Source organism: Rattus norvegicus, chromosome 2 (genome assembly GCF_021556685.1).
Source record: "Rattus norvegicus strain SHRSP/BbbUtx chromosome 2, alternate assembly SHRSP_T2T, whole genome shotgun sequence".
In the NCBI taxonomy this organism is placed as follows: domain Eukaryota; kingdom Metazoa; phylum Chordata; class Mammalia; order Rodentia; family Muridae; genus Rattus; species Rattus norvegicus.
In genome coordinates, this window is record NC_141535.1 from 15,191,959 (window position 1) to 15,264,047 (window position 72,089).

The 72,089-nt window shown below is 38.2% G+C and overlaps 1 long non-coding RNA gene across 2 annotated transcripts; it reads right to left on the reverse strand.

Moving 5' to 3' along the window:
* Positions 1-23,612: 23,612 nt before the first annotated feature.
* Positions 23,613-47,905, reverse strand: LOC120100658 (uncharacterized). 2 transcript variants are annotated; one of them, XR_015673632.1, is made up of 5 exons: positions 47,837-47,904; positions 32,440-32,594; positions 31,487-31,609; positions 25,362-25,723; positions 23,613-23,651 (listed from the first exon to the last, which is right to left on the reverse strand). It is a non-coding gene; the product is annotated as an uncharacterized LOC120100658 (long non-coding RNA). The 2 variants fall into 2 exon arrangements; XR_015673629.1 differs by lacking the exons at positions 23,613-23,651; positions 25,362-25,723 and having other exon boundaries at positions 31,389-31,609; positions 47,837-47,905.
* Positions 47,906-72,089: the final 24,184 nt, after the last annotated feature.

The window sequence follows — 72,089 nt, forward strand, 5'->3', positions numbered from 1 at the left end:
GGAGGAGACTAGAACAGAGAGACAGGAGAGAGGAGAGGAGGAGAAGCCATGACAGGTGACGTTAAGATTCTGCTCAGTGTATTTACAGGTTGTTATGAATGTTCCTAAGGGATGGATGGTACCGGGCTTTGTATGTTTAAGTGGGCAATTATATCTTACCAATTGGGTCAAAGATTATTGTGTTCTGTGTTCTTTTATGTGAGGGTTTGAGTGTAGGAAAGTGTGCGGCTGGGATGTGTTTCCGCCAAGATGTCTTTGGGCACCGCAGTGCAGACCTAGCGGGGTAAAAGACACCTTACTTTTTTTATTTTTATATTTTTACAATAACAGAAACCCATAGCCAGACATTAATGCAAAGTGAGAGATCTTGGAATACTCAGCCTTAAATGAGATGTTGCCATCATCCCTCCTCTCAAAGCTCAGGGAATCACTTGAAAGAGGAAGCAGAAATAGTATAACAGCCAGAGGGGATCGACAATACCAAGAAAAGTCAGTGTCTATATCAACATGAGCAAGGCCCATTTGGACTCAGAGACTGAAGCAGCAAGCACAGGACCTGCGTGGGTCCTCTGAGGATATTTTATAGCATCCAGTTTAGTGTTGTTATGGGATTTCTGAGGGTGTGAATAAGTGGGTCCCTGATCCTTCTGCCTTCTGTTGGGCTTTTTATCTTTTGTTGGTTTGTCTTGTCCAACACTGATGTGTAGATTCTGTTTTATCTTATTATATTTTGTTTTGTATTATAATAACTGAATGAATGACCATTATGGTGGCACACACCTTTATTCCAAGCACTTGAGAGGCAGCTAGTTCAAGGCCAAGTTATTCTGTAAAGCAAGTTCCAAGACAGCTAGGGCTCTGTTATACATAGAAAACCTGCAACAACAACAAAAAAAGAATGAATGAATGAATGAATTAAAGTCTAGCCTACTAGATTGAACTGTCCTTTATACCTGTTGGGAAAGGATGGAAAAGGGAAAATCACTTTTCTCCCATGGAGGGACAGTGCTATATTAAATACTTCAGGGCAAGCCTCGTGTTCAGGAGTAGTTGACCAACAAATAACAGACTGATCAGTTTTTTATCTGGTTCCAGGCTGATACCTATTATTTCTTTTAGGGTGGTATTTTATTTTATTTTGGGGGTTTGTTTTATTGCATTTTTTGTTTTTAGAGAAAGAACTTAATGTTTGTTGGTGAGGATCTAAAAGAAGTTGAGGAGAATAAAATGATGAAAATATATTTAAATTTAACATTGTCTTAATTCTAAAAGTATGATGTGTTTTATTCTCAATATTCTTTGAGTATAGCTTCCAGTTTTGTGGTTTTGTGGAATTTCTGAGTGTGTGAATGAGTAGATCTATGCATCTCTATCTTTTTCTTGTGCCTTTTCTTGGACTCCTTTTTTCTGTTCGTTTTGTCTTGTTCCAATATGTTTTATTTTATTGTATTATATTTTATTTTACTTTATTTTGATGATTATCTCTTATTTCTAATTTTATTACATTTTTCTTTTGTCATTTTCTCATATACTATAACCCAACTGCAGTTTCTCCTTCCTCCACTCCTTCCACTCCTTTCTCTACAGGATAAAATTTTAAACTGGCATTTTTTTCTAACCCAGCTAGCTCCCACGCATTTGAATCAGAAACATATATATTACGTACTTATGTACTATGTTATTATTTCAAATAAGCATTAAAGACAACAACTGAGCAGATGTTTGTGACCCTCTATGTTATTTAGCTGCTGTCTGTCCTCATGGAGATCTTCACTGATGAAGCTTCCTCATGCCCAACCTCTTGGCAATCATCGTCTTCTACCTTTAGGACCTTGCTTGTTCTTCTTCCCCTGGATCCCCACAGGCCTTGTGGTGAACTCCTTCTTCTGGTTCTTCTCTCTGGGATCCCTGGCTGGGATCTGAAGTCCAGCTTTTCTCTCTCCTCTTCCCAATAATTGGCTGTTCAGAGTTTTTATTAACCAATAAGTCAAAACCAATCAAATAAAGTATTTATGAACAAAATATCAGAGATAACTTGGAAGCATTCTTTATACCGCACTGATACAGGAGATTCTTCAATATTCATGCCAATGTGCATGTCTGTAGTGTAACTGAACCTTGGAGCCTGGAATCAGCATCTGAATATACAATGCACAAGACCAATCTATAACACTCCTCCTCCCTGTCTTCCTCCCCCCCCATCCACTTCTTTATTTATCTTAAGGAAAAACAACCTTACCAGAGATATCCAGAGAATAAGACTTAACAAGATAAGATGCTTAAGAAGATTAGGCACAAACTCATAAATTAAGGTTGGACAAGGCAACCCAATGGGAGGAAAAGGTTCCACGTGCAGAGGAAAGAGTCAGAAACATCCTCTCCTCCCATTGCTGGGAGTTCCACACGAACACGAAGCTATACGGCCATAACCTATACGGAAGTAGATTCAGAGATCGACACCCAAACACTAGGTGAAGCCAGGGCACTCCTGAGTACGAGAGGGAGGAAGGATTCCTCCAGCTCTGCTTAGCGTTTGGGTGTCGGTCTCTGAATCTACTTCTGTCAGTGTCTAGTTGATGTTCCTCTAAGGACAGCTGGGCTAGGCAATGGTCAAGCAGTATGCCTCTGCTGGAATTGGGGGACAAGGAAGGGAGGGCCAGTTGAAGGTGGGCTGGACAAGCATTGAGATAATAGAAGTGGCTGCTGGTAACCAGTGTGCTTGGGGCTAGCATGACCTCTAGTGGATCAGAGAACTTCCATAGTAGTTTAGAGCCTGCATATGTTTACGATGGGAGGAGAGGCAGTTGTGGGTAGGATACACTGTGGGCACTGATCAAGTGTGGGCTATCTACTGACAAGGTATAACCTGTTTTTTGTTTTCTTTTTTTTAATAAGAGGCACAAAAGGTTGTGTATCTGAAAGGGATGGGAAGTGGGATTGACTATATATACACATAAACTATTTTCAATAAAGAAAAAAGGAATGAAAAATATGTGTATATATAACTTAGATAAAAATAGATAATTGATAATAACATGATTTCTTATGACTTTTTGAGATACGCTTACACTTCTTAGCTATCCTCCTCCTTCTCCTTCTGTAATGACTTCCCTCCCTTCTTCTCTCTCTGTCCCCATTGCTCTTTTTCCTGTTCAAATTACCTTTATTATGGCCCTCTGAATTGATCCTAATTGCCTAGTCCCATTTTTACATTCCTTCCTATGGTTACTCCGGATTATATAATCTTTTTTTTTTTTTGGCTCCAAATAATCTTACTCTTTATTAACTTGAGTATTTCTTATATACATTTCGAGTGTTATTCCCTTTCCCGGTTTCCGGGCAAACATCCCCCTCCCCCCTCCCCTTCCTTATGGATGTTCCCCTCCCAACACTCCCCCCATTGCCGCCCTCCCCCCATAGACTAGTTCACTGGGGGTTCAGTCTTAGCAGGACCCAGGGCTTCCCCTTCCACTGGTGCTCTTACTAGGATATTCATTGCTACCTATGGGGTCAGAGTCCAGGGTCAGTCCATGTATAGCCTTTAGGTAGTGGCTTAGTCCCTGGAAGCTCTGGTTGCTTGGCATTGTTGTACTTTTGGGGTCTCGAGCCCCTTCAAGCTCTTCCAGTTCTTTCTCTGATTCCTTCAATAGGGGACCTATTCTCAGTTCAGTGGTTTGCTGCTGGCATACGCCTCTATATTTGCTGTATTCTGGCTGTGTCTCTCAGGAGCGATCTACATCCGGCTCCTGTCGGTCTGCACTCCTTTGCTTCATCCATCTTGTCCAATTGGGTGGCTATATATGTATGGGCCACATGTGGGGCAGGCTCTGAATGGGTGTTCCTTCAGTCTCTGTTTTAATCTTTGCCTCTCCCTTCCCTGCCAAGGGTATTCTTTTTCCTCATTTAAAGAAGGAGTGAAGCATTCACATTTTGATCATCCGTCTTGAGTTTTGTTTGTTCTAGGGATCTAGGGTAATTCAAGCATTTGGGCTAATAGCCACTTATCAATGAGTGCATACCATGTATGTCTTTCTGTGATTGGGTTAGCTCACTCAGGATGATATTTTCCAGTTCCAACCATTTGCCTACGAATTTCATAAACTCGTTGTTTTTGATAGCTGAGTAATATTCCATTGTGTAGATGTACCACATTTTCTGTATCCATTCCTCTGTTGAAGGGCATCTGGGTTCTTTCCATTTTCTGGCTATTATAAATAAGGCTGCGATGAACATAGTGGAGCACGTGTCTCTTTTATATGTTGAGGCATCTTTTGGGTATATGCCCAAGAGAGGTATAGCTGGATCCTCAGGCAGTTCAATGTCCAATTTTCTGAGGAACCTCCAGACTGGTTTCCAAAATGGTTGTACCAGTCTGCAATCCCACCAACAATGGAGGAGTGTTCCTCTTTCTCCACATCCTCGCCAGCATCTGCTGTCACCTGAGTTTTTGATCTTAGCCAATCGCACTGGTGTGAGGTGAAATCTCAGGGTTGTTTTGATTTGCATTTCCCTTATGACTAAAGATGTTGAACATTTCTTTAGGTGTTTCTCAGCCATTCGGCATTCCTCAGCTGTGAATTCTTTGTTTAGCTCTGAACCCCATTTTTTAATAGGGTTATTTATTTCCCTGAGGTCTAACTTCTTGAGTTCTTTGTATATTTTGGATATAAGGCCTCTATCTGTTGTAGGATTGGTAAAGATCTTTTCCCAATCTGTTGGTTGCCGTTTTGTCCTAACCACAGTGTCCTTTGCCTTACAGAAGCTTTGCAGTTTTATGAGATCCCATTTGTCGATTCTTGATCTTAGAGCATGAGCCATTGGTGTTTTGTTCAGGAAATTTTTTTCAGTGCCCATGTGTTCCAGATGCTTCCCTAGTTTTTCTTCTATTACTTTGAGTGTGTCTGGTTTGATGTGGAGGTCCTTGATCCACTTGGACTTAAGCTTTGTACAGGGTGATAAGCATGGATCGATCTGCATTCTTCTACATGCTGCCCTCCAGTTGAACCAGCACCATTTGCTGAAAATGCTATCTTTTTTCCATTGGATGGTTTTGGCTCCTTTGTCAAAAATCAAGTGACCATAGGTGTGTGGGTTCATTTCTGGGTCTTCAATTCTATTCCATTGGTCTATCTGTCTGTCTCTGTACCAATACCATGCAGTTTTTATCACTATTGCTCTGTAATACTGCTTGAGTTCAGGGATAGTGATTCCCCCTGAAGTTCTTTTATTGTTGAGGATAGCTTTAGCTATCCTGGGTTTTTTGTTATTCCAGATGAATTTGCAAATTGTTCTGTCTAACTCTTTGAAGAATTGGATTGGTATTTTGATGGGGATTGCATTGAATCTGTAGATTGCTTTTGGTAAAATGGCCATTTTTACTATATTAATCCTGCCAATCCATGAGCATGGGAGATCTTTCCATCTTCTGAGGTCTTCTTCAATTTCTTTCCTCAGTGTCTTGAAGTTCTTATTGTACAGATCTTTTACTTGCTTGGTTAAAGTCACACCGAGGTACTTTATATTATTTGGGTCTATTATGAAGGGTGTCGTTTCCCTAATTTCTTTCTCGGCTTGTTTCTCTTTTGTATAGAGGAAGGCAACTCATTTATTTGAGTTAATTTTATACCCAGCCACTTTGCTGAAGTTGTTTATCAGCTTTAGTAGTTCTCTGGTGGAACTTTTGGGATCACTTAAATATACTATCATGTCATCTGCAAATAGTGATATTTTGACCTCTTCTTTTCCGATCTGTATCCCTTTGATCTCCTTTTGTTGTCTGATTGCTCTGGCTAGAACTTCAAGAACTATATTGAATAAGTAGGGAGAGAGTGGGCAGCCTTGTCTAGTACCTGATTTTAGTGGGATTGCTTCAAGTTTCTCTCCATTTAGTTTAATGTTAGCAACTGGTTTGCTGTATATGGCTTTTACTATGTTTAGGTATGGGCCTTGAATTCCTATTCTTTCCAGGACTTTTATCATGAAGGGGTGTTGAATTTTGTCAAATGCTTTCTCAGCATCTAATGAAATGATCATGTGGTTCTGTTCTTTCAGTTTGTTTATATGATGGATCACGTTGATGGTTTTCCGTATATTAAACCATCCCTGCATGCCTGGGATGAAGCCTACTTGATCATGGTGGATGATTGTTTTGATGTGCTCTTGAATTCGGTTTGCCAGAATTTTATTGAGTATTTTTGCGTCGATATTCATAAGGGAAATTGGTCTGAAGTTCTCTTTCTTTGTTGTGTCTTTGTGTGGTTTAGGTATAAGAGTAATTGTAGCTTCGTAGAAGGAATTCGGTAGGGCTCCATCTGTTTCAATTTTGTGGAATAGTTTGGATAATATTGGTATGAGGTCTTCTATGAAGGTTTGATAGAATTCTGCACTAAACCCGTCTGGACCTGGGCTCTTTTTGGTTGGGAGACCTTTAATGACTGCTTCTATTTCCTTAGGAGTTATGGGGTTGTTTAACTGGTTTATCTGTTCCTGATTTAACCTCGATACCTGGTATCTGTCTAGGAAATTGTCCATTTCCTGAAGATTTTCAAATTTTGTTGAATATAGGTTTTTATAGTAAGATCTGATGATTTTTTGAATTTCCTCCGAATCTGTAGTTATGTCTCCCTTTTCATTTCTGATTTTGTTAATTTGGACGCACTCTCTGTGTCCTCTTTTTAGTCTGGCTAAGGGTTTATCTATCTTGTTGATTTTCTCAAAGAACCAACTTTTGGTTCTGTTGATTCTTTCTATGGTCCTTTTTGTTTCTACTTGGTTGATTTCAGCTCTGAGTTTGATTATTTCCTGCCTTCTACTCCTCCTGGGTGTATTTGCTTCTTTTTGTTCTAGAGCTTTTAGGTGTGCTGTCAAGCTGCTGACATATGCTCTTTCCTGTTTCTTTCTGCAGGCACTCAGCGCTATGAGTTTTCCTCTTAGCACAGCTTTCATTGTGTCCCATAAGTTTGAGTATGTTGTATCTTCATTTTCATTAAATTCTAAAAAGTTTTTAATTTCTTTCTTTATTTCTTCCTTGACCAGGTTATCATTGAGTAGAGCATTGTTCAATTTCCACGTATATGTGGGCATTCTTCCCTTATTGTTATTGAAGACCAGTTTTAGGCCGTGGTGGTCCGATAGCACGCATGGGATTATTTCTATCTTTCTGTACCTGTTGAGGCCCGTTTTTTGACCAATTATATGGTCAATTTTGGAGAAAGTACCATGAGGAGCTGAGAAGAAGGTATATCCTTTTGCTTTAGGATAGAATGTTCTATAAATATCCGTTAAGTCCATTTGGCTCATGACTTCTCTTAGTCTGTCTACATCACTGTTTAATTTCTGTTTCCATGATCTGTCCATTGATGAGAGTGGGGTGTTGAAATCTCCCACTATTATTGTGTGAGGTGCAATGTGTGTTTTGAGCTTTAGTAAGGTTTCTTTTACGTATGTAGGTGCCCTTGTATTTGGGGCATAGATATTTAGGATTGAGAGTTCATCTTGGTGGATTTTTCCTTTGATGAATATGAAGTGTCCTTCCTTATCTTTTTTGATGACTTTTAGTTGGAAATTGATTTTATTTGATATTAGAATGGCTACTCCAGCTTGCTTCTTCTGACCATTTGCTTGGAAAGTTGTTTTCCAGCCTTTCACTCTGAGGTAGTGTCTGTCTTTTTCTCTGAGGTGTGTTTCCTGTAGGCAGCAGAATGCAGGGTCCTCGTTGCGTATCCAGTTTGTTAATCTATGTCTTTTTATTGGGGAGTTGAGGCCATTGATATTGAGAGATATTAAGGAATAGTGATTATTGCTTCCCGTTATATTCATATTTGGATGTGAGGTTATGTTTGTGTGCTTTCATTCTCTTTGTTTTGTTGCCAAGACGATTAGTTTCTTGCTTCTTCTAGGGTATAGCTTGCCTCCTTATGTTGGGCTTTACCATTTATTATCCTTTGTAGTGCTGGATTTGTAGAAAGATATTGTGTAAATTTGGTTTTGTCATGGAATATCTTGGTTTCTCCATCAATGTTAATTGAGAGTTTTGCTGGATACAGTAACCTGTGCTGGCATTTGTGTTCTCTTAGGGTCTGTATAACATCAGTCCAGGATCTTCTGGCCTTCATAGTTTCTGGCGAGAAGTCTGGTGTGATTCTGATAGGTCTCCCTTTATATGTTACTTGACCTTTTTCCCTTACTGCTTTTAATATTCTTTCTTTATTTTGTGCGTTTGGTGTTTTGACAATTATGTGACGGGAGGTGTTTCTTTTCTGGTCCAATCTGTTTGGAGTTCTGTAGGCTTCTTGTATGTCTATGGGTATCTCTTTTTTTAGGTTAGGGAAGTTTTCTTCTATGATTTTGTTGAAGATATTTACTGGTCCTTTGAGCTGGTAGTCTTCACTCTCTTCTATACCTATTATCCTTAGGTTTGATCTTCTCATTGAGTCCTGGATTTCCTGTATGTTTTGGACCAGTAGCTTTTTCCGCTTTACATTATCTTTGACAGTTGAGTCAATGATTTCTATGGAATCTTCTGCTCCTGAGATTCTCTCTTCCATCTCTTGTATTCTGTTGGTGAAGCTTGTATCTACAGCTCCTTGTCTCTTCTTTTGGTTTTCTATATCCAGGGTTGTTTCCATGTGTTCTTTCTTGATTGCTTCTATTTCCATTTTTAATTCCTTCAACTGTTTGATTGTGTTTTCCTGGAATTCTTTCAGGGATTTTTGCGATTCCTCTCTGTAGGCTTTTACTTGTTTATTAATGTTTTCCTGTGCTTCCCTAAGTGTGTTCATGTCTTTCTTGAAGTCCTCCAGCATCATGATCAAATATGATTTTGAAACTAGATCTTGCTTTTCTGGTGTGTTTGGATATTCCATGTTTGTTTTGGTGGGAGAATTGGGCTCCGATGATGGCATGTAGTCTTGGTTTCTGTTGCTTGGGTTCCTGCGCTTGCCTCTCGCCATCAGATTATCTCTAGTGTTACTTTGTTCTGCTATTTCTGACAGTGGCTAGACTGTCCTATAAGCCTGTGTGTCAGGAGTGCTGTAGACCTGTTTTCCTCTCTTTCAGTCAGTTATGGGGACAGAGTGTTCTGCTTTCGGGCGTGTAGTTTTTCCTCTCTACAGGTCTTCAGCTGTTCCTGTGGGCCTGTGTCTTGAGTTCACCAGGCAGCTTTCTTGCAGCAGAAAATTTGGTCTTACCTGTGGTCCCGAGGCTCAGGTTCGCTCGTGGGGTGCTGCCCAGGGGCTCTCTGCAGCGGCAGCAACCAGGAAGACCTGTGCCGCCCCTTCCGGGAGCTTCAGTGCACCAGGGTTCCAGATGGTCTTTGTCTTTTTCCTCTGGTGTCCGAGATGTGTGTGCAGGGAGCAGTCTCTTCTGGTTTCCCAGGCTTGTCTGCCTCTCTGAAGGTTTAGCTCTCCCTCCCACGGGATTTGGGTGCAGAGAACTGTTTATCAGGTCTGTTTCTTTCAGGTTCCGGCGGTGTCTCAGGCAGGTGTCCTGCCGCTCCTGGGCCCTCCCCCACGGGAGCCCAGAGGCCTTATACAGTTTCCTCCTGGGCCAGGGATGTGGGCAGGGGTGAGCAGTGTTGGTGGTCTCTTCCGCTCTGCAGCCTCAGGAGTGCCCACCTGACCAGGCGGTTGGGTCTCTCTTTCACCGGGTCTGGGAGCAGAGCCGGATTATATAATCTTATCTGAATATTTGGCATTGTGAGCCACACAGGACAAAGAACATGTGATGTTCATCTTTCTGGGTCTGTGCTACCTTACTTATACCTAAGTTTTACTAGTTCTATTCATTTATCAGTAAATTTTATGATGTCACTTGTCTTTACAGTACTCCAGGGTAGAATTGCCATTCTCCATGTATTAGTGGAAGGACATTTAGGATGTTTCTGTTCCCTACCTTGTAGGAAGAGAGTGACAGTGAACATGGTTGAACAAGTATCGGCAACATAGAATTCCAAGTCCTCTGGGCAAATGCCAAGTAGTACTATAACGGGATCACATGCAAGATTTAGTTTTAGCTTCAGAATTGTCTCACACTAATTTCCAGAGTTGCTGGACCAGTTTATAATCCCATCAATAGTAGACGAGGGTTTTCTTTATCCTAGCTCTTCTCCTGCATTTGTTGTCCATTACTTTGTTAATATTTGTGATGCTGATAGGGGTTATATTGAAATCTCAAAGTTGTTTTGATTTTCATTCCTCTAACACTGGGGACAATGAACATTTTAAAGGTATTTCTTAGTCGCTTATTTTTCTTCTCTAGGCTAGTTTTTAAATGTGTCTTCTTATGGGTTTATTCCTCACTGTAGTCAAATTTAGACTGATTATGAATCTTCAGTGTAGCTAAAATTAACAAATTCAAGGCTGATTAAGAGTGATTGTGTTATAATTTTAATCTTACTTTTGTTAAAGTTTCCCTGACATTTTTAGATGCTTTCTAAGCTTTTTATACCTGTCATTCAAACATGGGGCCATAGTCTGGCCACAAATTCTGGATTCCTAGATTTCAAACATTTGGCAAACTGAGATCAAAAATGATAATTCCCATTCAGTAGCACCACATGGAGGTGACATAAGTGAGTCATGATTTTGACATCTTTCAGATCACAGCAGTTGCCTGGCATCTGAGAATTCCTAAAGCCATGCAGGAAAGCAAGACCATTGATGGGAAGAGTAACTATGACTGTAAGCAATTCTAATTAGTATCTATATTTGAATCATCTGAACACCAAAAAGACTGAAGATTGAATTAAAGAATTAAGACCAAACAATAGCACATCTGTATAAAGTTGGTGATGAAACAGAACATAAAACCTGAATGCTCAGAGCCCTTTATTGTCCCATAGCATTTTGTAATGTCTTGATCACTAAGCTCACACCTTAGATTTAAAAGCTTTCCCCTTATCATATTTCTTTTGGAGCACTGTCTTTAAGGCTGTCCTGTGCTAATACAGTAACATCAGAATCTTTCCTGTGCAAATTACTCAGCAGAAGCCTATTAGCCAGTACAGGGATGCACTAAGCCTTTGGGCTGTGTTTTATTGACTTAAGTAGTATTTCTCTTCCTTTTGGTGTTTGCTTCTGATCTCTCCTTTCCAGAAGTTTGCTTCAGGTAGCTTGTAGAGTCAGTTTTATTTTCAACATCCCTTTAAGTAGCAGTTCTTCACCTGTGAGTAGCAACCCCTTTGGGGTTATCAGATATCCTGCATTAGTGTTTATAACATTATAGTTCATAACAATAAATTATAATTCATAATAGTGAAAAGTACAGTTGTAAAATAGCAGTGAAATAATTTTATGGTTGGGGTCGCCACAATATGAATCCTATTAATGACTCACAGCATTAGGAAAGTTGAAAACCACTGCTCTATGGCCTTACAGAGGAAATTTCAGAAACCTTGCTCTAATTTGTAAACTCTTTTTATCCTCTTAGGTAATTACCCAGATTCCTAGTTGGGGAAAATGGATGGCTTGTTTTCTGTACCTTTTCTAAGTACTAGTCTTTTGTGAAGACTAGTGGGTGTTGTATTGCTGTGAAGAGACACGACTCTTATAAAGGTGATCATTTAATTTGGACTGGTTTACAATTTTACAGTTTCAGTCCATTATCTTCATGGCAAGAAGCATGGTGGCCAGCATACAGGCAGACATGATGTTGGAGGAGCCACGTGTTCTCTACATCTTGATCCAAAGGCAGCCAGAAGGAGACTATCTTCCATATTGGGCAAAACCTGAGCATAGCAGGCCTCAAAGTTCACCTCCACAGTGGCACACTTGCTCCAACAATGCCACATCTCTCCCAATAAGGCCGGAAATACTACTTTTACGGCCTAACATTCAAACATGTGAATATGTAGAAGCCAAATCTATTCAAACCACCACACATATATAATCTCTATTAACGTCAAGTAGTTAACCTTTCTTGAGTCTGAAGATTGTTATTCATTTATTCATTATTCATTGCACTTTAGTTTTTTTTCTCCCTGTGGTCTATGTTGGTCTACTGTTGTTGCTCCCGCTGCTGCTGCTCCTGCTGCTCCTGCTGCTCTTGCTGCTGCTCTTGCTGCTGCTGCTGCTCCTGCTGCTTCCTCATCTTCCTTTTCTTCTTCATCTTCTTCATCTTTTTCTTCTTTTCTTTTTCTTCTCCTCATTCTCTTCTTCCTCCTCCTCCTCTCATACTTCATCTTTGTCTTCATCTTCTCTTGCTTTTACTTCTATACAGTATGATTGTTGGCTGTTGCCCAGTTTCTTTGTTGCCTGTTTTTACTGTTAGCCTAACTTGGTGAGACAGGTAGCGTCAAAACATAATGCACAAGAGTACTGTCAACTACACACCATAGGATTGAAATTAATCACTTATACTGTTAGCTTAAGAGCAAAATAAAATTTGGGCCCTAAAGACTTAATGAATTGAAATGTTATGTCCCTAATGCTCTATTCTGTCCTATTTCAGTTCAACTAGCAATTGGTTTCATTGAAAGCAGGCAAACTTTCCACTTTTTTAAAGGCTTCGATCTGTCTTTCTTCTAATAATTATACCATTCCTACATTTTATCCTCATGTGCCCATAATAAGCCTCTGTTTATTATTCCTTCCAGCACTTTTTCTATCTTGAAATTGAGAATCATCTTTAAGCCTCAAACAGCATATTCTGGTGCACTCAGCTTGTCACTGACACTGGCTCTCTTATTTCTAGGATCCACTAAGTTGCACAACTTCTTGTGAGCATTAGGCCATCACCTTTCCAGACAATTGACCCTTGATGAAGGGACCACATTTAAGCTTATTCTCTTAGCTATCCTTGTCTTGATGTCTTGACTCAAAGTCCTTGTAAATTCACAACCTTGATCCAGACTGTCTTTCCTTCATGGACTTTTCTTTTCCTTAAACAATAGTTGCTCACTTGTTGATTTTCTTTTAAATGAATAGTCTCTCCCCAATTATACTCATTATCTAACACAATTTGGTTCCAAGGGAGAGCTTACAGAAGTACTTCATTTCTGTTGAGTAAATAGCTACCAAACTATATTTTAGTTAAATATCCTTGCACCAGATATGACTTTGGGGAAAAGCTCTTACCTCTTGTTTTGTGCACGTAGAATTCAAACCCAATGTTTGTATATGTAGTATCTGTTGGTTATTAATTATTTTTCCATTACTGTTACAATAATTCACTGCCTGGTTTGATTTCCTTTACTTTTGGGATAGAGTTTTTCTATGTAGTCTGAGCTAACTTTGAATTCATTCATATCCCATAGTGTGGAATCGTGGGAGTAGGGTTGAGCATTACCATGCCTATTCAAGGAAGCTTTAAACATTACCGTGCCCATATGAAAGAGATTGAGTGGTAACTTTGAATTCTTTTTTACAGGAACACTGAGATGGCAATCTTGCCAAAAACAATCTACGGATTCAATGCGATCCTCAGCAAAATTCCAATTCAATTCTTCATAGAGTTAGAAAGAGCATTTTGCAAATTTATTTGGAATTAAAAAAAGAGGATAGCAAAAACTATTCTCAACAATAAAAGAACTTCTGGAAGAATCACCATCCTTGACCTCAAGCTGTATTACAGAACAATCGTTATAAAAACTGCATGATATTGGTACAGAAAAAGGCAAGTAGATCAATAGAATAAACTTGAAGAACCAGATATAAACCCACACACCTATGGTCACTTGATCTGTGACAAAGGAGCTAAAACTATCAAATGGAAAAAAAGACAGCAGTTTCAACAAATGTTGCTGATTCAACTGGAGGTCAGCATGTAGAAGAACGCAAACTGACCCATTCTTATCTCCTTGTACAACACTCAAGTCCAAGTGGATAGAAGACCTCTACATAAAACCAGATACACTAAAACTAATAGAAGAGAAGAGGGGAGAGCCTTAAACACATAGGCATAGGGGACAATTTCTTGAACATAACACCAATGACTTATGCTTTAAGACCAAGAATCAACAAATGAGATCTCATAAAATTACAAAGCTTCTATAAGGCAAAGGACACTGTCAATAGGACAAAAACTGGCAACCAACAGATTGGGAAAAGATCTTCACCAATCCTACATCTGATAGAGGGCTAATATCTAATATATACAAAGAACTCAAGAAGTTAGACTCAAGAGAATCAAATAATCCTATTAAAAATGGGGTACAGAGCTAAACAAAGAATTCTCAACTGAGGAGTACTGAGAGGCACCTAAAGAAATGTTCAACAGAGAACATTTAGTTGTCAAAGAAATGCAAATCAAAACAATTCTGAGATACCACCTTACATAAATCAGAATGGCTAAGATAAAAAACTCAGGCACAACAGATGCTAGCTAGGATGTGGATAAAGAGGAAGAGTCCTCCTTTGTTGGTGGGATTTCAAGCTGGTACAACCACTCTGGAAATTAGTCTGGTGGATCCTCAGAAAATTAGACATAGTTCTACCTAAGAACTCCTGGGAATACGTACAAAAGATGCTTTAACATATAACAAGGACATGTACTCAACTATGTTCATAGCAGCCTTTCTTATAATAGCCAGAAGCTGGAAAGATCCCAGATGTCCTCCAACAGAGAAATCAATACAGAAAATGTACGTTTACACAATGGAGTACTACTCAGCTATTAAAACAATGACAACATGAAATCATTAGGCAAATGGATTGAACTGGAATATATCATCCTAAATGAAGTAACACAGTCACAAAAGAACACACATGATATGCATTCACTGATGAGTGGATATTAGCCCATAAGCTCAAATTACAATCCACAGACCACATGAAGCTCAAGAAGAAGGAAAACCAACATGTGGATGGTTCATTCCTTCTTAGAAGGGAGAACAAAATACTCATGGGAGGAAATACAGAGACCAAGAGTGGAGTAGGGACTCAGGAAAAGGCCATCCAGAGACTCCCCACCTGGGGATCCATCCCAAATGCAGCCACCACATCCAGTCACTATTGCTAATGCCAAGAAGTGCTTGCTGACAGGAGCCAGATATGGGTGTCTTCTGAGAGGCTATGGCAGAACCCTACTGATACAGATGAGGATGGTTGCAGCTAACCATTGGACTGAACAAGGGGACCCAAATGGAGGAGTTAGGAAAATGACTGAAGAAGCTGAAGGGGTTTGTAACCCCATAGGAAGAACAATAATACCTAGCACCCAGATACCACCAGAGCTCCTAGGGACTAAACCACCAACCAATGAGTACACATGGAGGGACCCATGACTCCAGCCACATATGTAGCAGAGGATGGCATTGTCTAGCATCAATAGGAGGAAAAGTCCTTGGTTCTGCAAAGGCTCATTTCCCCAATGTAGGGTAGTACAGGGTGCTGAGGTTGGAGTGGGTGAGTGAGAGTAGGAGCATCCTTATAGAAGCAGGGGGAGGGGGAGGGAGAGGGGTTATAATGGGGAGGGGAGGGAATAGCATTTGAAATGTAAATACATAAAATATCCATGAAAAGTAAAATTAAAAAAAGATAAAGAGATCCAGTGACTTGTATATAGTAAATGAGATATAGTATTCCCAGATAGTAAATGAGAGACTGTATGGGTTCAGTTACCATTCAGTATTGTAAAACCTGAAAGAATTGTTATTACATTTTATAGCATTTAGTGACTTTTATTTGTAGAAGCATTTACTTGTAGAAGTATCTACTTAGCTGGGCATAATATCCATGCTGATATTCCAAAGATTTCCTGAACATTTCCTGTGTGCCAATGAATGTCCTAAGCCCTGGGGACAGGCCTATTAGCTAAAGATATAGTGGCTGCTGAGATAAAGCTATGAACAGGCATAGATAAAGTCAGCTGCTCTAGTTTATGGAGAAACAGAGAGGGTTCACCATAGCTCCAGGGCATAGGTGAACATGGTGTACAGCTGGTCATTTACCACAATTAATATCGTTGGGAATGACCTGTAGTAGCAAAAAATATGGGGGATTCACTCTCAAGGCTGAGGCGTCAGACTGAATATAAAGGTGGGAGACACATGAGCATCACCTTTTATCTCTCTCTGATTCCTGACTGCAAGTGAAGAATGACAGGCTCACCCGCATATAGCCCACTATTCTTTCTCTACCAAGATGAGATAGCTATTCAAAAATGCATATACCCTTTCCTCTTGAGTTCTTTTACCATATGTTTGTCACTGTAATAATAAAAATAGCTAACACACCCCTAAAGCATTTCTTCTAGATTTCTTCAAAAATTGTGTTTCATAATTAGGCAATGAGAGATAGGCAGAATAATAGAATTTGAATGTATTATGACTTACTGAATTTACTAGCAAATTAAGGGGAGTGGGGCATATTTCTTTTTGACATCTTATTAATCATCATTTTAATATCATTTAACCATTATACATAATAATGACAGGTCTGTGTCATTATTCAAGACACTTCATCCAAACCCTAGTGTTGGATATTCTTGTGTTTCCATTGGTACTGAAGACATTAGGTTAGGGTGACTGAGTCCCATCTCTCTAACCCATCTTCTCTTAACAGCCTACCATTTCTGCAGTTTATTCTAGTGTTCAATAATAACATCTTGCCTGCTCTACCTAACCCCTTGCAGTGTAAAGCTAGTTGCTTCGGTATTTTTCCTTCCGACACACTTGCTTTGTGCTATATTTAACTCTTCAACATTAGCATTAATATCCAGGAGCACAAAGGCAGTTTCTGCTGTGCATTACTTCCACCACAGAAAGTGGGGATTTTTCTGCTGTGCTTGTGGGGGACAGACACCCAGATGCACATACAACAGGAGAAGAGCTAAGTGTAGTTTCTCTGCTAAACTGAATCCAGATCTTTCTGAAGCTGTTTGTGCATTCGTTCATGCTTACGCCTCTTTCCCCTTTTGCTTTTGCATTCCAGCCCCACTCTTTAACTACATAGAGAGAAGGTGATCAAATTAAAGAATGTTCCCCCCAAAAGAATATTCTTTGTATGGGAAAAGAAGAAGCACAGGCAGGCTAGCACCAAAACCTCCTTATATCATTCTCAACCTACTGAAACAAGACATAGTATAAAGTGGCCATGTGTGTACTTCAGAATTTCTTTGGACTGTATTGTAATAACACCTGAGTCTAGGTATAAATGGGAAAGACCAGGGTCAGAAAGAGGGGTCTCAATACTCACTTAATTTTCTAGTTTTTTTATTGATATTGTAATATTTTTAATTATGACTTTAGTCCCTGAGATCCTCCTCTCTCTTTCTTTTAATATAAAGTTCTTCTTTTCTTTGCCATTCCAGAAACTGATTTATGTTCTGAGACCACAGTGGCATTTTTCTTTCAGTTATTACAACTGCTTTCCACTTTAGAAAATGAAAGTAAGCATTTAAGCTTCCCCCAACCCATGCAATAACAATTGTTTTGTCTTGACATAGTTTTATTTTTGAGAAAATGAATAACAGCAATATTAACTTGAGTATTAGGTAAGAAAATTCCAGTAATGAATATGCTAAATATGTGTAGCAGATTATAATTTTATTCAGTTAAGGAATAGAGATGGTATTTAGGGAGAGGGAAACAGAATGGAAAGTAATTGGAAAGGTGGTAGTAACAATCATAAGAAACAGAAAAAGAGAAGAGAGGGAAATAGGAGAGGGAGGGAGGTGGAGAGAGAGAGAGAGAGAGAGAGAGAGAGAGAGAGAGAGAGAGAGAGAGAAGAGACAGAGAGACAGAGACAGACAGAAAGAGAAACAGGGAAAGAGAGACTAGATGATTCGAAAGAGGGTAGAAAATGATCATCTAACCAACAATTGGAAAGCTAAGTCCTCAGAAGGAAGAATAGTTTATGTTCTCCATGTCTGCCAGAGTCTTTCTACAGCACCTTGAAGTATGAGCATATCCCGAGTTATATTTACAGAAAATTTTGGTTTTACCTTTTCAAATTCTCAACTCCTTTTGAGCCTTCTTCTTTCTTCTGTCTCAAGACAAAGCTGACTTGACTTTAAGTGGGCTTCTAGGACAGAGTGCAGTGTCAAATAATTATGTGAAGAATCAGTTTTGCCTGCATCTCAGTAGATTTTTTTCTGCTAATGAACCCCCCCAAAAAACAAGTTCAGCCATGATCAATGATGTGCATGACAATATGGCTCATATCCCCATCTCTGCTTCTCTCTCTCTCTCTCTCTCTCTCTCTCTCTCTCTCTCTCTCTCTCCATCTCCCTCCCTCTCCTATTTCCCTCTCTTCTCTTTCTGTTTCTTATGATTGTTGCTACCATCTTTCCAATTACTTTCCTTCTGTTTCCCTCTCCCTAAATACCATCTCTACAGTATTAATGCTTGACTTCAGTATTAATGCTTGACTTCAGTATTAATGCTTGACTTCAGTATTAATGCTTGACTACAGTATTAATGCTTGACTTCAGTATTAATGCTTGACTTCAGTATTAATGCTGACTTCAGTATTAATGCTTGGCTTCAGTATTGATGTTTGACTTCATGAATATTTTGAATATTATTAGCTACATTAAGATAGTGAAAGTGGAAAAAACCAATTTATTGTGCATATACTTTTAATTCATTCCAATGTGTACACTAAACACATTGCCATAACATGTATTTTACAGATTCCATCAATACTTCTGAAAGGGGAAGGGGCATAGTCAGAGTAATGATAAGAAGTATCCATCTCATCCAGTCTCCATCTGCACCCAGAGCTAAGGTTGTCCCTCCAAACACAAAACCTGCCCAGAGAGAGCTGTTTTCCCATGAGTGTTCTCCCTCTTAAGCCCACAGATGAGACCAAACTTTCACTCCACTAATTGAACCAGACAGGAGCACATAGGATACAGGAACCAAGGAGCAGCTTGGGATAGGATCCTTTCAGTCTCCATCTGTGCCCAGAGCTGGGTCTGTCCCACACACCTCTGGACAATGTAACCAGCCCAGAGAGAGTTTGTCTCCCAGGAGTTTTCTAACTCCTAAGATGAAAGGCTCACAGGTCCACAGGAAGGAAAAGTGCCTATCGAGATAGTGAGACCAGCTAACATCAGAGATAACAAGATGACAAGAGGCAAGCACAAGAACCTAAACAACAGAAACCAAGACTATTTGGCATCATCAGAACCCAGTTCTCTCATCACAGCAAGTACTGGATACCATAACACAATGGAAAAGCAAGATTGAAATTTAAAATCACACCTCATGAGGATGATGACAGAGGATTTTAAGGACATAAATAACCCCCTTAAAGAAATACAGGAAAACACAGGTAAACAAGTACAAGGTCTTAAAGAGGAAACATAAAAATCCCTTAAAGAGTTACAGGAAAACACAACGAAATAGGTGAAGGAATTGAACAATACCATCCAAGATCTAAAAATGGATATAGAAACAATAAAGAAATCACAAAGAGAGACAACACTAGAGATAGAAAACCTAGGAAAGAAATCAGGAGTCACAGACACAAGCATCAACAGAATACAAGAGATTGAGAAAAGAATCTCAGTGACAGAAGAGGCCATACAGAAAATTGAAGCAATAACAAAAATGCAAAGTGCGAAAACCTCCTAACCCAAAATATCCAGGAAATACAGGATGAATTGGAAGATCAATCTTAAAGACAATAGGTATAGAAGAAATCAAAGATTCCCAACTTAAAGGCCCAGAAAATATCTTCAACAAAATTATAGAAGAAAACTTCCCCTAACCTAAAAAGTGAAATGCCCATAAACATACAAGAAGGCTACAGAACTCCAAATAGATTTCACAAGAAAACAAATTTCTCCCATCACATATTAAAATAACAGATGCAAAAACAAAGAAAGAATATTAAAAGCAGTAAAGAAAAAGGTCAAGTAACATATAAAGGCAGACCTATCAGAATTACATGTGACTTCTCAACAGAGGCTGTGAAAACCAGAGGATCATGGGCAAATGTCATACCAATGCTAAGAAACCACAAATGCCAGCCCAGGCTACTATATCCAGCAAAACACTCAATGAACATATATTGAAACCAAGATATTCCATAAAAAACAAATTTGTGCAATATCTTCTCACAAATACAGTCCTACAAAGGATAATAAATGGGAAACTCCAACAGAATGAGGGAAAGGACACTGTAGGAAAAGCAAGAAAGTAATCTCCTTGCAACAAACCCAAAAAAGAAGAGAGACACACAAACATAATTCCACCTCCAACAACAGAAATAACAGAAAGCAACAATCACTATTCCTTAATATCTCTTAATATCAATGGACTCAATTCCCCATTAAAAAGACATACACTAACTAATTTGATATATAAAAAGGACCCAGCATTTTGCTGCATACAGGAAAGACACCTCAGTGACAAAGACAGTACAATCTCAGAGTAAAAGGCTGGAAAACAATTTTCCAAACAAATGGTCCAAAGAAACAAGGTGGAATAGCCATTCTAATAAGGAATAAAATGGACTTTCAACCAAAAGTTATCAAAAAAGATAAGGAAGTACACATCATATTCATCAAATGAAAAATATTCCAAAATGAACGCTCAAAGCAGACCATGGAAACAGAAACAAACAGAGACACAGTGAAACTAAGAGCAGTTATGAACCAAGTGGATTTAACAGATACAGGTATAGAACATTTCACTGTAAAACAAAAGAATATATCTTCTTATCAGTACCCATGGTACCTTCTCCAAAACTGACCATATAATCGGTCACAAAACAGGCCTCAACAGACACAAGACAATTGAAATAATCCCATACATGCTATCTGATCACCACGGACTAAGGCTAGTCTTCAATAACAACAAAAAACAGAAAGCCCAGATAAATATGGACGCTGAACAATGCTATACACAATGATAACATAGTCAAGGAAGAAATAAAGCAACTAAAACATTTTAGAATTTAAAGATAATGAAAATGAAGGCACAACATACAAAACTTATGGGATACAGTGAAAGCTGTGCTAAAAGGAAAACTTATAGATCTGAGTGCCTCCAAAAAGAAACTGGAGAGAGCATACACTAGCAGCTTGACAGCACAGCTAAAGGCTCTAGAGAAAAAGAAACAAATTACCAAAGAGGAGTACACAGCAAACTCATGGCTGAAATCAACCAAACAGAAACAAAAAGAACTATATAAAGAATCAACAAAACCAGGACCTGGTTCTTTGAGAAAAATCAAAAGGGTAGATAAATCCTTAGCCAGACTAACCAGAGTGCCAGGAGATAGTATCAAAATTAACAAAGTCAGAAATGAAAAGGGAGACATAACAACAGAAACTGAGGAAATTCAAAAAATTATTGGATCCTACTACAAAAGCTAGCTTATACCGAACAAAACTGAAATATATGGAGGATAATATGGACAGTTTTCCAGACAGAAATCAGGTGCCCAAGTCTAAACAGGATCAGATAAACCATCTAAAATATTCCAAAGGACCTAAAGAAATAGAAGCAGTCATTAAGTCCCCCAACAAAAAGAGCCCAGGATCAGATGAGTTTAGTGCAGAATTCTATTAGGCCTTTAAAGAAGACCTAATGCAATACTCTTCAAACTGTTCCACAAAATAGAAACAGAGGGACACTACCCAAATGAATTATGCTTAGACCTAAACCACATGAAGACCCTACCAAAAACGGGAACTTCAGTTCAAAAAAGAGAACTGTAGACCAATTTCCCTCATGAATATGGATGCAAAAATCTTCAATAAATTCTCCCAAGCAGGATCTAAGAACACATCAAAATGATCATTCATCATGATCAAGTAGGTTCATCCCAGGAATGCAGGAATGGTTCAATATATGGAAATGCATCAACCTAAGCCAGTATATAAACTAACTCAAAAACAAACAAACAAACAAACAAACAAACAAACAAACAAAACAACCACACATGATCAACTTATTAGATGCTGAGAAAGAATTTAATAAAACTCAACACCCCTTTATGATAAAACTCATGGAACAATCAGGAATTCAAGGCCCATACCTAACCACAGTAAAAGCAATATACAGCACATCAGCAGTCAACATAAAACTGCATGGAGAGAAACTTGAATCAATCCCACTAAAACCAGGGACTATACAAGGCTGTACACTATCTCCTATTCCATAGAGTGCTTGAAGTCCCAGTCAGAGGAATTGGGCAACAAAAAAGAGGTCAAAGGGATACAAATTGGAATAAAAGAAGTTAAAATATCACTATTTGCAGATGATATGATAGTATATTTAAGTGATCCCAAAATTTCACCAAAGAACTCCTCCTAATAAACAACTTCCACAAAGTGGCTGGCTATAAAATTAACTCAAACAAATCAGTAGCATTCTTCTACTCAAAGGATAAACAGGCTGAGAAGAAATTAGGGAAACAACACCCTTCATAATAGTCATAAATAATATAAAATGTCTTGGGATGAATGTAACCTAACAAGTGAATGATCTGTATGACAAGAACGTTAAGTCTCAGAAGAAAGAAATCAAAGATCTCAGAAAATGGAAATATCTACCATGCTCATGGATTGGCAGGATTAATATAGTAAAAATGGTCATTCTGCAAATCTACCTTCAGATTCAATGCAATCCTCAACCAAATTCCTTCTCAATTCTTCTTAGAGTTAGAAAAAGCAATTTGCAAATTCATTTGGAATAACAAAAACCCAGGGTAGCAAAAACTACCCGAATAATAAAAGAACTTCTGGGGAAAATCACTATCCCTGACCTCAAGCTATAATATAAAGCAATTGATATAAAAATTGCAGGGTATTGGTACAGAGAAAGGTAGGTAGATCAGTGGAGTAGAATTGATGACCAAGAAATGAACCCACACACCTACGGTCACTTCATCTTTGAAAAAGGAGATAAAAAGTATTCAATGGGAAAAAAAAACACAGTATTTTCAATAAATGATGCTGGTTCAACTGGAGGTCAGCATGTAGAAGAATGCAAATTGACCCATTCTTTTCTTGTATAATACTCAAGTCCAAGTGGATAAAGGACTTCTACATAAAACCAGATACACTGAAACTAAGAGAAGAGAAGGGGGGGGGAGCATTGAACACATAGGCGCAGAGGGAAATTTTCTCAACAGAACACTAATGGCTTATGCTCTAAGATCAAGAATTGATAAATAGGATCTCATAAAATTGCCAAAGCTTTTGTAAGACAAATGACACTGTCAATAGAACAAAACAGCAACCAACAGACTGGGAAAACATCTTTACCAATCTTACAACTTTCGGAGAACTAATATTCCATTTACACAAAGAACTCAAGAAGTTAGAATCAAGGAAAACAAATAGTCATACTTAAAAAAATGGAATATAAAGCTAAACCATGAATTCTCCACTGAGGAATATCGACAACCCAGGAGCACCTAAAGAAATGTTCAACATCCCTAATAATCAGGAAAATTCAAATTAAAATGGCCCTGAGATACCATCTCACACCAATCAGAATGACTAAGATCAAAAACTCAGGTGACAGCAGATGCTGGTGAGGATGTGAAGAAATGGAAACATTTCTCCACTGATGGTGGGATTGCAAGCTGGTATACTCACTTTGGAAATCAGTCTGGTGGATCTTAAGAAAATTGGACATAGTACTACCTGAGGACCCATTTATTCCACTCTTTACACTGAAATGGTGCTTCAACATATAACAAGGACACATGTTCCACTATGTTCATAGCAGCTTTATTTGTAATAGCCAGAAGCTGGAAAAAAACCCAGAAGAATGGAATCAGAAAATGTGGCACATTTACACAATGTAGTACTACTTAGCTATTAAAAACAATTATTACATGAAATTCTTAGGCACATGGATAGAACTCAGAAATATCATCCTGACTGATGTAACCCAGTTACTAAAGAACACACATGGTATGCACTAATTTTTAAGTGGATATTAGCCCCAAAGCTCAGAATTTCCAAGATATAATTCCAAGAATAATTCACAATTCTTCGTGAAGCTCAAGAAGAAAGACCAAAGTGTGGATGCTACAGTCCTCCTTAGATGGGGGAACAAAATACAGTAGGAAATACAGGGACAAAGAGTGGAGGAAGATCTGAAGGAAAGACCATTCAGAGTCTGCCCCACCTGGGGATATATCCCATATGCAGCCACCAAACCCAGTCACTATTGCTGATGCCAAGAAGTGCTTCCTGACAGCCTGATATAGATGTCTCCTGAGAAGCTCTGCAAGAGACTTACCTATACAGATGAGGATGCTTGTAGCTAACTATCAGACTGAGCACAAGGACCCCAGCGGAATAGTTAGAGAAAGAACTGAAGGAGTTCAAAGGGTTTGCAACCCCATAGGAAGAACAACAATATCAACCAACCAGTCCCCAAGACCTCCTGGGGACTAAACACCAATGAAATATTACACTTGGAGGGACTCATGGCTCCAGCTGCATATGTAGCAGAGGATTGCATTGTCTGGCATCAATAGGAGGATAAGCCTTTGGTCCTGTGAAGGCACTTTTCCCTGGTGTAGGGTTATGCCATGGTGTTGAGGTGGGAATGGGTTGGTGGGAGTGGGAACATCTTCATAGAATCAGGGGAAGGAGTAGAGGTGGGATGGAAGAGCGGTAAAAGAGGATAACATTTGAAATATAAATACACAAAATATCCAATAATAATAAATATATTTTAAAAATAGAAGAATCCATGTGATGGTCAGAGATACAATTAGTCCAAAGTCTTTATATAATACTATTATAGTATGGCTATAAAATATCCTTCAGAAGCACTAGTATGAAGGCTTAGTCTATAGTTTTTGTTACCTCTGAGAAGTAATTGAACCATGAAGTTACTGACTTACCACAGCATTTACTCATTGATGTGGTCAAAATTAAATGAACTACTAAAATGCCAGTCTTCATTGGTGGATGTATGCCTCTGTGTACTCTGCCTGTGCCTTTGAAGGTTTGTTTCTCTCTTCTCTCCTCTCCCCTCAGTCTCCTCTGTCCTCACTCTCTCATCCCCCTCCCTCCCTCTCCCCCTCTTCCCTTCCTCCCTCTCTCCCTCGCCTCCCTCCCCCTCCCCTCTCTCCCTCTCCCCTCCTCTCCTCTCCCCGCCTCTCCTCTCTCCTCTCCTCCCTTGATTTTTTGTTCTTGTTCTTTCCCTTCTTCCTCCCCCCTCCCTCCCTCCCTCCCTCTCTCTCTCTCTCTCTCTCTCTCTCTCTCTCTCTCTCTCTCTCTCTCTCTCTCTCTCTCTCTCTCCCCCCATTAAATTACCAGCTTTGTTCCACTATATCTTCCACTATTTTTCTGTCCACCATGACTGAGACCTCTAGAAAGGAGAGCAAAACAAATATTTTCTTTGTGCATGTGCTCAATATAATCTTAGTTGTCCTTTTAATTGTTTTGTTAAAACACTCTAACAATAGTAACACAAGAAAGGAGGGGTTGTTTGCACTCACTGTTCAATGTTGTAGTGTGTCCTAGAGAAAGTCATGACAGCAGGAATCGAGGCAGCTTTTCTCACAGATCCAAAATCATGAAGCAGAGACAATGTATTTGTAGAATAGGCTCACTTTCTCCTCTTTATCAGTTCAGTATCCCAGACCAGGAAACAATGCCACTCATAGTAAGTGAGTTTTCCTATCTCTGTTAACCTGATCGAGGTAACCTTCCAGGCATGCCCAGAGCCTCATTTCCCAGGGGGTTCTAGATCTCATCAATCCGACAACTGATATTTTAATCATCATGAGTATTTTCTCACAGCAAAGACAAGCTGATTGATGCAAACAGTGTAAACAAGTAATGATCTTGTTAGCTATACCTGTAACAAAGAGACCTGATGAAACATAGTTGAAGAGAGGAACAACAGACATTGGAAAAATGCAATATTGATAATCATGGAAATAAAACGAATGAGCACCCATGTTCCTGAATTGGACAGGATTCAGTTAGAATGAGTGGTTTTGCTGGAGATGGGGCCGATTAAGTGAGAAATGGATATGAAGGAAAGGAAAGAAGCAGAGTGCTGTAGAGAACACTAAGGAACGATACCGACTGCAAGTGGGCGTGCCGCAGAACAGCCTAAGCGCCGACGATCAGAGCGTTCAGCACATCCTGAGCAGGACAGTGCAGTTTTGAGTGATTCTAAGTGAGAGACTAAGTATAACATTCCATTTTAGTCCTTAAATACCTGGAATTGGCCATATCTTATAGCAGAAAGTAGTTAGGATTGGGGTCTGACTGACAGCAAATAAAACCAGCTGTCACTTGTTCTACGATTTTTGGATGAGGTATTCAACAATGTTGAGTTGTATCGTGCTTGTGTAAACGAATGAAGTATCTTGTACAGAAGGCTTGTCTGACTGTTGGAGGGCATCGTACTTGAATTTATCTCTACTGCTGCAGTTTCCTTGTCTTCTCCTCCTTCTTTATACTTCAAGATATATGTGTTTTGTTGTATTTTTCTCCTATTCATTCCCACCCCTTTCTTTTTCTATAACTGCCTATTTTTATGAATCATCCTTCTTCTGTCTACAAAATACATGTATATGTCAAAAATAAAAAATAAAATAAAAAAACCAAAAAATAAAAGTACCCTCTACTTTCCTCTAGTCTTGTTAGCTTTTTCCTGCTTCCATGCAGTCCCTCACTTGGTTTCAATACAGATCTTTATGTCTGTGTACACATGTACATAAGTCTTGGAAATCTAGAGTCTACATACAGGGTAAAACATCAATTTTCATGCAAATGTTTTGATTTAAGTCTTCTTCATATCTGAATGAATCTTTTTTGTGCATGTGTAACATATTTCAGGCATCCATTCTTTTACTGATGAGTATCTATGCTCGCTCCACTCCTTGGCTACTAGGAATGATGTAGCAGTAATCACAGATATGCAAATATCTCTCTGTACTGACGTGAATTCCTTTAGAGGTGTACCCGAAAGTGACTACAGTTGGATCATATGGTAGTTCTATTTGACTTTCTTTGCTTTTTTCCATCCTTCCTTCCATCAGTCCTCCCTTCCTCTCTCTCTCTCTCTCTCTCTCTCTCTCTCTCTCTCTCTTTCCATTCTTTCTTACTTCTTTCTTTCTAACTTCTTTCTTCTTTCTTTCTTATACTTATCTTTTTTTGAGGAACCACTGCAGTGATGATTTTTCAGCTATAGCATAATAACCAATTGCAAAGGATTGTTTTTTTACCATATCATTGGATAATTTTATTTCAATGTGTTTTAGTTAAAATAGAATTACATCACTTTCCTCCATTTTCCTCTTAGGTACTCTTTCTAAAACCACTCCTGTGTCCCTCACTTTCAAGTTAATAACCTCTTTTTCATATATATATATATATATATATATGACATACACATACATATATATGATACACACACACACACACATACACACATGAGGACTATTCTTACTGGTCTGAGAAGGAATCTTATAGTAGTTTTAATTCATATTTCTCTGATAGCTAAGAAGGTCAAACTTTTTCTTTTGAGAAAATTCTTCTTGAATTCATTTGACCAATTACTATTCTTTGAATAATTTTTACTTATGGCTTTGCTTGTTTGTTCAATTCTTTATATATCTTATATATTAACTCCATGGTGAAATTATTTTCTCCATTCTTTAGGCTACATCTTCATTTTGTTGATACTTCTCTTTGTTCTGCAAAAATGTGGGTGTGGGGGGTGTGGTTATGTGGTGCGTAATCCATGTGTTCCCGAATGTGTGACTGAGGGTGCATATGTGAATGCCATAGAATCTGAATGGAGACCAGAGAACAATGGGTCAGTCCTCCCTTTTCATCTTTTCTGAGACAGGATCTCCTTGCTGATTGATAATGTCTACTCCAGGCCTACTGCCCTCTCTCCCATTCACAGACTCTATGTTGACCTCCCACCTTCCTGAAGGAATACTAGCATTACAGATGTGTTCCATCATACCTTACTTCTCATGGCTTCTCTAGATTCAAACTCAGGTTCTTACCCCTTCATCTTACCCACTGTGTCCTTCTGCAAACTCATGGAGAAGCTTTTTAATATCATGTGCTCTCATTTGTGCATATGTGACATTTCGTGATGCATGACTTCAGTCTCTTTTAGATATTTCTTGTTCGCTATTCTTATCCCAGAAAGTATTTTTCTTACGATTTCTACTAGCAGTTTCAGAGTTCTGTGCAAGTAAGTCATGAAAGGCCAAAATATTTTAACCTCTCCCCTTTGTGTATAACATCCCCATCGGCTTTTGTTTCCAAGCTTTTGTCGCTGTGTTGGAGCCTGGTAAGCACTTTAGAGGGTGAAGCTTATTTAGCAGAAGCCATCACTGAGGGCAAGTCTTTGTGGGTTATAACCCACAATTCAGTGTGCCTGACCAACTGTGGCAGGAGAATATAGCATTCTGTACTGCTGTGAACACTGTGCCTTCTTGTCCATAATGGACAGGCCCTTCTAAATATGAAGCAAAATGAACCCTTCTCTGTAAGCTGTTTCTCTTAGGTACTATTGCCATAGTAACATAAAAGAGACTGATACACCCAGTTGATGGCCTTGTGATTACCTGTGAACCACACAGTTGACACTCAGCTTCAGGAAGGCACAGACTTCCCACATCTGAATGCTGATATTTGCTTAGATGGTAGGACCCCAGCCTGAACAATGGGGATGGGCAGAGAAGTGGAAAGGCTCTCCTGTGTCTGTTTGTGCCAATGGTTCAGGGTAGAGCAAGAGGACTAAAACTGCACGGCATACTGAGAGTTGGGGCTATGTCCCCCCAGCTGCCTGCATAGATTTCAGAGTCATGTGCCACAAGAATGTGGAAAGGTTTGGATACTGACTTGGAGCCTACAAGAATTATGTGACTCAGAGCAAGACATTTTTCTCTCTAAGCCTTAGCTCTTTTAGCCCCAAGACTGCTGTAAATATCATCTTCATATATCTTATGTTAACAGGGAGACTGATTCCACAAATAGAGTTGAATAAATCCTTCTTTGGTCCATCAATTTACTGTCATAATGAGCCCTTCGAACCTCCTCTAGGAAGCCTTCCGAGACCGATCATGGGCCTCTCTGCCTCTTTCTGTCCCAACACATTCCAGGATAGAATTCCTTTCTTTTCCTCCCTTCATTCCTTATTTCCTTCCTTCCCTTCAGGGTAAGCCTCCATTCCAGTTATTGGGGGACTTTCCTTCCTTCCTTTCTTTCTTTCTTTCTTTCTTTCTTTCTTCCTTCCTTCCTTCCTTCCTTTCTTTCTTTCTTTCTTTCTTTCTTTTTCTTTCTTTCTTCTTTTAAATTAACCAGCATTATATAAAGCTTCTAACAAGCAAGATGTGAAAGAAGGTCACTAAGTGAGTAATTCTTTGATGGTTTATTTTAAAAGAAGGATGCAAACTGAGCATCTCATCGCTCTCTGCTCCCTAACAGATATGCAATGTGCTTCCCTGCATCAAGCTCCTGATGTCAGTATTTTCTTGCCATGGACTACAGCCACAGATCATGGGGTAAAATAACCTTTTGCTCCTTGAGTTGTGTTTATTAGGAATTTTGTCCCTACCATAAGGCAATAATACAGTTTCCTGATTAGATGGGACAGAAACCAGGTCTTAATTTTATACAAATTTAACATTTTGCAGGTATGATTTCTGATTCGCTCTAAGACTTACATGCCTATTTTGAGGCAGAAGTCCATGCCCACTGGTCAGTCATTCTCTTCTCTTCATCATTGTGTCTTGAGGAGTTAAATTGTGGGAGATATGTATTAGTCTGCTTCTTAGTTTCAGAAGTTTTTATACATGATCATTGAGTTTCACATTGGGTTCTTTTATTTTTTTAAATTCTTACTAACACTACATTCATTTCTTTTTCTCTATTATTTTATTTATATACTTTAGCTCCCTATCACAGGCTCCTCTCCACCCAGTCCCCCCTCACACTGTTCCTGCTACATCATGAGGAAGAACTAGGTCCAGCCCATGCTCAGTATTGCATTGGTGATTCGGTCTCTGAGAGCCTCCAAGACTCCAGGTTAGTTGATTCTGTTGGTCTTCTTATGGAGTCCTTATCACCTCCATTTCCCTCAATCCTTCCCCACTGCTGCCCCACTGAGCTCTGTCTGTTTGGATGTGGGTCTCTGTACCTGTTTTGGTCAGCTGTTGGGTGGAGCCTCTCAGAGGACAGTTATGCTAAGCTTCAATCTGCAATCATAACAGTGCATCATTAATAGTGTCAGGGAGTACTTCTTGCTGAGGGATAGGTCTCAAATTGGCCCATTCATTGATTAGCCATTCCCACCATCTCTACTGCATCTTTGTCCCTGCACTTCTTCTACAGAGGACCAAGGTTTTAAAGGTTCTACCATTTTTGTGCTATTTTATGTTGATGCACTTTCACCAGTGCAGTGACAAGGCAGGAACCATTGGTGGCACAAAGAAGCTCATAGGAAATGGCCAGGAAACAGAACAAGAGAAGAATTGTATAACCTTTATTGTCATGTATCTAGTGGCCTACTTCCTCCAGCAAGGCCAAACCTCCTACTTTCTACAGCCTTCCTATGCTGCTGAATCGTGAATCTCTTAATGAGGCCAGGGCCCTCTTGATCTAACCACTTCTCAAAGCTCACCACTTGCCAACTAACCCTTTAACATTTGAGTCTTGAAAGCTGTTCACAAAGAGTCTTCAAAGTCACACAGGAATTATGCTCAGGTTAAAATGATAGCAAGCCAGAACAGCAAATAGTGTGGTAGTTAAAACTAGAAATGTTCAAATGAGAGGTCCTAGCATTCAAATAACAATCCCCATACACATCTTACTTCACCTCCCCAGAGACCACTTGCCTTCTTCATTTATGTAACATTACTAAGTGTAACAGGAGGGTATGCTATATAAAAATGTTACAAGGAATAAGTAGTCATACATACACACATACAGATATGATTGAGAAACATATATGGGGCACTATACAGCTCACTTGTATGACTGGTTCCTTTCCATACTGGTAGCTGTATTTATAGAAATCCATATAAGATATTAGCAAGGTTTCACCAGTCAGCAGGAAATGAAATTTCATGAGTGCTCCAAAGGACATCTGCAGTATCTACTTCTGCAACCACCTCAATAAACTCTTTGAAGACTTCATTTCCACTATTTGATCCTTTAACAGAGAGTCCCTGTGGCAAGACCAGAGACAGGGCCCAGCACTGTGCCAAGGGAGTTTGTCTTAAACAAGTAGTTTGAGAAAATGGATACTAGTGATGGCAATAAACTATGATTTCCTTAAAATCCTGCTAGACTTGAGGTAGACTTTAAGAAAAATAGGGACAGTTCCTCTTGTTGACTTTTGACCTTAGCGTAATCTTGTCCTGGAAAAAGAAACATTTCCTCCCACGTCTTCACTAGTTCTCTTATTAGAGTGTGTAGGTACTATTATGAGAGCTGCTATAGAAATACAAGAATAGAGAACAAGAGAGAAGGGAGGCAATTAGCTCAATTGTATAATGCTTTTTTAAGAAGCATGGAAAAAGTTCTCCATAAATTTATTCTTATATATAAAGAGGCATAAAAATGTTACAAGAGATGTCCTCACCACCAGCTCTTGTGCACAGTGCTAATGCAAAGCCAAAGTCTGCTCAGTTTCTCCACCTGAATCCACCAGATTTTCCAAATAAATTCATTCTTCTACTGCGTTCCACTTCCATGTAAATAACCTCTTTATAAATGGGAAAATGGAGAATGAGCCTTTCAAACAGTTGCCATAAATTAGAATAAATTGCATTAATTCAAAATGTAAAACTAGGAGAGGCAGGAGAACATGCAGCATATTTTCCCCAAATAACATTGAACAAACACAAGTGTATACTCTGGGCATATGTATATTTTTTCTGTGACTGACAGCCTGAAGGATAGTCCATGTGATTTGTGTGCTGCTGAGGGAAAAACAATCTTTATTTGAAATAAAGAGTGAAGCAAAAAGGAATGAATAAAAGAAGTTTGTAGTACAGATGGTTTTACAATACTTTTAAGAAATGTTCTGTCTTATCAATTAAAGGTGTACTTATTTCTTATTCTATAAAGTTAGCATAGATTTGTCACATGTATACCTACCAGAAAAATCTGCAGATGATCAATAAATTATGTCTAAGCCTTATTAATACCACAACAGTTCTAAGCAGTGATGTTTCGCTCTCTTGTTTATTTATTATAGGAATAAAGAATGATCTTGTTCTAAGCTGACATACATAATAAAAGAAATGTAAAACCTTAATGCTAATAAACTAAGACAAAGAAATAAAGTTAGAAAGCTCCCTTTCTCTCTCTCTCTCTCTCTCTCTCTCTCTCTCTCTCTCTCTCTCTCTCTCTCTCTGTGTGTGTGTGTGTGTGTGTGTGTTTGTGTGTGTGTGTGTGTGTAACTGTATATCCATGCATATGGGAAGAATAGGTAAAAGACTTTGATGATTCAAGAAAAATATGAAAAGACATCTCCAATAAAAATGTTCTCCAGAGACACACAGGATCAGGTCAAACTATAATTACACCTACCTGAAAGCAGCACACACCTGGGCCCCTACCAACATCTTCCACTCCACACAGTCAACAGTCTTCTGGCTTGGTTATCTGAATGAGTTGCTTCAAGGATACTCACCTGGCAAAATGGAATGGCTTCAGCAGCCATACTTCCTCTGCCAACAAGGCCCCTTGCCCATTCAGGAAGAAAAACAAAACAAAACAATATAATTATGGTTGTACTCAACTTTAATACAGTATCACCAATATTAAAGTAAAGCAATGTTGCCTACAATTTTACTTTTATATGTAATGTTTCTGACAAAAAAATCTCACCTCCTAGTATTTTTTATACCCAATATGCTTCACCACAAGATCAATGGCTGTAAAACGTTCTAGTTTAGTGTACTTGAGAGATGAGAGGACAAATACGCAGGTCAGAATACCAGGCTTATCCTTGGCCTTGAAGACTATTAGGTCTGCTTTGAAATGGTTGGTTATGGCTCCAAAGGGAGCTTTCATCTGAACCAATTTACACAAAGCAATCAGTGCCACATCATCATTTCTTTCCTTTCCCAAAAGAACGGGACGCAGAGAGAACAATGCACACGTAGGAGAGAGTTGTGTGTCTGGTGAGCATGAGAAGAGGTCTTCCCCATCAGCACCTCAGGCACCAGCTCTTCCTCATTTCCCACACAGACCAAGCTTTTTCTCCCAGGATTTATGTGTCTCCCACCCTCCCCATAAAGAATTAGCTGAATATAGTAAAACTAAGAGGACTCTGGGGCTGCAGATGGCTGACCAGCTGTTTCTGGGTGACACCCCATGAATCAGCGTCTCATTGGGCTTTGGTGATTCCATGTTTTGGGGGCGAAATATTCTGCATTTTGGAAAACTAGTTCATGGAAAATAATACAGCAAACTAACATTTATAGAAAACCACAGTAATCTTGTAACAAATGTCCTAAATTATGTACTCAAAAGAGGATCCAATTTTATACAAGGTTCTCTTTGAGAGCCTGCAGAACCCTTCCTCGTTTGTGTTTGTAACTGCTGCTCGCACAACCTCCATGTTACAAATAATATATATATATATACATACATACATATATATATACATATACATATATATATATATATCCCTTTACATAACATATACGCAGAACACAAACGTCAGCATGGGAAGGATGGCCTGGGGAGGGGACTATTCAGAAAATTGTATTTTATGCTTTTTTGAGGGTCATTGCATATATTTTTACTTAGTTCGATGTTAACGTTAATGCTGCTTTTCAAGCCTCCTACATTCCACTCACACAATGGTTATTCTTCAGTACTTAAGTACATTGCTGGGGGGATGGGCAAAATTAAAGTCACATGAAAGTTTATTTTCCAGCTGCTCTGCTCCCTCTTCTCAAGGAGGGAGTTTCTGGCAGACTAAGGTTTTTACAGAAGTCCTTTACTCGCTGCCCTCTTCAGTTTTAGATCCTTGCTTGATGTGAAATATCTAAGACAGTTATTTTAATAGAGGAAGAGTAGAGATAAGACCAAATCCCAATGGTCAGGAAATGGGCATTTGTTAGGTGGGAGAATAAGAAACCCCTGGGATCATTTTTATTCAATGAAAGCCATTCCTTTGGGTGGGAGTGTCAAATGCTAGTACCCACACATGCTGCCTGCATACCACACAAGCTGCAGGAATGCAGATTTCTGTATCTGAGAGCAGCTGCTAAGTGAAGTGGAACATCCAACAGATGGCTGCATTGTCATTGTTGGGGGAGGAGGAGAGAGGAGCTATTTCGGCTTTTCTGTTGAACGTGTATATGTGTATCAAGACATGTGTATCAAGACATGTGTGTACTTCACAGAATTCTGTTCCTGACTTACCTAAGCTTTTCTCCACTAGAGAGATTGTTCCTGTGCTGTCAAAGGCTGGTTTGGAATTTGAATATTAGGACAGTCATTAGAGTTATTAGATCATTTAGTGATGGATGAGAAAATGGATGAGAAAAGAAAGGTCCAAGGGCACACAGTTTATTAAAGCCAAATCCAGAACTTTTTCTCTAGGCCATGCAACATAACAAAATTAATGAATAAAATCAATAAGCAAATAAAAGCCCACACCTTATTTACTTGTATAGTGATAGATCACTGAAGAAAACCACTCAAGGGTCAGAGTTTCTCAGTCTTTGAAAAATATAAGTGCAATTTTTCCCTTTAAAGTTTTATGGTGGAGCTGCTTTGCAGTTCTCAGAAGGAACAAAATCATCATTAAATTAACCTATATGAGTATTTTATTATGAAGTTTATTAGATTTTCAACAATTTGACTGATAGCACTCCACAATTTTAAAAGTATATTTAGAAATAATAGACTTCTGCATTTCAGGTTGCAGAACACTTAGAGGTAAACTTCATAGTCAAGGCTATCAAAATCCATGCATAAACGCAAACAGAAAGACCTAGGTCCCATCCTGAGCTGCCTGCAAACTGTTCCTGTCCCCCTTCTGATGGTAGCTTAAAGTAAGGGTACAATCGCCTGGCTTATTCATTGATGTATGTGTGTGTGTGTGTGTGTGTGTGTGTGTGTGTGTGTGTGTGTGTGTGTGTTTCTTTCCAGAAATAGAATCAATAGAGAACAGACAAACCCACAGTTGCCAGTTTGTACAGTTTTGTGGTTTTTGTCAGGGCTACTGACTCGAGAAGGTCTACCAGATAATGAAAGCAAACTATTTCAGTTCCTGTGGGTCTAGAGTGCTTCTGTAAAGTTCTGGTTTAAAACAAAATGAATAACAAATTAAAAGGCACAGTAAAATAAGGGGGTGGTTAAAATATATTAACTGAAATCAATGTAGGAGGAACATAGTTAAAAACGTTGCATTCTCAGCAATAGCCTATGATGTATTTGGTTAATTCTTAATATTTATGCTAAAAGCCTTTTAGCAGAAAGTCAATACACATAGGTGGTGGAGTGAGTATATCATCCTGTACTGGAGGTTGCATTAAACACTCGCCATGGGCTTCACTGTGTATAGGAAGCAAGCAGGGGTTCATCCAACGGAAGTCCAGTACCAAGGAAACCAACCGCTCCTCTGTAGACAGTCTGTGGAGCCATGCTGATTGCCATGCAGTCCTCTGCCTAGAGTTTTCGCTGACGTCAACAAGGCTCCTGGAAATGAAGCGGGATCAAAATACCAGAAGCCTGGACTAATAATAGAGTAAAGATGTGGAGCAGATGGAAAGCAAACTTCACGGATAGAGTATGACCTCATGTTATAAGTTCGTCAAGTGGAATAAACAACAACAAAGTAGGAAAGGCCTGTGAGCACTCACTGATGTCGAACTTCTAGAACTCGGCTGACTAAAAAAATTGCCTGGATATAGAGAAACCTTTCAAAAAGGGGTGGAAGGAATCACTTTTTGGATTAATTACTCCTGTGTCTACGAACAAAGACACTCAACATTAAAACCATGGTATTCTGAACATAGATTTTTAACTTCTAAATTACTTATTACCTATCATTAACATATGGGCTCATCTAAGCTATTTTCCTCTCATTTGCACAAATCTGTTATCTGTGAGAGGACACATCCACAAATGTAAAACCAGGAGATAAAATTAGAGGAAACACTAGGCCTGAAGCAAAATGTTGAAAGGGATCTGCCACATTCTTAACACACGGAAGTGCTTTTTCATGTGTCCTGTCTCTTGTGAGTGTGTGTATGTGTGTGTGAGTGAGTGTGTGTGTGTGTGTGTGTGTGTCTTTAAGCCATCAAAGGATACTTTGTTTCTTAACCTGTATTTCATTGCTGTGAAGAGACACCATGACCAAGGCAACTCTTATAAAGGAACACATTAAATTCGAACCCCCTTACAATTTCAGAGGTTTAGTCCATTGTCATGTAGAAGTCATGGTGGCTTGCAGGCAGACACGGTGCTGGAAGGTAGGTGAGAGATCTACATCAGGATCAGCAGGCTTCAGAAAGACACAAATGCTGGACCTGGCTTGAACATTTGAAACCTCGAAGCCCACCCCATGGTGACATATTTCCTTCAGCAAGGCCATAGGTGCCACTCCCTGGCTACCAAACATTCAAATATTTAAGCTTATCTATTTAAGGACATTGTTATTTAAACCTCCACATTCCACTCTCTGGCCTCCATAGGCTATAGCCATATGGAAATGCAAACATGTATTCAGTTCAACTTAGAATGTCTCTGTAGTCTATCGTAGTCTCAACATTGTTTAAAAGGCTAAAGTTTACACTTTTGGAAGACTGGTGGCTTTCTTTTAACCACAAATTCCTATAAAATCAAAGTAAAGAAGCAGATTTAGCATACTTTCCAACATATTATGGCACAGAATATACAGTACCATTCTCAATGTGAGGAAAGGAAGCACCATGAAGAAATACTGGACTCTGGACCCAAACAAGACCTAAAACCAGCTGAGCAAACTCCAAACTTTGCATCTTCATGTATGATGTTACAGCATTTCACAGATCTCTAAGTCCTCTCAGCTTCGTCAACTACAATGTATTTCTTTCTCTTTAGCTGTTTCTACTCTGTTCACAGCTTCTACCAGCAGGTTTCCCACAGCTCTGGCATCATGGATGTCTCCAGGCAATCCAGGGTTCACTTTCATAGCTTCACAAAATAGCCTTTTTTGGTCTCCATACAGGGACACCTCTGCCACATTCCTGGCCTCAGCAGCTTTCCTTAGTCTTAGAAGGACATTTTGCAACCTGTTTCCTGTATCATTGACTCTACAGCCAGAACCATGTGGCTGAAACTGCCAATTTCTGCTGCTTACTGGGACTGGAACACAGCTCCGCCCCTCATTCAAATACATTCTCATTAGCTTTCTGCTTTTGATGTTCGCCTTCAAATGACTAAAATTGGCTGTCCTGAAACTTGCTCTGTTAGACCAAGGTGGCCTTGAATTATGAAATCTGCCTACCCCTGCCTCCCAAGTGCTGAGTGCTGGGAGCTGTGAGTAAGTGTGTGTGCCACCAAGCCCAGTCTGAGCTTTTCCTAATTTGTTTTCAAAAATTGGAACTGTAGCTTAGTGAAGACTTGCCCCAAGGTTACCACACCCTTTATTCCATTTAGTATCCATTTTTTTGGTTTTTGTCTTTAATCTGTTTATCTCTTTGCACCCAGGACTTAGCTCTAGCAGACTTCCTTCTGACATCTTTGTTCTTTTTATATTGTTCTTTGATCAGTTTGCCCCTTTCATTATAGATCTGTATAAGACTGGACACTAATAAATGGGCAACACACCCAATACTAGGTTGTTTCAAAATTTTCTCTGCCAATGTCCTTAATGTGAAATTCTTTAATTTAGCCCCAGACAGATTTATTTTTTGACAAAAATGGGAGCAGTCACATTTGTTTTTTTGCTAAAATTACAGAAGATTGAACTCTAGGCCACATACTAATATTATTCTTCTCCAAAACCTCTTGATCCAAGCCCCTGCAGTTCAAAGTACCCGCAACACCACTGGCTTCCATGTTTCTACTTCTATGGTACATTAAGACACTATGACCACAGCAACTGTTATAAAGGAAAATATTGAATCACCACTGCCTTATAGTTTCAGAGGTTCAGTCAATAACAGTTATGGCAGGAAGCATGGTGACACAGAGACAGGCAAGGTGCTGGAGAGGAAGCAGAGAGTTAAAATGTCATAATCTAACACTGCTTATTTGTATGGGTTGAGAGAGTCTTGATATAAATTTCTTGTGAACTTTTGCTGAGTATATAGATTGACGGAAAAAACATGTCTAAATCTACTTTCATATTAGACTTAGAGCCATCTCTATTTTGGATAGAAACCAAAAAAGTGCAGGAGGTGGAGGGAGTAAAGAAAAGGCAACTTCAGTTTCTCACTAATTTTCTGTGGGCTGATTATAAAGATGTCCCATTCAATAAACACTCAACATTTTCATTTAAAAGGAATCTCAAGGGTTAAAAAGGCAAGAATGAGTGCAACTAGACTTTATTTTTATTTCAGTTGTTTAACTGATGGGATTAGGGGAAAGCCAGTTTTTAAAAGATACCCTTTGGGCTTACCACTCTAGTGGTTTTTGGTCTCTGACTCATACCCCCATGAAAAGAAACCACATTTCTTTAAGGCAACATTTTAGGTTCTGCCACTTAGCCCATCACTCTGCCTAACCAACACTTTGCTATGGGTCTCCTTCCTTCCTTTTATTTATTTAACTAGATATCTCAGAATCCCCCTCATTCTTAACATGCATAACTTCACCCTGTTTCCCCTGTTCCTCAACTAGAGATTGAGAGTCCAGTGTATCCCTTTCTAGAATCCTATACTCAACAGGGGAAATGACATTGAACTCAGGCCATAAGGAGCTTTTCTAAAGTGAGAAAATCTTGCTACATTGTAAATGCATGGAACTGGGAACATAAAAATAACAAAAATGTCTAGAAAAATTTATTATTAGGAAAAAATTACACTTAAACCTAGTGTAATAATCAAAATTCTTTAAAGGAACAGAACTTGTAAGCTAAATCTATCATCTATCAATAAATGATCTGTAGATGAAATATCAATTAATGTGTGATAGACAATAGGTAGAAACTAGATAGATGATAGATAGATACATAGATAGATACATAGATAGATAAAAGGGATTCATAAGAACGGCATACATGCTATAGTCCAGCTAGTCCAACGATGACTATCTTCCAAAGCAAGGCCTAAGAATCTAGTAGATGGTAAGCTCACATGGCTGATGTCTCAGCTAGTCTTCAGTGTACACCAAAAGAAGTAGGCTTTACTATGAGTGAAGGAACGGAGTTGTAGGCAAGAGCAAAAAGAAGAAGAATAAGCTTCCTTCTTCCATGTCCTTTATATAGGCTTCCAGCAGAAGGTGTGACCCAGACTCATGGTAGCATTTCCTACCTCTAAAGAGTCAGATTAAAAACGAGTCTTCCCACTTCAAATGATTTAATGAAGAAAACTCTCACAGGGTTGTAGCAAGTCACTTGGGTTTTCATTAATTCTAAGTGCAGTTGAAATCAAGAATAGCCATCACAAACCTACCACTTGTGAATGTAATATAGCCATTTCTCTTTGTGTTATGCTACTTTTAAAATGAAACCCATAATCGGGTCATAATTACACCACCAGGATAAAACCATGTGTGTACAATTGCAAAAGCATTATGATCATAACCGGGTAATATCTATACCTAGCATGACTTAACAATTCCTCTTGCAACTGCAAATGCATTGTATGTTTTAGAATAGGTGGCAATGTCGCATGAGAGATGCTCTTTCATTATCTCAAACGTAAATATAATGAACACTGATATTCCCTTAATTGATGGAATATCTCATGGCAAAGAAGTCAAAGAAAGAAGACACAAATATCTGTACAAACTAATTTTTAACAAAATATGACAGGAATGCTTATGTCAAGTATAAAACTTGTCTATGCAACTGATCATATGCTTTAGCTGGTATTTATAACTACCTTTCTCTATTACCCATCTGTAATCTTCAACAAGCACCTCAGCTGGTCTTGGCTCCTACCTAGAGGAGTGACCCATACCTTCATTCCTGAAAATTTTTTTGTCCTTTGTCATCTTGCCTGGATTAGGTTGTTATATTTTCCCATTGACTTTAATAAGGTGATAGGGTATCTCCAGGAGACACTGTAATGAATATCCTGCACTCCACCAGTAATCTTTCTTCCCTCCATTGTAGAGAAGAAATCCAATTTCTCATTGGTAATCTGGGTCAATCATCCTCCTAACATTCTTTCTTAGCCTTTGGGTATGTGGGCCATAGAATCCCAAAGTAGTCAGGGGAAGTCTGCTCAATGAAATGGTTGTTCTCTCCTATTAGGCATGATCCACTCTAGAAACAAGATTTTAGGGTAGTATAACTTAAGGTGGAGGGAACAAGAAACAAAATAGTGGGTCACTTGGAAAGATAGTGAGTGGAGCTATACTACCTTTTAATGTCTTCATATCTGGACCTGTGAATTCTGGCTATAGAAAAATCTATACCATGTATAGGACACTGATTCAAAGCATACACCATCTTCTAGAGAACATGGCTTTAGGTCCCAGGCTACTGCCACATAATTAATACTATGAAACTGCCTTTTTTCTTTCTTTTTGCCTGCATAGATCAAATATTCAAAATTAAATAAGAATATATTTTATTTGACTTTTTATTTACACTTCAAATGTTATCCCCTCCAGAAACCCTTTATCCCATTCCTCCTCTACCTGCTTCTATGAGGGTGCTCCATCAACAACCCATACACTCCCTCCCACCTCCTTGTCCTAACATTCCCCTACACTGGGCCATTCAACCTTGACAGGACCAAGGACCTTTCTTCCCACTGATGCCCAATAAGTCCATCCTCTGCAGCATATGCAGCTAGAGCCATAGGTCCAACACTGTGTATTCTTTGGAAGGTGGTTGAGTTCCTGGGAGCTCTGGGGGGACTGGTTGGTTGATATTGATATTCTTCTTATGGGGTTGCAAACCCCTTCAGCTCCTTCACTCCATTCTCTAAATCCTCTTGTTCTCAGGACAATGATTGGCTGTGAGCATCCACCTCTGTATTTACCAGGCTCTGGAAGAGCCTCTCAGGAGATAGCTATACCAGGTTCCTGTCAGCATGCACTTCTTGGCATCTACAATATTGTCTGGGTTTGGTGGCTGTATATTGGATTGATCGCCAGGTGTCCAGGTGCATGGCAGTATCTGCTCCACACTTTGTCTCCATATTTCCTCCTATGAGTATTTTTGTTCACCCTTCTGAGAAGGACTGATGCATCCACAAGTTGGTCTTACTTTTTCTTGAGTGTCACGTGGTCTCTAAATTTTATCTTGGGTATTCCAAACTTTTGGACTAATATCCACTTATCAGTAAAAGCAAACCATGTGTGTTCTTTTGTGATTATGTTACCTTATTCAGGATGTTATTTTCTAGTCTATCCATTGGCCTAATAATTTCATGAAGTCATTGTTTTAATAGCACAGTAATACTTAATTGTATAAAAGTACCACATTTTTTATCCATTTTTCTTTTAAAGGTTAGCTGGGTTCTTTCCAGCTTCTGGCTATTATAAACAAGACTGCTATAAACATAGTGGAGCATGTGTCCTTGCGATATGTTGGACATCTTTTGGGTATATGCTCAGGAGAGGTATTGCTGGGTCCTCAGGTAGTACTATGTCCAGTTTTCTGAGGAACCTCCAAACTGATTTCCAGAAAGGTTGTACCAGCTTGCAATGCCATCAGCAGTTGAGGAGTGTTCATCTTTCTCCACATCCTTGACCACATCTGCTGTCACCTGAGTTTTTGATCTTAGTCATACTGACTGGTATGAGATGGAATCCCAGGGTCATTTTAATTTGCATTTTCCTGAAGACTAAGAATGTTGAGTATTTCTTTAGGTGCTTCTTGGCTATTGATTAATCCTCAGTTAAGAATTTTATGCTTAGCTCTGTATCCCACATTTTAATAGAGTTATTTGATTCTCTGGAGTCTAACTTCTTGAGTTCTTTGTTTATATTGGATATTGGCCCTCTATTCGATATAAGATTGGTAAAGGTATTTGTCCTAATGACAGTGTCCTTTGCCTTACAGAAGATTTGCAATTTTATGAGGTCCCATTTGTGAATTTTTGATCTTAGAGCATAAGCCATTGGAGTTCTGTTGAGAAAAATTTCCCCTGGGCCTATGTATTTGAGGTTCTTCTCACTTTTTCTTCTATCATTCTCAGTGTATCTGGTTTTATGTAGAGGTCCTTGATCCACTTGGTCTTGAGCTTCATACAAGGCAATGAGAATGGATTGATTTGCATTCTTCTACAGGCTGACCGTCAGTTGAACCAGCATCATTTGTTGGAAATGCTATCTTCTCTCCACTGGAGGTTTTAACTCCTTTGTCAAAGATCAAGTGACCATAGTTGTGTGGGTTCATTTTAGGGTCTTTAATTCTATTTCATTGATCTACCTGCCTGTTTTTGTACCAATACCATACAGTTTTTATCAGTATTGCTCTGTCATATAGCTGGAGGTTAGGAATGATATTTCTCCCAGAAATTCTTTTATTGTTGTGAATAGTTTTCACTCTCTTGGATTCTTTTGTTTGCTTGTTTGTTATTCCAAGTGAATTTGTAAATTGCTCTTTCTAACTCTGTGAAGAATTGAGTTGGAATTTTGATGGGCATTGCATTGTATCTGTAGATTGCTTTCGGTAAGATGACCATTTTTACTATATTAATCCTGCCAATCCACGAGCATGGGAGATGTATCTATTTTCTGAAATCTTCTTCAATTCCTTTATTCAGAGACTTGAAGTTCTTGTCATACAGATCTTTCACTTTCTTGGTTAGAGTCACATCAAGGTATATGTCTTCTCCCAGCAGGACTTATAACTGTGTCTTTAAACAGCTAGAACATCTTTGTATCAGAACTACTACTTCAGGAATTTGAGAAACATGATAATACCCATATATTCCATGATTGCAGGCCCACTGTCTCACTTCTTTGTCTACAAAGTGAGTTCCATAGGCAGAAGCAATAGAGTGTGGAATACCATGACGGTGGATAAAGCATCCTGTAAATTCACAGACTATTGTTTTAGCAGAGGTATTACATGAAGGAAAGGCAAATCTATAACCAGAGTAAGTTTCTACTCCTGTAAGGACAAAGCATTTTCCTTTCCATGAAAAACATAGTTCAGCGCAGGGAACTGGACACCAGGTTTCTGGCTAGTCACCCCATGGAATGGTCTAGAACGGTGTTAAAGCTGAGACTCAGTGTTTGTCTCTGCTGTTGGCAGATGGAGAATTTCAGCAACAGCTGTAGCCATGTCAGTCTTTCTGAGTGGTAATTGTCTGACCCATGAATAGTCTCCACTTGTACCACCAAGGACCCTTTGGGCAATGGCAGGGATGGTGAGGAAACAAGATGATTCTCCACAGACTGGGTCATTTAATCTATTTGAGTACTGGACTCTCCTGCTGAAGTTGCATTTTGATGAGCATTTGTATCACACACATGACTTTGTCTATTTAGAGAGATCTATCTATATTCTTCTTTCTACATATTCCAAATGTGTTTTTTACCGACTTTCTAATGTCATTTTTTCAAGTCTATTACCATATATCCAATCTATTGGCTAAAGTTCAAGAATCAGTGAACATTTTCACATCTGACCATTCCTCCCTCCAAATAAAATGTATGATCATGTACTACCCAAAGTTCTTTCCCCTGGGAACATTTTCTTTCTCTGGTGTCTTTTAGGGTTGTCCTAGAAAGGGGCTGTAATACTGTGGCTGTCCATTTCTGGATGGTGCCTGCATTACATGGAGAGCCATTGGTAACCCAAACCCTACTATTCTGTTCCTCAATCAACTGATCATAAAGGATACCCCATGACATTATAGGTTCATACTTGGCAGTATACAGCATTCTAATAGGAGTAGAAACCATACTAATCTGAGCAACGTCTTCATGTAACTTTCTGTGTCTTCAGAAACTGCTTTGAGTCAATCACATATATACTACTTCCATTTGATAATGGATTGCTGCTGTGTACATCCTACTTCATGGCTTCGTAAGCCATATTAACACTTCATGATGGACAGCTCAGTTCACATGGGAACTTGGCGTTCCACTGTCAAATGTTCAGTTTCTATTAAAGCCCAACAGAGCTACATCAAAAATAGAGAATACATGATGGTAGCAAGTGGATCCAAAATCCTAGTAGCAATATTTCTAGCATCTTTTAAAATCAACATTTCATCACTACTACCCTGGCCCCAATCAGGGAAATGGCCCCTAGGGCCATGTTGTCTTAATTTGGCTCCCAAAAGCCACACTTCTAGACCTGAGGGTTCTTGACCCCAGCTGACTTCATTTGGTAATAAAAAATTATCATACATCTAATGATTGGACAGGAAATGGAGGTGGGACTTTTAGATTATGAAGACAAGGGACTGAAGGAGAGGGAGAGAGAGGAGAAGAATCACCATGGCAGAGAAGCAGAAAGCCGGCTGGTATGTCATTATCCAGGAAAGTGCCCCTAGGGGCCACTTCCTCGATTAAGAATGAGATAACAGAGATGAAATATAGATTTTAAAAGATCTTAACTCAGGAATACCAGAAGGGAGTGTTTGCTAGACAAGGGAAAGTTTAGAAGTGGCCAGTCATTGATCTATCAAGGCATATCATAATTTGCTGGTACAGGTGCATGCGTGCGTGTGTGTTTGTTTTTTCTTATCTGTGTCTTTCATCTGTGAATCCAGAGCTCTTGGGTGAGTGTACCACAGGGAAAAAGATTAGCAGTAAAATTTATGACAAGGCCCTTCCTCAAGGGAATCTTGCCTTTCTTCATTCAAGATTTTTGGATCTAAACTTACTTCAGTTTAGAATTGGTTCACAATCCAAAATTCCAATTTACCATGATTCAGTGCTGCATTTTTTATTTGCTTGAGAATTTTTCCACTTATATAGGTAAAGAAAAAATGTAATAGGTTAATTATCTATTTTATGCTTGGAAATGCCAGGATAGATTACCCTGTACCAAAAATCTATATAACTTGTATGGGAAATAAGACTCACTCTGGAATGGCTGATGATTATAATTGAGGCCATTATGAACATTGCTTTGCCTATGCTGCCTTCCCTTTCAGACGTGCTGGTGCCACTCTCACCATCTTGTGTCTTTTAGGATTAATAAAGGACATATCTTATGGGCTTTCCTATTGTAGAGGTCTTACATAGTATATCCATTCTTATACTGCAATTTCCCTGAGCTTTAATCAACACTAAGTCCACTAACGTCAATGATTCCATTGACTATCTTTTGATAGATGCTTCAACCAACCATTCAAACAAGATTTTGGCACATTTATTTATTTATTCATCTATCTATCTATCTATCTATCTATCTATCTATCTATCTATCTATCTATCTATCTATCTATGTATCTATCTATGTATCTATCTATGTATCTATCTATCTATGTATCTATCTATGTATCTATCTAGATCTATCTATCTATCTTTCATATATTACATCACTACCACAGTTTCCCCTCCCTACTCTTCTCCCATCCTTCCCTCCCACATCTCCTCTCCCCCAGACTTACTCTTCTTCCATTGCTTTTCAGAAGACAGACCACCCCTGCATTCCAGAGATATAAACCAAACATGACAAGAGTTACTGTAAGACTAGGAATATATCTCATATCAAGGCTAGTCAAGACAAACTATTAGGAGAGAAAGAGTCCCAAAAGCAAGCAAAAGCATCAGAAACAGCCTTCACTCCCACCGTTATGAGTCGCACAAGAATACCAAGCTACACAACTATAACATACATGCAGGCAATCTATATCAGATACGTACAAGCTCCGTGACTGTTGTTTCAGTGTCTGTGAAGACCCTGTGCCCCCTGCTTAGTTGATTCTGTTGACACCTTTACTGACTGTGTGAAATTCTTTATTAAACACAGGATCTCCACTCAGAGGGCCTATATCAATAAAATGAGCCTGACCCAGTTTTATGTTCTTTCCCTCACTATCCCACACTCACAAAATGCATTCTCACACATACCCCAAACTTCTGGTTGAATGAATTAGTAAACTCATTAAGCTTTTTAGGAATATAGAACACCTCCTCATAGACTGCACTTTCTACTTCCTCTCTAGAAACCTGCTTTGCCTTAAGTCTGGTTATAGGTCTGAAGGTAACTATTGGTGGGCCCTAAGGGACATAATGATTATCTTGCCTATTGTCACCTTCTAGAGAAATTCACTGCTGATTTAGCAGACAATGAAGGATTAATTTCTTTAGTCAAAGGCAGAAAAGGCAATCTTTCAGAAGGTGAGGGTAAAACAAATCTCACAGTAAGGGTGGAGTGATATATCTGCAGGTGAGATAAACCCTTGGGAATCTGTAGGTTTAAAGTTCTCAGCTTCAGTGGTGCCCTCCTACACATCCTAAGTTATAGGACCCATTCTTTACCATTAATGCCCTTATTTTGACCATTGACCCTACCTATGAGGATGGGACTTAAATTTTTGCTGTAATTCAGCCAAATTTAAAATGAGGGCTTTGATTTGATTTCCTACAACTTGTGTGCTGTGGCTACTAGAAAGAAGATTCTTTTCCTGTGCACATTTATATAAATGAGACTTATTAGAATGTCTTGCAGGTGTGGTCCAGCTAATCTAATAATGTTCATCTACCAATAGAAAGTCCAATAATCTAGTAGTTGTTCAGTCCATAAATCTGTATATTGCCAGATTCCTGAAAACATAAGTGCGACACCAGTGGAAGAAAGGACTTGCTCGCAAGAGGAGAGCAAGCAGACAAAGAGAGAGCTTCCTTCTTCTGTGTCCTTTACATAGACAGGCTGCTAGCAGAAGGTGTGGCCCAGATTAATGGTGGCTCTTTCCACTAGAAAACATCTGGATTAAAGGCATAGATTCCCACCTCAAAGATACAAATTAAAAGTGGATCTTCCCATTTGACCTGATTTTTAAAAATCTTCACAAGTCTATCCAGCCACCTGGCTCATATTTAATCCAGATTCAGTCATGTTGAAAACCAAGAATAGCAATTACGGTTACTTAACAGTTCAATTTTTATGGTCTGAGAAGAGTGATATTAGTGTACATAATATGTATGATCTGTATATTATCATACAGTATGTGAAAAATTAGTATTTTCTTACTGGGTAGTAGGTTTGAGAATTACTCCAGAGATGCTTACCTTACCCAAATGTTTTAAATCTCTTCTTTAAAATTGTCATTTGAGGTAGTTAAGGTTGTCACTCTATAGTCGCATCTCGCACTATCAGAAGAGGCATTATCCAGCTCTCAGACACTCATTTCAGATTAAATGTCTAGGAAGGCAGAAACCATGTCTGTCTTGCTCCTTGCTCTCAGTATATTGCCTGCCACTTATTAAACACCTAACAATTATTTGTTCAATGAGTTGTTTTAAAAAGCTCAAACCCAACCTTAAAGCATGATGATTGCCATGATTGATAGGCAGAGGCTCAAAGGAAACTTTCCAAAACGAATTTCCTAAATAAAATTATTTTTGAACTGCAATGCTGCTTTTGGAATAAGCTCAAGGTTATTAATGAGAAGGCACGATATTCATTGTATTTACATGCTTGTCTTCTGGCTGACCTGTTTATATTGTTGAACTTATTTTTATCTCACCTTTCAGAAAATTCAAGCAGATTAAAACAACAAGTATAACAAAAAAGAAACTCATAATAACAATAATTTTTAGCAAAAACACATTGCTGTAATCATATGTCAGACATATACAGGAAAAAGCAGCCCACAGGGTGCATCCCTTATGTGTCGTTAGTTAAGGAGTGACAGAAAGTAACAAGAAATAGAGAACAAATGAGACTCACCCAGCCTTAAGCACATGTCTGCATGCCATCTGGCCCCTTGTTCCCTGTTGAGTAAAAGAGTTACTTACAGATAGAAAGAATGCAGTCAGAAGGAAACATTCTGGGGTAACTAGGGTAACAAGATTCCCAGAATGATAATATGTGCACAAGAAGCAGGACTCTTGCTGGTGTCATGATAACCACATCATCACAAAGTCCCTTTCAGAGCTCCATGTGTTACACAAAAGGGTCTTTCCAGTGTACTGATATTTTCTTTTGCTTGAACATTAAAGAAATAACAGATCACAAAGAAAGGCACACTGATTATAAGACAAAATTCTTCCTTTCCAAACATGAAGGATCCTCAGGAGAGTTTACAGATAATGCTCATGGGTAGTTTTAAGGCATTTTGTGCGCACACATAACAAAAATCCAAAACCAGTGCATATTGTATAAACATACGCTTTTCTCCCATTGTTTACTTTTGATCTAAAACCTCTTGGTCAAAAAAGGATGACTATGCACATGCTAGTAATCACAGTGCATTTGCGCTGGGATTCATAACTATCCAGAGAGTATACTTACTCGTTCCATTCACTGAACTCTGAAACATTAATCTAAGGAAATTCAAGTAGATAAGCTAAAAACATGGTAAAAGGTGGGGTCTCAAAAAAGTGTTCAGAAATATTAGGCAATGTTAGGCTTGCCACCAGGCCACTAGTTTACTCATGCAGGGTCACTCGAATTCTAATAACATCCAGACTATGGGTACCATGTATGTGTTGCATCATCAACACACAAAAAAATAGAACATACATATAGAGAGGGTGCCTATTTTTTTTACTTTTTTTTTCTTTTCTTTTTTTTTTTTTTTTTTTTTTTTTTGGAGCTGGGGACCGAACCCAGGGCCTTGCGCTTGCTAGGCAAGCGCTCTACCACTGAGCTAAATCCCCAACCCTATTTTTTTTTTACTTTTAAAACAAGATAATAAGTACAGTAGTGAAGAAAATGGGCTGAGCTGAACTTGAAGGAGGTGGAGTTTTGAGCGGAATCATTTAGATAAGATAGTAACAGTAAAGGCAGTGTTCAATAGCCATTTGCAAGATATTTATGGTCTGGCATCATTAAAGTACCATCTGAAGGCCTGTGTCTGTGGCTTATTCTAGTATAATCTCCAATGAACCTAGACTAAATTTCAAAATTGTAAAGCAGATTTTATAACTGTAAGAAAAAATATTGTTTACAAAAACATTTAAATTCTGTTTATGTGTATGTTCATGTGAGCATGTGTGTGTGTGTGTGTGTGTGTGTGTGTGTGTGTGAGAGAGAGAGAGAGAGAGAGAGAGAGAGAGAGAGAGAGAGAGAGAGGCAGAGAGAAAGAGACAGAGACAGAAACAGAGTCAGAGACAGGGCAAGTTTGAAAATTGAGTGCTATCTCTTTGGAGTTCATGAGAGGGCATTAGATTCCCTAAAGCTTGAGACATAGCTTCCTGAGGTTGGTGCTAGGAACCAAATTTCATCACTGCTCTTAACTATGGAACCATTTCTCTAGCCCCAAATTTCTTTTATGTCCACCACATTATTTTAGATCAAAGTATGATTTATAAGATAAGCTCAGAATTGAGAGTGTTTTAATATACTGCCTCTTATTTTTTCCAACCTTGTCTTCTCAGACAAGGGAAGACAAGGGCCCCGACTTCAGTTCATTAGTTTGGAAGAGTCTCCAGAATCCAGGTTCTATCGTTTCTCATTCTGCAGAGGGGCCATGTATTTCTACCATACTTGCAAGAAAGCAGTTATCTATTCTCCAAGACATAGACTCATTTCTTTGAAGTCTGTGTGCAGATACAGTTACAGCTACTTGAAATTATAGAACATATATTCTATTCAATCAATTTTTATTTTGCTGTTTTATGTTGACAGTGTTTTGACCACATTGATATAATAGCCTTGAGCTTTATTTTCAAAGGAACTAAATACACACACACACACACACACACACACACACACACACACACACACACACACATATACATACACACACTCCAAAAGTGTGTGTATGTATATTTTTAGGGTATTTATTTGTCAAAACTGCTGTAACAAATTATATTAGAATGCACAGATAAAACAGAAAACATATTTTCTTACAGATATAGAAGCTTGAGAATCCATCCTCAAGATTCCACATAATACTGTATTACGTGAGGATGGTATTTCTGTCATTTATTGAAGTGAAAGACAGAACTTAAGGAACAAACAACATACTTCTGTTTTAGCAATGAAAATATATATATTTGAAGAATCACTTTAATTTCTTTTTTCTTGATTATAAATGTTTAGTTTCAACCAAAAATAGTGTGTTGAAAAGTTTGTCTTCTCTTTACCCTTGCATGGTTGGCAGCCTAGGCAAAGCCTCTTTTTCCTTCTGTGATATCACATTTTACAAAGGTACCACCCTATCAAATCAAGACTTTTTAGAACTTTATTAATGTAATCACTTCCTTAAAGTCCCCCATCTCAAATGCAGCCATACCAGAGGTTAGGGTTTCAAAACTTGAATTTTGAGGGAACATGAACATTTCACCCATAATAATAAACTAGTGTACCCATTGTCTGTAATAAGTCTGAAATAATTGCAAACATTCATGTTCTTAAATTACACATAAAGTAGAACTGAAGGAGGAAATCAGGTTATTACCATTATCAAAATTACTCAAGTAGAATGTGCAAGTCCCTATTCTATAAATATGTTCATTTCTTTAAGGAGTTTGTAATCAAGTATGCTACATAGAAATTTATAATGGGGGCCAAATAAGTAGTTCTAATAATATATAGAAATATATTAACGAACGATAGGTTTGGAGACAGAAAACGGGTTCACAATTGCCTTTTACCATGCACTATCTATGTGAAGATAAGGCAAGATGTTCAACTCTCTAAGTTTTTTTTCACATGCTAGAGCTCTGTGATATAACTAACAGAAACGTTAAGGAAGATAAGAGATGATTCATACACTTTGGATCTGATAACATCACAGACACAAAGATGGGTGAGGAACAACCCTTTCATGAAGTTCGTGTGACAAGTTTGAAATCCTTTGTTTCTTCCCTATTGGAAAAGACAACTTTTCTTCAGTGCATTTCTTCCCTAGAAGGGAAGACCTAATGCATACCTATTTATCATCACTCCTTGACACTGGAGTTTTATGCTGGGACCCCTCTTTTCTTTCTTGTATGAAAACAAGCATAGTTCAATCTGGAATCATAAAGAGGTAGCAAATGAGAGTTAGAAATTTTGTGCAAGTGAATTGTTCACAGGTGGCTTGAAAGCTTCATGCACTCATGCAGGGACACTGAGCGTCAAAACTGTGAAAGCTCGGGTGGAAATGACCAAGTGTGATTTGAACATGAAGGCCACTATATAGTGCGAGTTCTTATAAAAGGTCTCCAAAATAGCTCCTCATGGGCTGTCAGCAAATAGAGACTTGTCTGCCAACCATGAAGCCTTCAGTTTGCAATGAGTACCATGAGGAAAAATGGACCTCTATCGACTGCTTCACCTTCCAAGAAGGGATGATCAGGTCCCACTCCCAGATCTTATAAGAGTGGGTTGTGTTCTCAGAGTTCATGGCAACAAATAGAGACCAGGTGGAACTACATAAGAAAAACAAGAAAAATGGCTCCTCACCAGGAACAAGAAAGGAACAGGAGAAGACAGATTCAGACACCCCAGGCTCCTGAATCTCCTGTTGTGAAGTTGTGTGTGTGTGTGTGTGTGTGTGTGTGTGTGTGTGTGTGTATACACTATTTAATTTTGCAAAGTTTCACTTCATGCTGAATTGACAACATTCTTAGTTATAACAGTTTAAAGAATGAAAGGAAGTGGAGAAAAGATTATGGGAACTATCACTCTAATTAATGCCTAAATTCTTATCAATTAATGTATCAAAAAACAAGAAAGCATCCCAGTTCAAGAAATAGTCATAGAAAACATAAGTCGAAACAGATTTCACATGCTTCCTGAGCTGAGAAATGTTGCACTTGTTACATTACTTATGTTTTGTTTAATTATTTTTTAGATACACTAAGGTGGCAATATATTACAAATATATACTTAGTTACCAGCAAAAAATCATGAAGAAGACAGATAGAGGTAACCCTGGGTACAGGAAAGTCACTTGCCTCTGAGTGACTAGGGAATGCTTTCAAATCTCTTCAATTTCTACCTCCCAGCTCTTCACCCAAGAGTTCACAGAAGCAGAGGTATTTTTTTTTCTTCTTAATCATGTACCTTTTAAGATTCATAATTTAGGATAAGCAAAGGGCTCCACAGGAGGTGGGGATGAATTAAAAACCATAAAATTGATGCTATCACTCTGATTGACGTACCAGCGGTTCAGCATACATTTCCTGTTTGTCAGGAATGAAAGGTGTTCACGTTCTGTAATAATACCTAATAATGTTTTGGGAAGACAAAGTTCCATCTGACTACATTTTAGCAAGATGGAATTTTTTTTCCTTCTGTCAGCACGGAAATCAGAAGCTGGAGTATAAATTACAACCCTATATAAAGGATGACCTAGATATTTAATAGCTGCAGCTATTCCAGTCCACTACTTGGACCTCCCCAGGTCTCCGATGCTATATTCCAGCAGGCTTGAAATCACCATTATAACTTCAGACTAATTCCAGCGAGTGTCCAGGGAGGGCGATGTCCAGGAATGTCATAATGAACTGCAGAGCAGGAGGATCCTGGCTCCCTATAGCTGCCTCATCACATCGGCCGACTGCCTACTTAGGGCTCTGTCTAATTCGACACTTTGCTTTTGTACAGGGTAGTAAATAGTGTCTTGTGCACAGCGATCAGGAGACCTGCATCCCCGCTGTGGCCGTGGCACTGCTTACGTAACTATGGGCAAGTCATTTGACTTACTGTGTCTCCATGGCAGCACAGACAAGCACAGGGATACTTACCTTGACTATTTAGATGATTGTTTAAAATTAAAGATAAGATATTATTTTTAAAACTGTACATATCCTGATTCCAACCATGAATTTAGATTAGTTAAATAAAAGACTTGAGAAACATTTAAAGTCATATCTTCTGGGTAAAAATTTTGGCAAAAGAATAAAGAACGATCAAAGAGGCTTTCCACCTTATGTAACATGGTAACATCAGGAAAGGGAAAACACAAGTCTATCACAGTCCTTCAGTACTTATTCTTACAGAGAAATTTTAGGCCAAGGTGTACCCATCCGCTCATGGCCCTGCAATTACCATCATATTCCTGCCTGGTATCAAAGTTTAGGTGCTACTTAGTGTTAAAATTTGGAGTGGAAGTAGAGCAAGGGTAAAAACAGAAATCTATCTGAATTTTGCAGGAAGAAAACAATAGGAATGTTTGTGCTAAATGTGTTAAAGATATTCTTTTGCATTTTAATGTCTAAGACCCTGTCATATTTCAAGAAAACAAAACGAAAGACCTATGCTATAATCACTTCTTAATAATCCAAGTGTTGGGCCCTAGAGATGGAGCCCTTCTTCATCTCTGTCCTTATGAATATTCTGGCTGACCTGGGAAGCCTATGGAAATGTGACCCGAAGTAGAAAAATAGGAATTTTCTGTAGGCTGGACTCTTGTAGTAACACTGCTGCAAAGGGATCAAAAAGTGTTTTGGAAAATAATGTACTGTTATAGTTTATTAAATCAGATAAAGGACTGAAGCCAAAACCGGTTTCTAACCTTCTGTTTATGATTACACTCTGTGTGCCTTGACAATGCTAATTTCCTTGTTTGTTTGTTTTTATGCCTATCTTTGGTAAAAGAATAAAACACACAGCTTTTTTTCAAAGTTTCTACTAATAAAATCCGCTCGTTGACATACATGCTCACAGATATACCGTAAATGATGTTGGAGAATGGCAGATCCTTCCCACTACATCTGAATGTCCTATAAAGCAACCCCCTCAGGACGTGAGGACATTTAAATCACGCTCTGATTTCACTCTACAAACATAAAAACAAAATCAGAATGTTCAGCATATGTTGGCATAATTTTCAAGTCGCAGCCTATAGGTCACAGAGTTTCTTTAATTAAAATGATAAGCATTGGAGAGATCGCACTAGAAAAAGGTCCTTGAAGCTTATCTGCTAAAATCTACCAAAGTCATCCAGGAAAATACAATCTTGACTAGACAGGTGGTTCAAGCCTTGATGGTCCTCAATGATAATGTACAGATTGGGGTAAGTGTTGTCTTAATCATGTGTTTTCTGTGTGCCTGAAATGGGGCTAACACCATAAGTTTAGGTATTCAGGACAATGGTTTTTATCAGAAGAATATAATTTGCGTGACTATATACCTCAAGGCAAGCCTTGTGGCACATGTAGGTGCAAATATGCATAAATCATATTTCTATACTTGCTATAAAATTAGACTGGCATTAATTAAATGGCAGGAGAAGCAATGAGAGCATTGTTTGGAGAGTAGCTTGTTCCAAGTTCTGATTATAACTTGTTTCCCAAAGAAGGAGCCGCCCACAGCTTAGAAGACAGAAGATCCTCATCACAGATTTGCTGTGAAAAGCTCTGCTCAGCTCAGTCCCTGCCAGACTTAGGGCCAAACACACCCATCCAAGATGGCTAAAGAAGATTCTCAAAGAGACAACTTTTTCTTTCTTTCTTTCTTTCTATCTTTCTTTTTTTCTTTTGCTTTAGCTTTCACAAGGGTGGTGTGATCTTGCCTCTGACTGACTTAAAACCTGCCCGGAAAACTGAGAACTGCCCTCCAATAACAATTCTCCTCATGCATCTGTCCCCTCAATACCGAGCACATACTGTATGCTAGACATGAAAGGTTTCGTATGAGCCCACCCAACTTCCCAATAACACCAGGAAGCAAATGCTATAAATGCTCACATTCCTAGAAGGGGAAACAGGTTGTAAATAGATTCTAGGTACAGTTATGGAGACTGTCAAAACCGGACTTCGGTTCATCTTTCCCAGTGTGGGATCAATCTTACCTCTAAGTCTTCACTTTACAGAATGGGTCTGGGACATAGAAAATGACCAAAATGGAATCCTTAACATCAGTATAATAGCAAATATTACTGCTAATAAACCATAATTTTTATTTTCCCAGAATTTCTTGAGTGCATCTTTCCAAAAGACACATTCTCATGTAGGTATTGTATTGGATAATACCTACTGCACAGGTAACTGTGGACTGAATGTAGTGCCTGGACTAGGAGCGAGTCATAGAATAGAAGCCCTCAATTCCAACCGCAAATACAACTGACCCCCTGGCAAATACGTTCCCAGTAACACATTCTGCTCTTATTATTACTACTAATAAAGAGTGGAATGAAGCGTTAAAACAAGTTTTACATTTTACATTCCTTAGTATTAGAGAGATATAGCCAAAACATAGTAGATAAATTAACTGCATGGGAAGTAATAATTTAAATGAAGGAGTAGAAATAGTGGAAGTTTGAAGATGACAAAGATACATGTTTCCAACTTAAACGTGTCTTGCTGCCAGAGAACCCTGACTATAAATTACCTTTAAAGATCTCTTCAACCTGATCATCATTTCTGCATTAGCAGATAAATCCATTGAACCTATAGAGCATACCTGAATTTGTTCAATATTAGTTATATAATGTATTACAAACACACACACACACACACACACACACGTATATAATAGTATCATTTAGCACAGGGCCTGAGACCTAGTCAGCATTTAAACATGCTTTCAGAAGGAAGCGATAGCATTCTAAGTAACTCAAGCCATCTCCATCAGCAGCTTAAAAACCATCAGAGCCCACTATTGTACAACAATTCCTACACAAGATTGCTGTGTCTCCCTCTTAGGCAAAATCTCTGCCTGTGTAGGTCCCTGTCTCTTCTGGAATGGTTAAAACGAGATTGCTTAAAGACAAAGGGAAAGTTTTGCAAATTCCTCTATAATAAGCTTAAATGTAGCTGTAGTGGCCTTGACTGCAGCAAAAGGAATGGGTAGGTGGATGTCTGGCTCCTTGGCAAACAAACCCTCTTGCTCAGACTGGCGTCAGACACTGATACTCTACTAACAGAGGCTATGAATTTTGCAGAATGACCCTTTCAACAAGGGTAATTTCATTCTTAGGTAGCAGCTTCTAGGAAGGGTAAATTGAGTTCCCTACCATGGCAGGCCCCAGGTGCCTTTCTGCAAATCAGATGGCTGGTCTTGGATCTAAAGAGAAAAAAATCATTGTGGTTTCCTTTGGGCATAAATTACAACAGCCCTCACAGAGGTGGAAGACCTCTATTGGCACAGAGAGGGCAGCATGCATGATCTTAGCTTTGGGCTTGACATAATACTAATCTTTTCTCTCGAGTTGTTGCACTGACTTATTGGTTTCAGTACAAAAGGGTGATACATAATTCTCTTTCACATATAAATGTATAAAGCCCCCAAAGGAAATGTACTAAGACAGATTTGAAAATTCACTAAATAACATCAATTTCTATTCTTTTTTTTTGAGATTCTCATTTGTTTTATCCAAGAGAAATCTTTTACAAGTTAGCTACTCAGAAATTCTTTGGATGGTATCCCCAACAGGAGTCCTCCGAGATCACTGTAGGTAGTTTTCAGCTTAAAGAGACAACTGGAAGCAGAAACTGGGCCTTGATTCTGTGTGTAAACTGTATACTCTACCAAGAGCGTGCCATCAGATGTGAAGCTGTTTCTTTTGTTGATAAAATAAGCTAAAGGTCTCTTGGTCCAGCTGTGCCTGCTTCCATGACACCTAAGTTGCACTTGGCCCATTTGCAACTTCTTTTTCCTTCCCAAGTTACCACTGTTTAGCTGAACATCCTTTCTGTTTCACGGCAATGCAAGAATACATCGGTACAAAGCACATGTGGTTTCTCCAAGGTCAACATTTCCCCTAGGGATGGTTCTATGGGCACACAGAAACAAACAATATAACACCTACAGATATCCTGTCCAAGCTCCCTTTTTATAGTTCAAGGTAGCTGGGTTAAGTACAAAGTAAATAGAATGAGAATTTAATGAGAACACTGGGTGTAACTTTTTTTATGAGACATGAACTAAACAGATTGAAACCACAAAATTTTCCATATGGAACAGGCAGCACTTTGGCCACTGTGATGAAATTGGAGATGTTGGTGGTGAGTCACTTTTGGTTTACCAAAAAGGTATACATTGTCTCATCACTGTCCTTAGTCAATAAACAGTGATTATTTCATTGTTACAAGACTGGTTTGTCAACTTTTTACAAACGTTGTTCATCATGATTAGATTATAGAGTTTGGGAAACACCTACTATCTGCAAGAAAAATTAAAATCTGCAGAGCTGTAAACATGTTTGTAAGACTTAAAAATAAAAACCTGAATGAATTCTAAAAATGTAGCAACGGATAATTATTTCATGTCTTTAAGAAAAAAAAATCAGTTGGAGTCTATTTTAAATATATGTCAGCTTAAATGCATAGAAATCGAACTAGAATTATCTACCAGCTCATTTTAATTATGATAGCTTTGAAGAATTACTTGATATAGCCAGTAATTCTACTCCTGTAACTTACTTGACTTGCTGCTCTATGAAACTGGTGGTGATCAAGATTTAATAAGGTTATTAGGTTAGAGCCCCGATCTAATAAACCTGAGACCTCATAAGATCTCTGAACTCTCTCTCCACTACAGGAGAATGCAAGGAGGTGACCCAGTAAACGAGTCTTCATTAGAACCCAATAGCCTGACCTCAGGCCTGTATCCTCCAAACTGTAAGAAAACAAATTACTAATACCTAACCTACTGAGCATGTGGTAGTTAGGTTATTAGCCCATCCAGATGACATAGTCCTGCAAGCAACATATTCAGAATAAAAATAAGAAATTAAATGAAATAATATTTTATAAGAGTTTTTTGATGCTTTATGATTTTATATATATGGTCAATGGAATATTGTAAGTTATATTCTTTTACTAACTTACAATAGACAGTTTAAGAAAATTGGTATGTATTACTGCAAGCGTGGCTGCACATGATATCGTCTCTTCATCTTATAAGTTCTTATATCCTTGCCACTAGAAACTTCGTTACACTACCTACCTAATGGTTACTGACAAGAGGTTCTGTTAAGAAATGCTATTTGATTATTTTTTATTAATAGAAAAGTTGAATATTTCTTAATGGTCTTCCTTTGACATTTTTTCAACTTTCTGGCCAAAAGAGAAGCAAACAATTTGTGAAAGAATTTGACAAGCCATATGTACAATTTGAAGGAACATTCTTCTGTGTTCCTTGTATCCTCGCTGTGGGAGTGTCAACTTGAGTGTTCCTCTGTAACCTGGGAAAATACTTTACCAATTTAAGTACAGATCTTCAGAATCAAAAGTTCGATGCCAACTCTGGTATCTCTGATGTCTCCATTGGTGCAGGGAAGAGGAGTTAGTCTCCTTCTAATCTGATTTTTTTCTGGTACCATTCCCAAAGAATAAATTTGAAGAGAGAATATAATTTGGAGTTCATACAAATTTGTATTAAATCCCAGTACTGTCAACTATTAGGTATGTACACTCAAAGTTCAGTCACTGTTTCTTAACTCAGCAGTGTTCATGAATTTAGTCACATCCAAACACGTGGAAAACACAGAAAAGGAACACCAGCTAAGGGTTAATCCACATTAGAGGTGAAAAATCAAATCACTGGATGAGTGTGGGAGAAGATGACTAACTGCTTAACTACATTTCCACTCGTAAAGACTACATTTCCCATCATGCTTTGTTTTTGTAGTTACAAATTTAGCCTTACTGTAGGAATTACATATCACTTCTACTCGTGAACACAAAAATCATTATACTTTTATTTTTACTCTGCTTAACAACCATATAAGCAACAATATACAGAAGGACCTCAAAGGAGGTCCTAGAAAATTTGACTTAAAAATGTTAGAACTGGGATTCCAGAATGGGAATCGGCCTACCACACTAACAACAGACAACAACAAATATTTTAAGAGTAATGTCACCAAGAGTTTAGAGCTTTTCTTTCATATAAACTGGCATCAATTGCCTACTAGTAAGTCGTTTCATGATTTAGGCAATGTGAGAACTGATGTGACCGGTCATCAAATAGAAAAGTTAAAATATGTGCTCATATGATGCCAACTGATGAAGCATTAATCAGGATCCTCCAGCCAGACTCCACCTTCTCTCTTGCACTGTCCCTTTCCCATGTCCAGCTGTTGCTAACTCCACTATAACTTGGGGCAGGGTAATTACAAAGACATCGCCATTAAACTCTCCACAGGGTACTGACAATACAAAACTGTTGCTTAGAGGGCTGCATCACTGAAGAGAACCTGCGAAGTATTCTGCTTTAATAAGAAAGTGCTTGGGGAGCACAACAGTAGAGCAATAATCGGCCATGCACACAGGACTTCCTAGTTCCTAGGCTGTCAGTAGCCCTGTGGGAAGGAAGGCAGGACCAGAGCAAAGGAAGACTCAGCCTGCTACAGCCAGAAACCCCTATGGCTACTATGGCAGAATGAAGCTAAAGGAGACTGTGTTTTAGTGTCCATTTCTCCCGTTCATTTCCTTTTTCTGTTGAACTTCCCTCATTAAAAGCATCCCAACTTTCTAACTAATGCCTTTGAGTGGCACAATGATTTTACAGTTCTCGGTAAAGAAGAATATTGGAATTGCACGGTGGCTAGGAGCCATGCTGAGAGCCGCTGTCCATCCTCTAGTGAACTGCATGATAATCCTGTTAACCTTCCTATCAGGAGGTCATTAAACAATTTCGAAAGCTGTTTCCTCTCGCATCAGAGCTGCATGCAGAATCGGAACTTTTTAATGGAAGCCAGTCAGCAGCAGCGAGTTAAATAACGGCCCCTCACACGTTCTGTATGGTCTTCCTGTGCTTGGTCTTTGTAGCTTTTCTCTCAATTTTGGTATTCCCTGTGTTTTTAGCCTTTTCCTAGTTTTGTCTTCTAGCATGGTTTCTTTTAACAGCACATTTTCTGTTTTCTAGTCCTTTTAAATATCTTATCAATCACTTATGCCCAAGCTGTTTCATTTATTCAGCAGAGGATATTCCTGGGCCCCAGTCTACTTAGATTTTTATGCGGTTTGCGTTTAGTCCACACGGGTGTTTTCTTACTTTCAAGAGCCACCTGCTTCTGCTAACTTGTCTCTGCTTTTCATTCAAAACCATTTTCCCTTCCAAAAGCATCTTACCATGCTGCCTTCTTCCTTCATTCTTCTTTTCTTTCTCCCTCTCTTCCTTCCCTTCATTTTATTTTTTAATTATGTTAACAGCCATGTGATGTCAGAATCCTACTCAAATACATTTATAACAAACAAATTTCCCATTTTTATCTCCTGATCATTCTGTCTTTTCATTCAGCTTGAAACCTCAATTCCCTTTGGCTTCCTAGAAGCATTAATTTTTACCTCCAGGACAGAGAGAGCTCAAATTTTTAACCACACTTGAAAAAAAATGGGCAAAAACTGAAATATGCTTCTGGTAGTTTGACTAACACAAAATGGATCCCTGGTCTCTGGGGAAGACTCCATAATAAGACCCTAGCATTGAATTAGCAATTCAAGTATCAAGAAATTTGGTTTTCAGGAGTGTCAGGGTTGGAACTTGACATTTTTAAAGAAATGTCTTTGCAAAACAGGGGCCTAGTTATTATTGGATGAAGGACACTGATTTAATCTCCAGGGGTGGCTGAACCCAATGTCTGGGGTTCTTCCAAACATTTAAAGTCATTTTCCAAATGTTTTTGATGCAGCGCAACCCAAAAAGGGTTTGGCAAGTGTGTTTCCCCCTCATTTTAAAGCCCATGCGTATTTCAAGGAAAATGCAACCCATATGTCTTTGATTCATTTACACTTAAATCATCTAAATGCCATTGTGTAAGAGCTATTTGATGTACAAGAAGCCTGCGAGTCTGTTTTATAAGCCTTTTTAAGCCTTTTCTTTGAATCAGAAAGTCATGTTTTGCCGGCCCTAAACAGAACTTGAACTGAGAAAGGCTCAAGTTCACGTCTAAACTGAAAACCCGCAAAGTTTTGCGCGGCTTCTGTACTTAGCAATATGTTTCCCCTTGCCTGAAGCTCGCAGGCACCCAGCATTTTCTCTACTCTGTCTCACATGTAGTGAGAACAGGGTAAATCAATTTTTGAATCGCATTTTACTTGTAAAATTCACATTTTGAACCTCAGTTATCTCCCAGGCACTGCCAGAAGTTAAAATAGCAACACTTGAAAATTAGGCTTTTGCTCTAAAAGGGCAAAACAGTCTATAAAGTACATAAATTACTGCTTCTGTACATTTATTTGTTTGACAGGTTTAAGATATAAGTGTGGCTTACATATGGATTTTCAGGATGCCAGATTGGATGCTCCGTGAGCTACAGTCACAAATGTAACCTCTTTTTTTAAGACTTATGTTTGGGAGAATAGAATTGGAACAATCTTGCTGTTCTGCACAAATCTAATTGCTGTGTCAAAACAGCCATGGGGGTGGTGAGTATTTGCCTATCCCCATTCACTGGCCATTTCTCCGGCTTCTCACACGCCTGCACTAGTGGTCAAGGAGAAAGCTCACTGAGTGACTTGCTCCCCTCCTTCTTGAAACTTTGAGAAAAAAATTAATGAATTATAAACGATTACTTCTGTGAGAAAACTGTGAAATCTGATGGAGAATCTGAAGGCACCCAAGTGATTAAAGCTGATTGCTGTGGACATGGAAACATGTCTTGAGAATGGATACATCGTTCTCAACCAAAAGCATTAATTATCTTCAAATGTGTGATTTCTTTGTTTTTATTTAGACACATTTTCAAGGTTGCGATTTAGTAAGAAGGAAGAAATAATGACGGTGTGATTGTATGTGGAGAAGCAATATTTTAAATTTGCATTTGAAGCTCAGGGGGTGGAGATGAAGTTAAAAAGAAAGAAAGAAATCCAGGTGAATCTAATTACTCCGTATGTGCTCTCTGTAGCTCCCGTACATGATAGACTATCATATTTGTGCAATCAAAAGGACTATGAAATTTAAGTTTGAAAAAAAGGATTTGGGCACTAAATCTAGCAAACAGTTAATTATGCTGAGATAATTAGATAGCTGAAAGTGTTGGATTTAGTTCTTTTCCATAGTTCATTTTCATTTACTACCAAGTCTTCATGATTCTCTGCAGGCAGAAATTATTAGTATTCTATTCTTAGGAAGAATAGTGAATGACTGACAAAGGATTACAACTTTCAAAAAGAGTGTGACAGAAACTTTCATGTTGACCTAGTCACATATTTTCTTTAAAAAAACAAGAATTTTTCTGTATTATAAATTCAGCTTAACTTAAAAATCTATATTAAATGCAGAAAAATGTTAGTTTAGGAGATTAACAGACAATTATAGTCCAAGCATATTTTCTAATATCAATTGAACTCAATGAACTTGATTTATGAACTTCTGCTGTTTTATCAAGAGAAATCTACATATTGGTTAGAAGTGTGCAATTGTCACTAACATGGACTTGGTTTAAATATCAGTATTTTGTTGTATAGTCACATATTAGGGTTTATGTGCCTTATATTGAGGTCAAGTGAGGAAATAAACGTAACACAATAAAGCTCCAGGTCGCTTTCTGACCTTGAACTGTGGTTTTTCACCTTGTCCCACGTACATTTGACTTTCCCTAGAAGCATAAGCTTTGCACACTCTCACTTGTCACCAGGAATAAGATGGTGACTCTTGGCAGAATATAGGCTTCCTTTACCCATCCTTTGTGGTGGATTAGATTGTTTTCTGTGGACCCCGTATTTGTTTGAGATCTAAAGAACACATCCATCACAGCCTAAGAATGGAATTGGAACTCCTGCTAACTAGAAGATTGGTAATTTTTCTTATCTTAAAGAGATCAGGAACTACCATTATTACGTTCTTTTTGAATATTCATTTAAATGCTACAAGTACACACTCATAATACACCCAGTCATTGAGGAAACACATACATGTAAGTGTGTATGAAAGCTTCAACCCATACATCTCTATAATGATATCAGTGATTATCTAGATGTATAATGTTTATATGTTTAATCCCAAATACATTGAAACCATAAATATTGGAAGTTAGAAAAGAATATGCTTTCTGAAAAACTGACAAACATTTTTAACAAAACTCCAATTGTTTATTTAATCTAAATTTATGAATGAGTGGAATTAAACCTATGAATTATCTTAAAACTTCCCTCTGTGTTCTAAATTTAAAAAATGAACAAGTACACAAATTCCTTCTTTAGAAGAGTGTCATACATTCCCAAAAGTAACATAATTTTCCCAAATACTGACATAAATTGATTGTTTAAATGATGGTGTAAATATAAATTTATAGGGAAATACTATAACATCAATTTAGTTATAAGAAATGATGATGCAATGCTAATTTCTCCTTAATTTTCTTTAACCTAGATCTAAAATAAAGACATTGCTAATTTTAGATGCCATTCTTGTTTCTTGATTAAATTATTTCTGTTGCTCATATTTTATGACCATACTAGTATGAAGTTTCGACCAACTTCTAGTCATGCTTCCTACCTAAAGGTAGGCTCTAGTTCCAAAATTACTGGACTCTAAAGTTTAGAAATTTGAGGTCAGTCAACAGCATCCATTTCTCCCAATCCTAGAATTACAAGCAGCACTTAGGCAAAAATTTCTCAAACTCTGTTCTATCAACCACGTCCTATGAAATACCAAGGATGTATGGGAGGACCCCAAGATTCAGAAACACACACCAGGCTGTCGTGGTACCTAGACAGTGGAAAGAAACCCTCCCACCAAATTACCTTCCTTCCAGGCAACCATCATATATGATTTTTCTTGTGGACATGGAGACTTGAGGGTGAGAACTTGGCTGCCAAGATGATATCATCCCACTGGCAGTTTTATTATCACGGAGCTCCAAGGTACAAAAATACCTTTAGGGTCTTTTTATAAGTTTGAGGTTTTCCTTACCTCTTATTATCAGACTTTAAGTACAATGGCATGACATATATAAAGCATTCAGATTCTAAAGACCTAAACTGGGCTTGTTTTGACATCAACAGTTTTTTTTTTTATGATTGTAAATTGTACATTTAACATATTCTCAGCCCACCTCATAGTGCAACCATGGATTTTCTTATCCTCCTCCACCCAAAATCTAGAAACCACATAATTTGAACTATTTTAAAGCAATTTAAACATGTATGAAATTGAGTAGAATGCCACCGTTTGTCTGATGTAAAGAGATTTTAGTCACCATGATAAAATACCTGAAGGAGCTGAAGGGGTTTGCAACCCCATAAGAACAACAATACCAACCAACCAGAGCTCCCAGGGACTAAAGCACCATTCAAAGAGTCCACAGGGACAGACCCATGGCTCCAGCTGCATATGGGCACCAATGGGACGAGAAGTCCTTGGACCCGCCAAGGTTTGATGCCCCAGTGTAGGGGAATGTCCGGGTGGAGAAGCAGGAAGGGGTGGGAGGATGGGTTGGGGAACACCCTCAGAGAAGAAGGAGGAGAAGTGATGGGGTAGCGGGTTTATGAATGGGAAACCGGGAAAGGGGATAAATTAAAAGTATCTAATTTAAAAAAAAAACAACCTGAGACAAATGACTTGAAGTACAGTTTACTGTGGCTCACCTGTTGGAGACAGGGGCAATTTGATGTCTCATGGCAGTCAGGAGAGAAAGTAGGGATAAAACATACCTCACAAAGACAAGACCCCAGCTTCTTCCAACCTCCCTACTCGCAGCCCACATTGTACTAGTTAGTGCTTAAATCCATTGAACCAATGAATAATGCAATAAGTTGAGGACAAAAGTATTCAAAGCATCACAAAAGGAAGCAAGAAATGTCTTGATGACTTATATATCTTTTTCTTCTTTTGTCTCCTTCCTTTTAAATAATCTCAGGGCACAAATACTAATTCCTCAATCATCATTACGAGACACAAAAGGGTGCTTTCAGATATTGATCTAATTTAAATCACACTTTTCCCAATAACTCTATTTGTGTTGTTTCTTCAGTTCTCCCTGCTCCTTCTCTCTGCTTTCCAACTCTATATCTTTCCTCACATATTACTTTGTCCATCACAGATTCCAACTCATAGATGAGTTACTATGCACTCAAATCCTGAGGGCTAATAAACCTTTCTTCTTTGTAAGTTGATCTATTCAAGTATTTTCTATAGAAATCTATGGAACTGTCATGTATGCTAGTAAGACCATCATTTAGGAGACAGAAGCAAAAGGATCACAAGTTTAAAAACAATTATATAAATAATGGTACTGGTCCAGAATTAATAGTAGCAAATGAGTCAGTTTCTCATAACAGATTCCCCTTTTTGATTTGGCACAGCTGACCTCTAGGTAATAGCTCCTATAAGCACTGAGCAGATCTTAGATCACACACTTCCTCTTGTTTGAATGCTTATCATCATCCTGAACTATCATCCTGTGAATGAATTCCCTGGTGTGCCTTCATATCCACCAACAGTCATTTCTGTTACCAGTTAGTTTTCCACCATGCTTTACTCCATGTCACTTTTCAACTTCCTTCCTGACCTTCCCAGAAAACAAAGCTCCCACTGGACATGAGAAATTTAGCCCTTCACTTTGAGCATACCCTTCTGCCTCCTGGAGCCATTTTCTATACCTCCTCTTGAACATAATAGAGTCCTTGGAACATCTCATGAATCCTTCCTCCTCAACTGCCTTAGTTAATTCACTTTATAGCTTCAAATAGTTTATATAGTTTCAAATTGCACTTACAGCTTTTTATCATATTTCATTAACTTTGGATTTATAATTTATCATTTATTCACCCATCTGGTCCTGCATTTGAGAAAGATAGATCTGCAGATAGTCTTCTAAATGTTTGCACTCTTAAAATTTCATCTCGGAACTGTTCTCAAATGTTGTATGTCTTTTCTATCATTCCCCACTCTCATTACCTCAAATCTTGTCATTGTATTTGAGCCATCTTACCAATAACTACTCTTTCTCTCCATCCTAATATTAGCATTCCTTATGGGAAGTAATTAGATCCTACTTTTACTAAATCAGCCCATCTCAAGAAATTCGCCTGCTTATTTAAGCCCTTATTGTGATAGATTTCCTCTTTTAAATTCTCTTTGTTTTTTTTCTCCCTAATATCCTTACACCTTATCACCTTGGAATCATTCTTCAATATTGGAGATAGCTTTTAAGTTCCCCTGTCTTCACATCAAGTTCCTTCTCCATAATCCAGCAAGAGTTTAACTGCTGTAGAATAAATCAGGACTGTTTACTTCAGCCTTGACAAGCTTTAATAGTTCCCCGTTGGCCAGTCAAAACGGTTGCTTCAAAATTGTTAATTTCTTTTCACATAATATTTTTCAAATAATTTAAGCTCAGGAAATAAAAGGATTTATTCATAGATACCTGTGTTTGCTGTATCATTTTTCATACCAGTTAATCTGAAAAATTATTTTTTATGCTTTCTTAGAGAATTAAAATCTTTACACATTTTTGAAAAATCTCTGTACAAACTCAAATCTTTGCTCTCTACTAACCACTGTTAAAATGTCTGGGAAATGAAGTAGGTTTTTGAAAGAATATGACATTTAAGCTGTGAATGAGAATCAACCCAGATGAGGTGTATTGTTGGAGAAATATTGATTCTAACCTCAGCTATTGAGGGAAATGTTACATGTGCAAAGTGCTTTGTCATAAGGAACCACATTAGTAGAATGAATGGATTGTTTCAGATATTATGTTTCTCCCAAGACTCCCAGTCTAACTTACTACAGCAAAATAATCAGGCAACATGTCCAATAACACTCTGATAAAGGAATTAGAAGGGTATGATAACTGGACACAACTGTTTTATCTTTTCTGCTCAGATTTTTATAAGTTGTCTATAAAATAATTAGCTTATAAAATACCCGTAGACTATATATCTTATTACTATACAAGGGCCATGGTAAAATAAACCATTTGTCAAAAGAAAAAGAAGAGTTAAAAGAGTTATAATAGCAATGCCAGCAATTTCAGAGTGAGAATAAGGCAGATTCATAATTAATTTACTCTATATTTGTACCATACAAGCTAAGATCTGCTAACTATATGTATATACATAAGATATATAAATATACATATACCATACATGTAGAAACCATTTTATATGTGTGTGTAGAATCCACCCTTGCACATAACAAGAATAATAAAGTGTTTTCCTCATAAATAAGTAATAGAAGCCAGTCCTTCCTCCTCCCTGCCAATAACAGCTATAAGTGATCACAATACACTAACTGGAGCTATGAATTCATGTGTTCATTGCTAATGATCATGTATTCAATGGTGAATAAAGCATACGGTTTGGTCTGTAAGATTGAAATGCCAAGCCATAAATAATTATTTCAACAGTTAAGGACTATAGTAAAATTGAGCAGAGGGAAAATATATGTCTGAAAAAAACCCATAACGAACTCATTGAAGAAGTGTGAGCTATACTGGGAATTAGAACAGACAACATATGCAAGGCAAACAGATAATGAAAATTATTTTAAGCTTGATGAGCAGTAGTCTTCAGGAGAAAATGCTAGAAACAGATGCAAGGATAAGAGTAGCCTTAGTGTTGACCAACAGTACCAGGAGTCTTTGTTTATTTCACATGGCTTGTTTGAATTTTCTAATGTGCCTCGGGATCAATTAGAAACGTGATTAATTCAGGTCAGTGAGACGTCAGTTAAAGTGATATATATCATTCCCATGCTATAGCATCTGCTGGTGTAGAATCCTCTAATGTGCTTTCTAAGCAGTGACCGTGAGGAGCACAGTGGTCCCATACTCTGGGTCTTTAAGTGGATGCACTAGACAAAGAAATTTCTGCTGAGCTGAAAATACTACATATATTTTGTGAGAAATAAATCCTCATCCTTTTTAGAAGGATTTTTACAGTGGCTTATTGTCACACTTTGGCCTAGAGTATACAAACAGGTAAAGAAACAGTGAGATATTCCATTTGATAGGCATATGTGACATATTAAACATATACAACAGTAATAAGTTTGAAGCGATAAACAAGTCAGTTTTCAGAGAAGCAAGAATTCCAGTTTAAAGCGGATAGAGTTTATTTGACAATAACAGAAAGCTGTTAAAAGCTTTCAAACAGGGAAATATTATGAACAGAATTGTGCGTTAGGAAAATTAATCAAGCAGGATACAGGATGCCTAGGAAGCAGAAAGACACTTAGAAGCAGGAAAACAAGCTATGCTATTGTGAAAAGTCTAGAAGTCATGGTGCTTAAACTAGGGTAGTAGCAGTGGGATCCAATTTGGCAGAATGAATGGAACAGTAATTTGCAGGTCTTGGCAACTGATGAGGCCCAAGGGACTTACAAATCATTCCAAGCTTTTGAGCCTGAATGATTGTTAAGATGGTGCTGCAGCCCGTTAAATAGAAAGCAGAGAAAGACGAACAAATTGAGAGGAAGAAGTGCAAATTTAGGTCAAGTATGACATCCAGCTGGTGGTGTCCAATGGACCAGTGGCAGCAAACTGAATATAGATTTGCATCATTCAGGATATGAGAGATGAGAGAGTGTGAAGACAGGGCTTTGAGTATGCCTACCTTTAAGTGGCAAACACTAATTAATGATATCAAGCAAAGTGCACTTTCACTGACTCAAGACAAAGGGGAACATCAAATAGATTGGGAACTATAGCACTAGATGTAAAGATGAATTAAAATTCTATCCATCTATCTATCAATCATATGTATGTGTGTGTGTGTGTGTGTGTGTGTGTGTGTGTGTGTGTGTGTGTGTATAATTTTCAAGTGGTAACTGCAGTAGAAAATCAGAATTGAAAAAAAAACAAATGTGAGTCATGTCAAATAGAGCCAAGTTTTTGTTTTGTACAATGGAAAGATAGACTGCAATAAAACAAGCCAAGTAAAGTCATGGTAAGAAAACATGGTGTTTCCCAAAAATAGTTAAACTGCAAACTTCAAAGGTGTACAAATAATGGAATTATACTTATTAACCCTACAAACAATGTGAGGAAATAATTATGAATATATGTACTATATATGCATATTATTTGCACATTATTTCTTAATGATAAGCCAGGTTGTGTGTGTGTGTGTGTGTGTGTGTGTGTGTGTGTGTGTGTAGTTGTTTATGTCTGTCTGTATAATATTAATGGTGTATGGATTGAAGATGAGAGTGATTATGTTGTTTATGTTGCTGATGGTATTGGCAAATAGAATAGCAATAAATTAGTCATCCGAATTGTTGTAGAAGGCAAATGAAGGTACAGAAATTACTTTTGTTTGTTGCATGTGATATGTATGTTTGTGTGTGTGTGTGTGTGTGTGTGTGTGTGTGTGTGTGTGTGTGTGCCATTCCACAGGACACATGTGGATGTCAAAGAACAACTTTCAGGCGTTATTTTTCTCCTTCAACAAGTGCTTTAATAGGCCATCTTGCTATTCCACATAAATTTCTTTTACCATGTGTAGCACACATTATGTAATCTATAAGGATCTGTGCATAGTGCCTTTTCTAGCCATAACTTTTGCTTATATTCTGTTTTGCTTTGGTGGGAGGGATAGTGAGTCATCTGTCCGATATCACTGGTGGTTTCAGTGGCTCTTTTCACGGCCAGCCACAAGTTTGTCACCTAATTGCCCACATCGAGGTACAGTTACTGTCATCAGAAGGCTCTAATTAGAATGCCCAGATGACTCATACACCACCAAAAATATTCATATAAATTCATTCACTAAAGTATGAATTAAACTGCTAAGTGATTACTCGATGTGACAAAGATACAGTTTGGGGAATATATCAATAACTAAAACTGACAGTGTTTCTGTTCTTGTAGAGGATGTGTTTTTTTAATGCACAGTTAAATAAACAAAAGAAATTAAGATTTAAATAATTAACATAAATAAGCATCATAATTTTAGACTGCATGTATTTCTCGAGGTTATCTCTTACATGATTCTTATCCTCCCTGAAATTACTGTTTTGTCACTGTCATCAATTAGCTTTCTTCATCCTAAAGTTTCATCAAACTTTGTTTCATGTAGTCCAGTTAGCCTGTGGTGCTGGGTCTTCCCCCTCAGTCTTCAGTGGGCCGGGGTACACTTGGCCTTCTGGGTATTTCTTAATCTAGCAAAATTAATAGTTAAATGTACAGAGCAGAAAATAGAACTGGAGAACTCAAAACAATATCACTAAAAGATCCAAACACAGGACCTACAGAAAGAACGCGATCAAGCACTGTACTTTATAAATGTTACTGGAATCCTAACAAGAAATTTTGGAATGCAGGAAATATTAGGAGACAGAATTCCATGAAATCTCCATATTAGCTAAATAGTCAGTTTGACCATCAGATGAGTCTCAAACACAACTTTCTAGGATATACACAAAGTATTGGTCAGTTACCCTCTAACTGGATGAACAAGCATTAACAACTGACTCACAGAAAGAGGGTTTTTGTAGTGAAAGAATAAGGCTCCACAAAACTTTGTGAATTTGGAATTTATTTCACTGTTGGCGCTCCTCACTGAGACACAGGGCTGCATCAGGGACTTTCTAAAGATGCTATAACATAGGAAACCGATATAAACAAACTACACCAGTATGGAATCTTACTCTGAGAGGAGTAACAGGTATCTCAAGTGAAGATCCTGACCAAATATGGTAAACGTGATATAAAGGACGTCTTTGAGGAAGAACAGGATGTAAAACTGCTGGGTTTGCTTATTGATTCATTTTGTAGAAAGAAGAATAGAAAATCAACTCAATTTCCATTCAGTGTGAAAAACTGAACATTATACAAATGAAGATATAAACTACAGAAATGCAAAGTAAGAGGGGGCTTGTTAGATGCTGAGATAGATGTGCAGCAGCCTGTCCTCCTCGTAGACTGAGATGGGCACTATTCTGTGGCTGCGAACCATAATGCTTTCCTTCCGCACTGAACTATTTTCATTTACAGTGTACTTTTTCTTGGAATGTTCGGATAACTGACCTTTGAATCTCTTCACCCCCTTGCCTAATTCAACTAAGTTTAGACTTACAGGAATGTAACATATTTTATTCACTAGGATGTTTAACATATTCATGAATAATTAAAATTAATACAATGAGGCCAATGTTCTGGTGTATTTTGTAATGTGCTTTTTAAAAACATGATGCTGTAGGGTAATAACTGTAAATATTTATTCTGTATTGTTACACACACTCTAGCTACAGAGATACTGAGTTACTGAACTGGGAAGTAGTTAGCCTTAAATTGTTTGACCTAGGAAATAAAAGAGGCTGGAGATTGAGAAATGAGGGGTAGAGGAGTCACCTTTATGCCAAGAATGAATTATGTCAACTCCCAACTAAGCAAGGCACCAAATTGGAGTCATTTTCTTCAATTACTCTATCCAAGACGGACTTCAATTGCATTTTTTAAGGAGTTTACTTTTCCTCCTATTTTAGCAATATGGGATGAGTGGTAAAATTTCAGAAAATAAAAAAACTGCATAATAAATAAAATAAATTCAGCAGCAGTCATACCTTTAAAGACTGTGGTTCACTATTGTGAGCATTTTCTACTACAGCACTACAGATGACTCACCCATCCAAAGCCACTTGCACCCATGACCAGTGTTTTCTCCATTACGTAAATTATGATTCAGATAAAAATCTTCTGAGGTTGTAATATCATAACTGCCTCATATTATGTGGATACATAATTTATCTCCCATTTTTCCCAGTTTTTATCTATTCCATTATTTGGACTTGGATTCCATTTTGGCCCATTTTGATTCTTAAATTTAATCATTTGACATTTCTGTTTACTTTCCTTGAGGATAAATTTGTGTGTGTGGTTTGTGGGTGCGTGCATGCATGCATGTGTGTGAGACGGTGTACAGTATATGTATATGCATTATGCATATATACATGCATAAATATACATATAAAAGTAAATGGGCATTCAAAAATATTATTTTTATTGCTTATCATGAAGATTAGCATTTAGACACACTTTCTCTGATGTCTTTCACCTCACAATACACAGCTTTTATATTTCCATTTTAACACTTTAGCATATGTGTATGTTACAACTTTTTCTACCAATGCAACATTCTACATTTATTCTACATTTATGGAAGCACCATAACGTATTTAAACCTGTGCCATATTGATAAATCTTTTCTTT